The 71690-nt window shown below is 45.7% G+C and overlaps 2 protein-coding genes and 1 long non-coding RNA gene across 5 annotated transcripts in view; 1 reads left to right on the top strand and 2 right to left on the bottom strand.

The window, feature by feature from the left end:
• Window positions 1-12766: 12766 nt before the first annotated feature.
• On the bottom strand, window positions 12767-40660 carry LOC112957857. 3 transcript variants are annotated; one of them, XR_003251288.1, is made up of 3 exons: window positions 40589-40660; window positions 40410-40482; window positions 12767-12824 (listed from the first exon to the last, which is right to left on the bottom strand). It is a non-coding gene; the product is annotated as an uncharacterized LOC112957857 (long non-coding RNA). The 3 variants fall into 3 exon arrangements; XR_003251285.1 differs by lacking the exon at window positions 12767-12824 and adding an exon at window positions 22959-23274; XR_003251287.1 differs by lacking the exon at window positions 12767-12824 and adding an exon at window positions 23989-24066.
• A 10889-nt stretch (window positions 40661-51549) lies between these two features.
• TMEM72 (transmembrane protein 72) lies at window positions 51550-57922 on the top strand. The gene is made up of 5 exons (XM_026051763.1): window positions 51550-51619; window positions 55815-55881; window positions 56343-56414; window positions 57102-57241; window positions 57444-57922. The coding sequence occupies exons 1-5, from the start codon at window positions 51550-51552 to the stop codon at window positions 57920-57922; spliced, it is 828 nt and encodes a 275-aa protein (XP_025907548.1).
• An 11284-nt stretch (window positions 57923-69206) lies between these two features.
• Window positions 69207-71690, bottom strand: part of ANKRD22 (ankyrin repeat domain 22) — a 39380-nt gene continuing 36896 nt past the window's right edge. Inside the window, exons 9-10 of the transcript XR_003251280.1 lie at window positions 69840-70004; window positions 69207-69485 (exon numbers count right to left, since the gene is read on the bottom strand). The gene's annotated coding sequence lies outside the window, so the exon portion shown is untranslated. The remainder of the gene's footprint in view (window positions 69486-69839; window positions 70005-71690) is intronic.

Below are 71690 nucleotides of genomic sequence, written 5' to 3' on the forward strand. Positions count from 1 at the left end.
GCCGTCTCCTGGACCCATGGCTTGACATTTCTGGCTCAGTTTACATTGCCACCACACATGCCCTAAATTGACAGTATCTGCTTTACATTTATGGCAGTTTATACTACTCCTCTGGCTGAGCTTTTGCAAAACTTGCAGTCATGTATACAGCCAAATGCCAAAAATCAGAGCAGATTATCATGCATTTCCCTGACAAGTATCACATGCTTCTCTTCTGTGTTTACTATGATGGCATGTAGGCTCACCAGCCCCAGGCAAAGACCCCTTCTGTGTTTAGTGCTGAATAGACACAGCAAAAAAAACCACTGCCTCATACAGCTCCTGACAGCAAACACAAGCAAGACCGCAGAGGACGCAACAGTTTGAGACACTGCCACGTCCTAGGTGGAAGCAGGGCTTCCTCCTACAGATGGGCACACACGCCCCACTCACACTGAAAGGATTACTTGGTAGAATCAAATATACAAATACTACTGCCAAAGCCACCTCCTGAACGTGACAGATCTCGAGATGGACCAAATGCCAGCGAGGGAGCAGGTCGTAACTGCTGCTGACTGACGGCTTCAGCAATGCACGAAGCCAGCCTGGTCATCCCAGAGCACGCTGTGGCCTAGCCTCATTGGAGGCTGTTCTCATCTAGCTGCTTAGGTTTATCTTCTGTGAAAGACAAGACCAAAATGAGCTTCTACATCAGAAGGTTTGCAGGAAACTATAATGCAGAGCTGACTTCTGTTACCACTTCTGTTACGGGCAAATGAGATTCTTGTCCTGGATGGCACCAAACACTGTTCAGACGATTGCTCTTGCATCACTCTGCCATGTCTCTCACTAGTATTAGTAATTTTAATGAATCTTCACTCCTGTTTTCTGTGTGGTTAAGTAACTGTACCTGCTAGTTCACTAGATCACATAGGTTTAATTCCATTTCTTCTAGCTTATACTGTCCCACATATGCTTTAGTTTACTTTTATTACTGTATCCTTTTATCTAACGAGTTATCTAAGCCACCATAAAACACAGAAGAAGCAGAGATGGAAAGCATTAAATTTTACGCAGTTTCTTTTAGGTCATCTACAATTCTTCGTTCATTCATCCCAAACCACCCCTATTTTTCTGAATCCACTTCCTGCAGCTAATGGACAAGATGGGATGTCTCAGCTTAGGGCAGACCAAGATACTGCTCCCAGCTATTCACTCTGGACCGAATACATGAGTTACTCCATCTGCCAGGGTTGCAGACTGAAGCTCTGAGATAGACTACCACAAGTGTCCATGTGCAGCAACACACAGTGCCAGGCAGCCTGGGAAGCACACAGCGGGTCTTCCCATGTTTCACATGAAACTGGATGGGACATGAGGCTTTTTTCTGGGTTGGAAGAAAAGCACCTTACAGACTTTAGAACCACGGGCTAAAATCATGAGCAGGAACTCCTGGCACCAAGGCCACCCCTCACACACCCCAGGTCAACACCTGATTTCACATGGGCAGCCCATGGCCAACACTCAGCCACTGCACCCTGTCGAGGATGTGTGTTCCCTTAGCATGCTCAGCCTGCCACATCTGAAGATTGCAGGAGCAATATATGAGAAACAGATTCTTCCTGTGATGATGCTAATACTCAGCTCCACTTACTTGTGTCCATCTCTTCTCAGCTGCACGAGTGGCACGGGGGCATTGGGCCATGGTACAAACTCCCTCAAATGCTGGTAGGAAACTCTGAGCTTTCTACAAACATTTCTGTGTTCAGAGTTTCATTTGCAGGAATATTTGTGGAGAGCAACTAAGCATGGGGAATAGCATTAACATACAGTTTCAAGGCTTTTATCACACTCTGCAAGCTGTGACCAGATCAACACATAGGGCTAAAGCCTTCACACAATTCACTTCAGTCACAAGCCCAGCTCTTTTATCCTCAGCTTTCAAACCTGCTGCATGCCAAGGTTTCAGAACTGCTGCGTGCCAAGGTTTCACAGAGGTCAGAAAGGCAAGGCTGCCTGAAGTTCATGCACGGTGACAACAGGCTGCCTATGGCAAGGCTTGTTCAAGTGCCTCAACTTTTGAGTCATGCTCACAGTAACAGGTATTCCCATAGGAAAAGGCAGCAGAAATGAATACTCTTCAGTCTGCCAAAAAAAAAAAAAAGATAGTAAAAGAGTTTACTAAGTGACCTCCTCACTCCTCTGCCCAATTGCTACAGTCACAGGTTTTGTGAACTCAGCCAGCAGCTGTTAACACAGCAGTTCATTACAGTACAGCTGGTAAGCATGAGTTAGCTTACAAAGGTACATAGATGCTATATTTGTCATTTGTTTATAAGTGATCGGTAATAACTGTACTGTTTGGGATTTTTTCTTCTGTAGCCTCTATCCTGAACTCGAATAACCCAGGACACTCAGAATGCAAAGTAAAATCATACTGCAATCAGCAAGGAGAACTCCAGTATGGAAAAAAGAGGAAAAGTAGGAAAAAAAAAAAAAAAGAAAAAAAAAAAAACAGAGAAGAACTTCATGAAACAGAAGTGGTGATTTTCAAGTCACTATAAGGTTTGGGGACTGCATTTATGCTTCCCCTAACCATAGTTTTACAGTCCTTAACCTCTCCATCGGCTTATCACCTGCAAAGGATGCAGCAGGACTTGGGCCCAGCAGAGAGGACCCAGGTCCCTGAGACCTAAGGGCTGTGGGATTTGCTTCCCTGCAGCTTTCAAGGGCAGTGATTATCATGGCATGGATGCCAGATGTAGAGCCAGCTGTTCCGCAGAAGCAGGGTGGTCAACCAAGCAGGAGGCTCCAGGTTTGGAAGATCTGCCTTCCATTTAATGTAGTGCTTGGATCAACAGGCAGGAAAATCTTTGGACTACTGTTTCCCCTCCCACTTTCCGACTGTCCTGTCTTGTTAGGCTGAAGGTTTTCAAAGGCAAACTGCAGCACATGAAGCTCTCCCTTTTTCCCTCGACACATGAATATGCTACAGCTGGGCAGCAGATTATTTTTTAATGAAAAATTGCTGTAATATAATAGTTGACCAGAAAATCAATTTTCAGAATCAACAGCTAATCTTTCTTTTGAAAACAGTTACCCTCTTTTTTTTTTTTTTTCCCCTCTCTCCTCTCTCCTTAGGCTGTACCATTTAAGGTCTTACTTGCAAAGCACACAATTTCAAATGTCTTCCAATATTAAAAATTTGGGAAGGGTCATGGCATTTTTTAAGAAAATCTTACATCTTTTTCACAAATTTTCAACAAAACCAAGATGTCAATAATACTAATGCAAATGAATGTGCAAAACATAATAAGAAAAAGCATGCAAAGTATCACCAGCTTCTCTAGCCTCAGACAAGGGGATGCTAAATTCCTTAGGCACATGAACTGTTCGCAGCACAATGAGGCTCTCTTCTCTGCCTACATCTGCACTGTACTGCCTGCAACAGGACTATAATTTCATAGTACCAAAAACAAGAAGTCCTTGAGCTCAATTTCAGTTCTGTATGAAGCTCCATATGATAATGAACCACACTGGATGGATAATGAACTACTCTGGTCTCTTTAAAGCTTCTGGCACAAGAGGAAGCAGCTAGAAGTTTATAAGGGCCCCTATAGCACTTGGCACAAGAGGACATTGATCTTGGTCGAGTTCTGTGCTGTTGTCAACACAATCTTGGTGCACAATTTGCTGCTCCTACTGATTTTATTTCTTTAGCTTACCTGTTTAAAGGGAGTGCTTTAAACACATGTTTCTTATGGGCCTAGGGAGGAACTGTCCTTTGAGCTGTGTTGATATAGCTAGCTGCACCAAATGCTTATGAAGATTAAGACCACTGCCCAAGATATAGGGGCTTCACAAACCAACATTAAGTCCTTTCCAAGCATCTTCACTTCCCCACTCATGGAGAGGGTGGCAATGGTGAGGAGTTTGTAACCTGACTGAACATTTGTTGCCTTACTGTTAATTATGTTATGGCCACTCTGAACTCCTACAGTTGCAGGAAGCACAGATACTTCCCAAGACCTAGAACAGAGGCTTCCCAATAGCAAATGCTGAGAAACAGTGCTCTGAGATGATTACACTGCAGCTACAGTTTGGGAACCACTATTCCTTACCACGAAGAAAGCACATGGAGATGTATGAAGCCTGTATCTTCATGGGTTTCTTCTGTTTCTTACAGACCAGGCTTCCTGTGTGCAGCACAGCTGCCAACAAGGCCAAAGCTAATCACTGATTACAGCCATATCAGACTTTAAAAGTTGTCCCGCAGTGCAACTGGCTTGTTTCCCTTTTCCTCATACATCTCCCGGCAGATCGTGACTGAAGGACATCACTGGGGGAATGAGGGAGGTTCAAAGAAGACCGCCTTGTGCAAGGAGGTACCCAAAGAGTTTCTGCTAGTGGCTGGGCCTTAGGTCTTCAGCCAAACAGAGAAAAGGAGGTTGACATCCTACCACTGAGGCTGTATCAGATCAGGCAGTAATCAAGGTCTGTGTTTTTCACACTGAGGATGGTTAACTACTGGACATGGTGTAAAACCCCACATTTGAGCTTCTAGAAGCTCATGGCCAAACGTCAGAGAGGGGACACGAGAGCTTATCCAGAGCCAGAGAGCAACTTCCTCAGTGTCTGAGAGCTACATCTAAAAACATGAGGGGACATCTGCAATCACCTCATGGAATCATACTGAGTGTTTTCAGTGGCTGAGGACAGAGGAGCAAAGCCGAGTCCTTTCCATACAACAGGAAGGAAAATCTTTCTTCTGCCAAGAAAGATTCAATACGTGTGCCATGCTTTGTGGCCTAGGAAGGTGAACTGCCAACTACCATTTTGCCAAGCTAACAAGAATTAAGATGGTGAAAACAGATCCAGAAGGACCCACATCCATGGTCCTCTCTATTTTGCCTGAGTTTGTTCAGAGCAGAAGCAGAGAAGAAGGGTCTCACTGTAAAATCTCCAGAAACTCCCCAAGGTGCTACCTACAAGTAAGTAGCCAAATGGGCAAAGGAAGGAGCATAAAATGCTCCTTGTCTCCTTCTCCATTAACTGCTCCCTTTCTCCATTAAGGCCTGCTCCAGGGAGGTCTCCCCTGGGGACCCACGCAGCTTTTCCTATACAAGGGCAGCCCTCAGCATGTTGCATCTTGCAACTCAGGCATAGGCAATTCAACCTTGTAAGCAATAAGTTCCTAAGGGCACATCCCGGTTCCCCGGATTCCTTTTTCCCTCCCCACAGATCCCTGCTCATATATTGTCAGGAAATGTCACTTTGCTTGACTGTATATTTACATATCACACAAAGAATATCTCTTATCACCTCTCATGTTTATACACAACAATATGGGAGCTCTGCCCCAGCTACTTGCTACTGAGGGGTCAGCAAGGGCCTGATTCTTATCTCTGGCACCACAAAAAGCCTTTGCTTCCCACAGGGGCCATAAAAGGCCCCCCCAGCTCTTCAGGAAAATAGCTGAAATACCACAGAAAGACCCATCTAAACCAGACATGAATATGTGACCCCACAAATAAACAAACTTCCATGCATGATGTTTGGGCTTTTTAATATTTCAGTCAACACAGGAAATTCAGTGGAGGAAAAGGACAATATTTCAGCCAGTGAAAGCTGCCTATTAGTCAAGAGTTTAACAAGGAAAGCGCCCCTGGAAACACAGCAAATGGAAGAGCCAGGGGCTGGAAGGCCACAAGGAGCAGCTACGTTCCTGTGGGGAGACTCATGTTCTCCCCTTGACTACAAATAAACAAGGGGCAACGAGAGCAGCGGCCGCCTCGCTCAGCGTGTGGTACCAGATGACATTCCCAAGAAAGAGCCAGGCCACCATGAACTTGATGCTCAAGTTGTGCAGAAAATTCAAATCCCAAGGAGTCAGGCCAGCTCTGCCTCCAGGAGAGACAGACATATGTCACATGCTGTCCATACCCTTTAGTTACTATTTTTGTTGTTAAGCTGTGGTGGAGGTAAAATACTACCACGAGCAAAAGCTTCCCTAGGTCAAGCTTTTTGATATCTCAATTTTAGGCTAGCCTGCTTAGTTAGACCAGGTCTAACTAAGGATACAAACTGCTTGATACGTCTTAACACCACATGCTTGAAGGCAAAGCTGTGACTGCGGATTCACACATGTCACCGTCTTACCCAACAATAGGTCTCTATTATACAACACTGTCTCATTTTCCAAACACACTGCACCGCTATCTCTCACCAAGGAAATCTGGTAACTAGCTTCACAGTTAAAACAGATCCTTCAAAAATATAATTCATATTGTAGCTATGGATAGAATGGGAAGTTCCAGCCTGTTTTAAAAAAGAATTGGTCTCCAAGCTTTCAGGAAAATCCTAACTGAATTAAAAGAGAACATTAAGGAGAGGTTTTGTTTTCTCCCTGCTCTTCTCCTGACCATTTTTCTTTGCTTCCTTCTTTTTTTTTTCAGCAAGAAAAAAAAGCAAGGAGATAGAAGAATAAAGAGAGAAACAATACTGATACAAAATTCCAATACATATCAAATAACATGTTTTTCTCCCCAGGCATCTGGTCCAGTCAATATAAGGTACTTAACAAGACATTTTCATTCTGTTTGCATACTTGAGTGGGGGGTCTTCTTTAATCATTGTATTATTTGGCTCTGAAGTGCAGAGGCTTCAGGCCAAAGGGTCTTCTCACCTATTCGTGTGGAGCAAGACCTCTTGGCACGCTGTAGGCCGAAGAGGTGGTGTTGAACCTCCTGTCAGCAGAGCTAGAGCAACAGCCTTTTCTAGGCACAAAGCAAAACCTTTGGTGTTAATTTCTCTGGCTGAACTGAAAGATGTTAAGTCATTAAAGAAAAAGAAAACATATTTAAACCTCTCTGGAGCAGAGGACACAGCTTCTAAAGCCTGAAGCTGAAAAGAAAACGTTTTAACTAAAATTGGTCACTGGATTTAGGCTGACTTTAGCTTCCTCCCTTTCCACACCTCCCCTCTGCGCTCTGCCAACCTGTGTCCCAGCATCCCTCCTTTTCCTTCCCTGTCAGGCCTTGCCCAGGCCACCCTCTCCCCTGCTCCTACTCCCAAACCTACCTCTTGGAGCCAAATGCTAACCAATCCTGCACCTCCATCGCATGAATTCCATGGATGAACAACCTTCCTCCCACTCTATCTGTGGCCCCCCAGGGCTGGGCACCAAGGCCAGCAGGGTGCAGACTGGGGGGCCCTTTTCTGGAGGAGTCCCCTTTGAGGATGCTCCCAAGAGGTGTTCCCACCAGAGGCCACATCAGAGATGGGAGCCAGGGCCCAGGGAGCAGGATGAGCCCCGGGAGCGGCACCCTGAGGAATGGGCAGCGCAGGAGGGGCGCGGGGCCCGTCCCAGCACTGCTCCAACATCTGTGAGCACGCAGGGAGCTGAGGCCGCGGCGCGGCGGGCCGGGCCCCTCTTCGCAGCGACGGGCCAGGGCACATCTGTGATCTATTCCTTGTGCTAACAAGGACTCCCTGCATGAAGCCTTTCAACTTCCGATTCTTGTCCTTGAAGATGAGGCTAATGATAGTCCTCGGATCCCCTATACAGCAGCAGAGGAATCTTCATTAATGCTTGCAAAACCCTTCAGAAAATAGCCTGGGGATGAGCAAGGCTGATTTTACTGATAAGCCGCGCATTAACTACAGTCTGAAGAGTCAGTTTTCCTCCAAATGCAAAGCAGAGCATCCAAAGGCAAGTAGCTGTGCTGGGGGAACTTCTCCTGCCCACCCGGACTGCAGGGGGATCAGCTTCGGGCTGAAACCAGCTTTGGGGAGTCATTGAACTCTGACCTGTGCTAGAATAATAGGATGTGTTTATGTCTGACAATGGGGGGCTTTGCAGAAACCTCCAGTGAGCTCCACATGCAACACTGTTTTTATGGTCCTCCTAAGAAGGGAATTTCAAGGGATCGTATATGCCTTAAGTGTAAATTATGACATGCATTAAGGACCACCCGCATCAAATGGACCGTCACCCCAGCCCAGGGTTTTCATGGTGAATTGAGAACAAATTCCACAGCCCCTCTGGTTTGTGCATCCATAGAATAATATATTTTCAGGTCAGCAGTGCTGTCTGCTTCTCACACAATAGGTCCTTTCTCCTCTCTCCCCATACCTGTCAATCGCCCTCGGCCTGGTGCCTAATTTATGCTTCACTTCCGAAACGTGCAACTAAACTCTGGAAACACTTGAGCAGAGAACACCTAGGAAAAGAGTGTTCCCAGCCATATAAGCACAGAATTACCACTGCAGATACCCAAACAGACACAAGGAAGCCTCAGAGAAGTACTGTATTACTGCAAAACCTGCATTCAAAATGGCAATTCCCTTTTAGGGGGCCCATTTTTGTAGTTTACTGTAAATATTTTGCACTTCATATTTGCATGCATTTAGAAGAAGCATTTAGAGTTCAAAAAATTGCCAAAGTTAATCCATGGGTCAAATAGGTAAACAGATACACTGATGAAAGCAGAACATAAATCTCCATGCACTTGTGTTTGTGTCCTTACACACTGCTCAGTGCCATCAGCGGCATGCAGACCATACCAAATGCTTTGGAATTGGCAGCTGGGAATTCCATGCAGATATTCCAATTTACCTGAAAAGACTAGATTTCTGACCACAAAACCATGACAATTTGATCTACCTCACTGTGTTATAGAAGAGCTGTTCATAGTTCCATTAAAATGGAGATTTTCACTGAAAGCTAAGAACGCACTGCTTTGCTTGGCAGCTCGACAACCGCATATCTTCCCCAAATTAGTGCTCAGTTACAGTGGCTCCCCTGAAAAGCCAGGTCTCTTAAGCTTTCATCACATTCAGATTAATTTTAAATTCGAATCCTTAGGAGGTGTAACAGGCCACTGCTTTGCAGGTTTATCTTGAGTGATGTTCCTAAGCTCCCAGCTCCTTCGCATTCTGTCTGTAATAAAGAATTACTGAAATTGTTGCATTAACTGAAGGCTTTTCCTTTTAAGGATTAATCATTGCTTTTTTTGTGCTGTTCTTCACAATGAAAAGTTTTTCTTCGTTACATGCTGACAAATATTTCTTCTGTGCAAAGATCCTTCATGAGAGACTACATTCATTCCTCACATAAATTGCTTTGTTAGCAGCTCTCGTGCCTGGTGCTGTGTCCCTCCACAGAGATGCAAACTAGGCATCTATTGCAGACAGCTTTTCTGTTTAATAAACCCAGGTAGAAATCAGTATCCTTTGCTGTCTCATACAGCTTTTTTTTTTCCGTGTAATTCTTTTCTCCTATTTCTTCCTCCATGGAAGGACTGCAGGGCCACTCAATAATTCTCAGTCCCAAGAGCAGTCCTGAACCTTCCCTGCTGTGCTACACTTCACACTAGAGCATTCTGTGGCACAGGAAAGATCCTATTCTCTTCCTATATGCAAGAAGGGAACAAATCTTCAAATTGTCAAACTTTTTTTTCAGTGCTCATCTGGTAAATGATTTAATGAAAGGAGCCTCATATGGGACTGCTTTATTGTGGCTATTAGACAACAAAACACATCTCTAAAGAAGCGCCATGCAGACACTACATGTTTTTTCATGCCTTGTTTAGGGATGCAGCTTGCAGTGGAAATGCCAGGAAACTTCCTGCTCTTGTGGGAATTCTTGCTAGTTTAGATCCTGAGCAGTGGAGTCACTGGGCTCCCCACTGAGACTGCGCTCTAACTCTGAGCAGCCCGAGGGTGGCTAGAGATAACACAGAGGGGACAAGTCTGGGATTTGGGATTGCCAGGAATGAACAGAACACTGAGAAATAGGCCTGAGAAAAGACTGGAGTATAAACAACTCAAACCTGAGGGTGGTCATCTTAATTTGGAAACACATCAAGGTGCAACTTTTGCTTTACTTCCTCACTGCACCTCGATCCCAGAATACACCCTAGCTGGCCTGGGTCGTGTAACACACAGCAGGGACATGGGTGGACATGTGCACTTGGCTTCATCAGCACCTGGTCCTTTCAAGGACTTTGTTATTTTCCATTTAACAGAATAAAGCATTAAGTTTTACAATTGCCTAACTCTGAATTTGGTAGAACAACCTTGAAAACAATTCAGCACATTAAAATCTCTCCCCTTTTCGGTTGCTGCTGCTGTTTCCCATCACTAGTTTATTCTTCCCTTTCATAAAGCCCCTTCCCACCTTCTCTTTTCTCTTAAGTATAACTCATTTAACTTCAGATATAGCAGCTTATACTATACATGTTTTCAAGGTTGTTGCAAAGTAAACATATCTCATCAGTCAGTTACATTTACTGCCAATTCACTTAGAGTCTGACCCTGGGATAAGTACTTTAATTTTTTTGTTAAAACAGAGCTTGGATTTTATATGACAAATATTCCATGTTGACTGCTTTTCATACTGCCTGCCATCTGTCTATTATTAGCATCAGTCCCTGACAATGGGAATATTCTGCTCATTAAATCACTGTTCAGTGTTTAGGCTTTATCATTATGGGAAAAAAAAAAAAAAAAAAGGCTTTTTATGTAATGAATGGTCCTCAGGAGATATGCACTACCACTTAAAGCCAAAACTAATAGGGTCCTCAGAAGTGACTCTGTTTCATATTTCCATCTCCAAAACCATAGGAATGCAGACCTGAAAAGGACTCAAGATCATCAGGTCCAATTCTCATTCCACCACATAGCATGATCTGTAGAGGGGTCTGGCTCACATTTGGTTTCTCTGCTTCACAGATTGGTAGCAGATGATCAGCAGATGATTTTGGCCCCAAACTTGAAGGCACCAGTCTGAAAATGCTGGTCTAAATAATACAGCAAAGGCTAATTACTGGACCGGTGTCAGATCCGACATGGAAATTTCATCTACAAAACTACACTGCCATTTATACTCTCCTTTCCCTTAGGATTTCACACATACATGCCGGATTTGGGTTCTTTGCAAGGCAATGAACACAACCGTTCCTGCTGCAGCAAAACCTCAAGGAATGACTCATCTCTTTCCAAGAGGGCACATCCCTGTAGAGGAGCTCTAGGAGTTGCAATACGGGCTCAGCAGTCACTGGAGCCAATATTTAAGAATCACATGAGCACGTTCCCCACTGGTGCTGAGGACCAGGAAATGGACCTGTCCCTACTGGGCAAGGACAGACCAGCCAACATGCATACTGTAAACCAGTATTATCAATGGTAAGAAGAATAATTAAAGGCAAATTTAACTGTTAGATGCTGAATACTCTGACCTAAGCAAAGCAACATCAACACATTGAATTCATATGCCTGCATGCAGGACCTCCTCCAAAAAAACTGCCCCAAAAGGGCAAAAAAAAGATTAATATGTTTTGAGAATGTCTTTAAAGATTTGCACAGTAAATAGGTGAAGGAAGAAGCCAGCAGTGCAGATTAAATGCAGTGATAGTTTTGCATCCAGTTGCTGTTCAGAGGAGCAAGCCTATTTCCAAGCTATTAATAGCAGCATAGTTTAATATTCATAATAATAAAGAAAACCATCTGGATGAAATCAAATGAGGGGAGAAGAACCACATGTGCACCAGGAACCCGGGCACAGCCCAGGCTCACTTACATATTTTCATACAGAAAAGACAGAGTATTTCATTGAGAAGGGAGGGGGAATTCAGTCGGAAAGCAGTTGAAACCTGGAACTCTGCTACTTTTAAACTAAACAACGGTGCCTTTCTGCTTATCTCCTTACCCCTGCAAAGACAGCTTTTGCTGAATATCCAAATGCTAATGGAACAAGCCCACAGGGAAGGCAGCCAAGCCTAGTATCCCTGCCCAGAACTAGCTTTTCTCCTTGATTGCTCCCCTTTTTCATTTGTTCAATGTTTCCCAGCCTGTTTCTTTCTCATTATGAGTCGGGATCATCCTGACGTCCTCCTAATTCATCTTGACTTGCACAAGAGGCTCCCCAGCCCCGGTATGTCCAGATGCATGTGGTTTGCAGCGATTAGGTAGGGCAGATAACAATTGCTTCTCACATACAGACCTCAGGGTGGATATTACTTGGCAGGGAAAGGGAGCTGTCTACACTGCTTTGCCCTCGAAGCGGGAGGATGGGACAGAGCAGCTTAGTTGCTGGGACAACACGGCCTTTATCAGCTGGGCACAACAGAGGCCTCTTTGGACACGGGAGCGACAAAGGCCGCACCAGCCTGCACTGTCACCCCTCATCTTGACTGTCAAGTCCAGCAAACAACTAATCACCAATGCTCCTGAGAAGGCAGAACGAGCCACATGAGGCAGCCTCAGGCGTGCCCTGGACCATCATGAAATGCTGAGGCTTTTAAACAGCTCGTCTACTGAATACACTCCAGCAGTTCGGAGCATTGGACAGACAGGGACATTGCTGGAACTGCAGCAGTGCACACACCGCCAGGGGAACGGGCTGCAGGAAGCAGGGTCTGCCTCACGTGCTGTTTACAGAGTCTGCTTGAGCAGCTTTGCTCAAATATTGCCCAGAGTGACTTGTAAGGATGAAAACAAGGAAATCCCTTTTCCTTCTCCCGACATTAACTTCCCACTTCCCCACTATTTTTGAGAACTCTATTATCATCTGCCAAATAAATGTGCAACTTAGGAAAGAGTATTATTAGCATGGAACTAAGAGATTAAAAAGATGAGGAAATGATGCAAGGAGATTGCACATGGAAAAATCTAGTGACACGTGGAAAGGGAAATTTTAGGAAACTGGACATTTCCTGGGACAGTCATTGCAAATTTTCAGTGTGCAGTCAAAAAATATGTCAAGCTACAAACCTACATGGACTTCTTATCCTAGAGCACTGTCTTCAAGTCTTCTCTTAGGGCTGAGGTTCCTTTGTACCAACCTGGAGAGAAAAAAAAATATTTCCCTAAATAGAAATAACATGAAAAACTCATCTTATTCTGAACCTACAGCCATACATCTCTATTACAAAAGGACTAGAAAAGGAAGGGGAACTCTCAGAGGAAATAGCAGTAAGATACGAGAACTCATACGTTTTATACACAATGTCTCTGGTGTACAAAGGCAACATACTTCTGAAGAACAACCTTTCAAATAACTCAAGAATGAAAGGACATTACAACCAGAAGCTTCTTAAATGGTTACACACAAGTGGATAGGAAATAAAATTTATATTTTCTAATATAAATTGCACACATTTGCCTAGTCCTTGCTGAACAAACAGCCCTGTCCTAGCCTTCTGAACATGAGCCAAAATAGCTCACTTATAAACTTAGAAAAGGATTTGAAATTGAAACAAGCTGCCACTTTTTGGAAAGGAAGGGAAAGAATAAAAAATGGCCTTAAAAATTGAAGAGATGGCCCTAACCAACATGGAATTCAGTAAATTCAAGTATTACTAATCATAAGGAGAAATCAAGGAGAGGACAGAAGAAAACTATTAGCTGTGCACTGACTGAATAGGTATATAGTGATCAAGTCACAAACTCAAGGAGCCAACACCACGATACTTTTGCAAACAAAACTAATTTCAAAGATGTACAATCACAAGTGTTGGGGGGGGTGTATATATATATATACACACACAGAGACATATACATGTATATAAAACATCAATTTAACTCTCCTGGAATAACTTTGGGGGCACTACAATTGTAGAGAGACGCAGACAAACTAGAGAAAGTCCAGTGGACAGTAATAAGAATGATCGAGGTATAGAAAACATGACCTAGGAAGACTAGTTGAGGAAGGAGATTTGTTTAGTCTACAGGAGAGAAGACTAAGGAGAGAAGTAATAGCAGCCTTCTGGCATTTAAAAGGTCAGGCGGATAATGACAGATTGTTCTCCATGTTCACTAAGAGTAAGAGAAGAAACAATCAGTTTTATTTGAGGCAAGGTAGATTTAGAGGGTATTAAGAAAGCTTTTCGGCTATGAGCGGAGTTAAATACTGCAGCAGGTTACCTAGGGAGGATTTTTCTTTTCTTTTTTTTTTTTTTGGTAAGAATGGTAAGAAGTTGGGCAAACAACCACAAGCATTGTTTAGAAATAGTTCTCCTGCCTGAGCACAGAGTGATGAAGGAGATCTCTGTAGGTCCGTCCCAGCACTAGGAGACTGCGATGAGTCTGATTTTTCATATTCACATTAGCCCCAGGAAAAATTCACAACCCAGTTTCAACTGCAGGGAGGGACTTATTCCTAGCAAGGGACTAAATTCCATCCTTCCCTAAAAATCAGATCAGACAGAACTGGCCAAAGAAATCAAAAAAGTCAGAGTAGAGAAACATTATCCTTTCAGGTTGAATCCCGGATTGGAAGGATACACTGACAGGAACTCAAATGTTTTCGAGTGATCTCCCCCAACGTATTCAGGCCCACTAGCCATTACTAAATATTCAGCTTTGTTGGCTAGCTCTGAAGACGCTCCAAAGCCCCCTGTGAAATTTGTTAGCCTCCCTGGTGCTCTCAGAACCCACATTTGTATTTTCACCACATCACTATTAAAATGTTGTATACTTTGGTGAAGAAAAATAAATTGCAAGTAAATTCTCAGATTAAATTTAGCTTAGAGGTGTTACCAGCAGTAGGAGAGACAGAGAAAATCAGTGGATAGAGGTTTACAAAATAGTCTGAAAATACTAGAATGAGGAAGAAGCTAGAGAGCAAAAACAGTAAGCAAATGAATTTGGAGAAAACCTGAAACAAAGATGTGCTCTGGGAGATTGGAAGGTAGCAGTTCTGGCAAAGACTTGGGAACAGCAGCGAGGAGCAAGTTTTTTCTGCACTCAGGGGCAGTGTGAGCTGCAAGGCGCTGCAAACTTGGGAAATACAGTGCACGTGATTAGAGAAAACCTCACCTTTCTGCTTACATATTAGGTGTTATCAGAAAGCTGTTACCTTTTGTGAGAAATGCCTCCTGCCCTGGGCATTGGGCTCCCTGCACAGCACCAGTCTGCTTGGACTCCATCTCCCACAAGCTCTCATAGCCAACAATACTGCTCTTTCCTTACACTTTGGCATGTCCAGCAGATCCAGCACCATTTCAAAAGCAGTCCTCATTCCCATTCTTCATGGGGCAAAAACACTAGGTGCTTTCAGTGCATCTCTAAGCCCAGAGGCACAAAACCCTCACAGTGTCATCAGGTGAAGCCTGGCACAACTGGGGTGCAGAGTCACCCTTCCGAGGGGGTGGCAAGGCAGCCTCTAACCTCCGAGCCCGGTGACCAGGTCCTGATCTCACCCAGCTGCTGCATGCACGAGGAAAACCTGCCTGACCCCTGCCTTTGCTCCACCTTTCCTCAGCTCCTCCAGCAGCCTGCCGCACATGCCAAAGGGCTTTCAACCCTAATGCTGCCTGGGGTCTGCTCAGGATCCAGACTTGGCACATTACAAGTACCATAATCAACCATTTTAGCGGGAAATGAAGAAGCTGTCTTAAAAGAGACAAAATTATCTCTCCAAGTCCGTAACACTCCTTTACTACGCGGTACATATGCAAGATCAAAACGCAGCTCAGAGGAGCGTATCGTCGGAGGAAGACACGGAGCAAGACTTTCCAGTGAGCCAGCTTGATTTGCAGTTGCACTCAGACCAAAAAATAAGCAGCATCATTATCAGCAAATTGAAAACAGATCAGGGCTGAGCAAAGGCTTGGAATAATAAGAGGAGCCTAGTGCTTCTCATGGAGGACATAGGTCCGGGGGAGTTCAGAGAGGGTTTGTCATGATGACAGATGTCGTCCCTGGATATTTATCCTGTGGTATTAAGCTGCTCACTAAATGCACAGCAAGACTGAAAGCCAACGTTCATAAAATTCCTATCTATGCTGCAGCAATACATCATCCTTGAGCTAGCCCAGCGCCAGGGCCCCGCCGCAGCAGAGGGGTCCCGTGCCTCCGGGAGGGAAAAGCAAGCAGAGCAGCCATCCGTGTCCGCGGCGGCGTCCCATTACCCGGCGACTCGCACGCTGCCGACAGACGCTGGCTGCTGCTGCCGCTGCTTGTGGTCTGGGGATGCGGGTCAAAGTCAGGCCTGGTTTACCAAGAGTTTGCTGGGGGTTATGGAGAACAAGCACTCAAAAGCCACAAGTATTTAAATGACTGTGTCCAAAGTTTGGAGTTAGACAGTGCCTGGAGGCAGAGCAGTTTTGGGTGGAGGGTGGGATTCCCCTGCCCACCACAGAGAATGTGGCAGCAGGGACCACATCTGGCCGCCCTTCACCAGAGTGGTTGTGAGTTCTCCCCGTAGACCATACACACCCCAGCCCAGGGACTTCCTCACATCTTTCCTTTCTTACACACAGGCCTTCCTCAGCCCAGACAGATATTTGTCCAGGTCCACAAGTTTGTCAGAAATTAGATAAAGTGTGCTTGAGATTTTTTTGGCAGAAAACACCATTTTCCAAAAAATATTAATAACTCTTGACATAAAACTATAAATAAATATTTTCCTAGGCATCCTAAAATTTAAGATTGTGGGGAAACACACTAAAACTTTTCCCCCTTAAGAAATTACTTCTTCCATGATGCACCCAGACCTGCTTCTTGTTGCGAGTATCACTGTTGCAACACATTAAATGAGATGACGGTAGAACAGGGCACTTGATTCAGTACCCCTGCCCTTGAAAGGGTAAGCGTAAGCTTCACTGGGGTTACAAGAAGCAGATTATGAGGTTTCAGAGCCTCTGCGGCTTCGCAAATACCCAGCAGGTTAATGCCTCCTGTCCCCCCAAGCTCCTGGTGCAGCCTCAAGCCACAACCGCTCCGAGCCCAAGCCCTCATGGAGGCCACACGGCCTGTCCTCCCGCAGACAAAGTCTGCCGAGCTGGCTACCTGCCTGCCACTTCCATGTGTTTTTCCTTCAAGATCAAAGCATAGTTGTAGACTAAGACTCCTGCAAAACAAAATTCTTAATGTTAAGCCCTACCTCACAAACCAGTACATGACACAAGCCATGCCCCATGACTGAGCTGTCACCAGCTGCTGTCTGCGCAGGGCCTGGTCAGCATGTTTGAGGCCTTGCACACAAGAGGATCCCCACGTCATGGGTGAAGAGGTGCCCTCTTGGGGCTGCAGAGCCTACACAACTCTCCCTGGCCCCTGGAAAGCTCACGGTCAGCTAAGGCAGCCTCCACTGGCTCTTGGGATCGCAGGCAGAAACCACCATGCAGCCCATGCATCATGGCTTCCTAGGCCTTCCTTCAACCCTAGCATGGGATGGGCTCTGAAAACAAGGTTCTAAAACCCTGCTGCACCAGGAGGCCTCCCAAAGCCCACAGTGATATAACAGTGCTCAGGCCTACACAGTTTGTCCCATCCAATCTCATGCAACTTCTCCATATCTTAACCAAGGCCGGCAGCATCGTGACCTGTGATGACACTTCATGCAGTAGGAAACTTAGCAGGCGTTAACCGATATGCTCACAAATATACAAGGAATTGGTGAGAGATTCAGAGGAAACCGCTAAAATCCTGGATTCTGACATTATATATTTCAGCCTAAAGATACTGGGTGCTTAAATCCATTGGAAAGCCCAGGTTTCATGCTCAAGAGGGCACTTTATTTCAAGTAGCAGAAAAGCCTCCAGCTGCTTGCAGGCAGCTCCAACCTTCAGGATCTCTGGAGTCAGTTCCAAGCAGAATTTCCCCCCTCTTCTCCTGTACATATTCCAGCACTCTTTAATTTAGCTTGAGTGACAATTCCTGTCTCAGAGGTGCTTGGTGAGCAGCCAGCTGAAACCCAGTAATAAAACATCTCCCCTTTGCCGAAAAGGGAGCATGAGGGAATTGTACTGCAAAGCACCCGCTGTGGAAAACCAACACAAGGAGCCTGCAGTGGATCAAACCCCACTTCTTCACCCTCCTTCCCCAAAACAGCCCGAGCAGCAAAGCAGCAAAACCTGCCCTTGCTGGCATTTGATGACTGGGTTTTGTGATTTAGGCTAGAACAGCAAGTAGCCAGGACATACACTGACACCATCACCTCCCTGCCAGCCTTGCTCAGCCACCTGGGATGCCAAGTGCAGCAGAGGCCACCACTGTAGGTGGAGCAGGGAGGTTCACAAAGAGAGCCAGGCTGCCTTCTCTGCTGTAGTTTTCAGTGCTCGATACAGCCTCCATATGAGCACACGGAGATGACAATCACATGGCCACCATACTAACATAGGGCACCTGGAGGGTACTAACAGGACTCCAAGGACATCGGAGCAGGGACAGAGCCACTGACCACCACAATTAGTGACAGGGGGTTAGGAAAGGATCAGTGGCAGTTTTCGGTACAGGATGCCCAAAGTCAGGCAGCTACTGCTACAACCCTCTGGACTTCATATCAAAAAGCTATTTGTTAGGAACCACAGGAATAGGTAGACATACTCCTGAAACATCTGACTACTTGCACAGAATACACTTAGGGGAAGGGAGGGATCAGTATTTCCACCAGGACCTTCTTTAAATATACTTTTCCCCCTCTTCTTAAGTTTAGTATTTAAATCATGGGTATTGTTTGGAAATTTGGATATGGAAACAAAATCAAGAGCTAACAGCAAAACATTCACATCTTCCTTTCACTTGGCTCTTTTTACAGTCCAGACAGTGGTGAGCTGAACTCAAAATGTTGCTCCAGATCCAGCATCCTTCAATGCAGAGCCAATTCTGACAGTTCTAGGGGCATGATCAGACCACAGTGATATTTCCAGACAAGCAAAGATGAAGTGACAAGCTTGGTCTGGTCCTACTTAGCATCAGCATCTACAATGAAAAAATCCCAAACGGTTGCAGACCTATCGATAAGTTGGGGTGTTTCAATTTGCAAAACAATTCTGCTCTACAGAGACATCAAGCCAAACAAACGCAGAGAGTTTTGTAAGCTAGAAGAGTTTTCTACAGATTTCAGTCTTAAGATAGATTGAAGCTTTTCCTGAAATTGAAGCATGGTGTTTCCCTACTCCCTCTACCTTCCTATACGAGGAAACAGAACATATTTTATCATCCCTAAAAAAAGTGCTCTGAAGTTTTTCCCCTTGCTGTAAATATTAACAACGTCTTGCCTGTCTATGCCGGCACTTATTCTCAGAAAACATAGTGGAGCACAGTTATCTTGAGGCCTTTGCTTTTCTGCTGTATCTTGATAAAATTGCCATCATAAAAAAAAGAAATACAGAGTGAAAAAGAAAAAAGCCTCACATACATATAAATATTATTTTCATAGCCTTTATTTCCTTAGGAAAATGGGCTTAAAAAATATAGTAAAAAGTAAAAGTCACTGAAAATAAGCACAAGGCTAGAAAGCAAGCCAGGGAATAGCAAATGCATCAATCAGTGAATAAGGATAGCACACACATTTTCTACTGCTCAGCTGAGTCTGATGGAATGTTTCTGACTTCACAGAACAGCTTCAGTTTTAATTCATGGCTTCACAATATTTTATTTTTAACCTGAAAGGCTCTGGAAACAAAAGGGCTTAAGTTACCAGAAAATTGTTCACCAACTCAACTAGCTTTGTGAACCCATAAAACAGTTTGCAAGGTTCATAAAACCTCAAAAGCCAGAAAATCCTCCATCCCCAATTTCCTCCTCATTTCAGTTCCAGTCTCGCTTCACTCATTGTAGGATGTTATGAACTCCGTTCTCTAACAATTCTAACTTTACAGTCCAAGCTGACTACGTTGCCTTTGCTCTTTTTTGCAACATGGAGATACTGGATTGGAGTTGGCATTTGAGCAGAGTCCCTGTGTGATGAACCCAATGAATCAAAACTGGCAGGGCTGCTTGGCTTTGCTCTAATGCCAAGCAATTGGCTGCACAATAGCACATAACTCCCTAATGGCTCATCCCATTTTTCTGTTGTGCTGAGTGAAGAGAAGCCCTACTGAGTTCCTAGCCAAGGCGAGTGCATCCTCTCTGCACAGCTTGGAGCCATACCATGAGTGATCTGGAAGGAATAGATGTAAACATTTTAACCCAAGTGATGTAACCTCCTCCAGCCCGTGATTTCTAGTCTAATAAAGTCCTAAAAGGAGATTTAAGTTGAAAGAGCATTCCTGAAAGAATCCTCCCAAGGGGGCCTTGGTAGCTCGTAAGACTTAGGGCCAAGTGTTCACACAGCCTGTGGAGATGTCTTTGGCTCTGGCTGCCCCCAAGCCCCAGCTCTCCTAGCAGCAGGCAGCTCTAAGGATCCTCCAGGAAACACGGTGGAGCCAACACAGTAGTAGTGTCCTGGTCACTTTTTCTGCCTGACGTTAGTGCAGAGGTAGATGAAATATGGAGATAGCTGAGCCAAGGGTCAGCAAATGCAGGAAGCCTGCATGGCATTTTCAGACAGCCCAGTCACACCTCTACTTAATGGGCCCAGAGTCTACCCGGGGCATGTTCTGCTCCTCTTTTCAAAACCTTGCAAACTGACAGAAAGGAAGCAGACTCACCAGTGACAAAATCTAGCCCTGTCTGAGAATATCATAGAAATAACTAAAACACTAAAATAACTCCCAGCTAGTACCAACAAAAATGAGCAAGTTGCCTGCCACCCATGGACACAGGCAGAACTGCATGCATTCTTGTCCCTGCTAAGAAGTCAAAAACAGTGTTTTTACTACATTTAACTATATATACACACACACACACAAAGCAGACACCAGCACATAAAGCTTCAGGTCGGACCAGCAAAAGGCTGGTGAAAAACAGTCCCTGAAAGGCTCTTCTGGGCAAAGTGTCAGGCACCCATGGGTGGTGCTGCCTGCCCCACGTGTTGCCCCACGCAGCCTTTGGGACTTACTGGTGTGCTGGGAATGTCATTGCAGGACCCAACCTACAGCTACCACGCACCCAGCATCTGCAGCCAGAGCAGGAGGAAGGGCAGAGCCTACTTAAACTTTTCAGAAGAAATCCTTGCATAATGTGGCACTCAACTATTGTTTGGGAAGTGGTGAAATTACTAAATAAATACTTTACAGTAAGCAGTTGGTAAACAATCTTGATAAACAGAAGGTATTTGTAATTGAACCTAATTGCTGTATTAGGCTTTCATTGCACATGTGTCTTGTATTAACGTGCTTTTATTCTTTTCCCACAAAGCACATGCAGGATCTCTCAAAGGAAAAGCAATGATTCTAAAAATCTCCTGAAGATGATCCAGAAAACTTCATGCACTGCAGCTCCCACTGTGTCTGCAAGAAACACTGTGCTGTTTGAAGCACGGTACTAATCACAATCACTGCCAGCAGTCACAGACCTTCAGCCAAACAGGGAATTTTAACTCACTGAAACAAATGAGTTACTTATGGAGAAGGAACCCCCCATTTTGCAGCCACCACATCCAAACAAATAGGCAGGCAGACTCTTTCTGTAAACCAATATGGATAAGTGGCTGCAATTTTCCTAAGTTGTCTTTAAAACATGGGCTTTATTTCCACTGCTGCCAGAAATGACCTTGTGTGACTTCAGTTCCTAGTCGCTCCTCCTCAGTCTGCAAATTATTATTCTGTAATAGGCAGCAGGACCTAACTCATATTACCAGTGTGCTGTAGCTGATGTGATATTTCTTGGAAGGAACAAGGCTGCCAGAGTGCAGGGCTAGAATGGGAGATACTCAGCAAGCTACATTCATTTAATAGTAAGAACATCTGAGAAAAAATAAACACTCATAGAGCCTGTGACTAACTGAGACTGTAAATTTCCAACACTTGTTACAAAGTCATAGCTCAGTAAAAAAGCAGTCCAGGACTTGTCAGGTACCAGAAGGTAACCCTTAAAGGACTTACACACTGGAAAAAATTGTAAAGCAGAATAGGACAAAGTTTTGTGTTTTTTTCCTCCCCCAGCATGGTTCTTTTAATTAGCCAAACTATCACAAAAAAACGCCATCCGAGAGGTCTGGATTAAGTCCAGCCTGGTAACCCACATGTCCAGTCCTATCTCCTGCACTGAAGGAACCACACCACAGTGTTGAAGTAATTAGAATCAGGGAACATTTTGGAGACATTTTTCCACCCACTCGGCTTCCCTCTGTTTGCAGGTTTTCCCTAGGCAGACTGGGGGGGAGGGAGTTACCCTTTTTCAGGTAATGGAGTCCAACATAACATTTCCCAAGACACCAGGGCAACAGCTGATTCCCAAACTTCACCTCTAGCACATCAGTTCCCCTGTGTAAGTAGTTTACAGCTTGGGTTTGGTGACTGGTCATACGGGGCACACAGCAGTGTTTCTGACTGCTGAACTACATGACCCCACTTGATTTTAATACTTTACCTTTCTTTCAGAGTTAAACAAGGACAAAAAAGTCTATTCCTTGACTAAATGCACATTAGTCAACGGCTCAAAAAAACTCCATCAAGAATCTAAGTCTTCCCAACAAGAGAGGCAAGTTCCCATACGAACTTGGCAAAACATTGCACAAAGGGGCTGGACAGTAACTTAACTATTAATTCAAACTGTTTGTGAACAACTTTACCCACATGACCATCAAGGGCAGCCACAAGAGGCTGAAAATTATATTTTCATCTAAAATATTGGAGTGTTCAAACCTTGACCCTAGATTTTGCCATCAGAGAACCACGTTGAAGGGAGGCTGAGGACAGCGTAAGAGCATGTGGCTCTGCAGCATGGTGCTGGACTGACCTTCACTGACTGCCACAGTGCAGTCTATGCTGTGGTACCTAGAGCCCTCTCAGTGTTTCCAGAGGAGCTTGCACAAGGGCACATCAAGAGAAGTGTTGCATAAAACACTCCTGTGTATCTCTTCACTGCTCTTCTCAAATTCAACCTTTAGGAAAAGTGTAAATATAAGTGTTTAGCAATGGAAGGATGTGACCAGTGTCTTTATGCTAAAACTGAATGTCGCTTTTCAGTAAGAGATCAAAATGGTGGTTATTTGCTGTCCTAACAGCACGTTATCTGAAAGAAAAAAAAAGGCATAATGGAGCAGCAAGTCATTCATTATTTCAGCCAGAGGTATACCTGAGCCCCATGAGTACTATAATCTTGAAATAAAAGAGGCTGTAGTGAAGGGTTATAAGCGTCTGATCTGCATGATGAGTCTGGTGCAAAAGACAACTGTCACCAGCTCTGTATTGGATAACTGTGGAATCACAAGCCCAGAAAGAATCTCCTTGCTTATAAGTCAGTGTGTCACCTTTCTATCTATTGATAGGACTGTTGATTCTTGATTATTCAGGAGTCTTGATTATTCAGAGAAGCCAACATCCCCACTCTCATGTAGCTTTCAGTTCACTCTGGCAGTTGTCAATGCAGTGTTTTCTCCAGGTATTCACATGGAAGTGACTGAGAAATGCCAAATTCACCAGCAGCTTCTCATTAGTGTCTCCTCCTTGATTATGACATCTGGTGAGGTTGATGACAATAACAGAAGAAAAATGTGAAGTTCAGTCATTTGGAAATGACTTAAGTGGAGGCTGTTTTGCACAGTATGATGTTGAAATGTTAGGAATGATTGAGGCCAGATTTATGGCTCAAATAGTCTTGCATCTGCATTTCATTTGAGAGCAACCAACAACACACCTTTAAAAGAAAAATCTAAGCATTTCCCCATGGACTGAGAGCCATGGATATTCTGTCAGCAATACAATCTAGACTGCAAAACGTTCTGCCTGTTGAAAGGTATTTCCAGAATATTGTTACATGGCTAGCCCAATAAACCCCCTGCTAGTCAGGGCTGTCAGCATTCCACTTCTGGCTCTACAAAATGATCTTCAGTCATTGGTCAGTAAGAGAGGTTCATAAAAGGCTCCCAGAGAGGACAAGGAGACCAGGCACAGACCTTTAGCTGTGAAGAAAAACTGTGATGTTTAGGAGCAGTTCAAATCTGGCCTTCTTCAATAACTAATGGTCATCCTGCTGTCTGGCCTGTTGAAATAGCATCTCTGCCCTCAGTGCCCTCCATAGCTCAGTGTGACAGAAGCATGCAGCCATGGGGGAATAGCTGGGGATTTGGTGGCCAAGCTTTGAGCAAATTACCTGCTTTTCAGATCGGTGCAAAGCTCCTTTTTGTACTAGAGTTTGAGTGCTGGATACCTGTTGATAAACACATCCTTACTGATAAATACACCCCATCAGTTTAAGGCACAGTGCGTGTGAGCTGAACTTCCACTGCGGTCACTGCTGCCTGGAGAGTCTCTGTAAATAGCCCAGAGAAGAAAGCTCAGACAAAACTCTTCTGAATAACACTCAACTAACTGCCACATACCTTCAATAACAATTCAAGAACAGGTCTGATAAGACATCTCTTACTTTAAGCTAGGGTACAAGACATATGCAGTGATTTTCTGGGCAACTTAAAGTCTTAGCCAAGTGCCTAAATCACTTTGAAAAAATGCTCAGGCATGAGACTAAACACACTTACATTTCTCACATGTCCTTAGAAGGACAACAATATTTCTTTCCTGAGGTGCATCTCTCCCCCTTCCATACCATGTAAGGCAAAGTGATAAGACAGGTCTTATCCGAGATGAGTAGATAATTAAGCAGAGTAAGACATTTCTAAAGCAGTTGAGGAATCTCTGCCAAAGGGAGGACTTTATTATTTTTACATACATTTGAAGTCCATGGTTGAATCATAAACCAGGATGTTGTGCTTAGCCTCAGAATTCCTTTTTGCCACCACTGCAGCCATTTAGATGAGAATTATCCGTTGCCCATCTGCAAGATCCTCCCACAGGCTGGCGGGGAAAGGCACGAGTTCTGGTGGGAAGTGTCTGATGGGTTGGTGGCTGCTGCTGGTGCCTGTGGCTGCAGGCACTGCAGCTGGCCCTGGAAACCCCCCAGCAGCAAGGGAAGCTGCCCTGACTCGCCAGGGCCTCCCCCACGGTGCTGGGCAAGGAAGGGGGAACCAGAGCTGGAGGGAGAACAGTGCCCCCCAAAACAGGGCAAGGATGGCACACTTTCAGTGATGTGAAAAGAGGTGTGTTCCCTATTACTTCATAGAATAGGAGGGCTATATTAAATGCAGATCTTAAAATGCACTTTAAAAGACCTATAATTTATTACTGATGAGGTCTCGTTTTCTTCACTTTATCTTGGCTTGATCTGATGGATCAATAAAAGAATTGATCTGAATAAAAGCAAGCAAAAAACAATAAGCACATGCAAATAATGCAAAGCAGCCATCTCTTCACTGCAAGGTAACAATCTTTTCTGTCCTTCAGCGTGCAAAGGGAACCAAGTTCACAGCCTGTAAAAAGCTTTCTCTACACCAGTAAGAGGCAACCAGGAGCCTGATTTGGTTTTACCAGACTGCTGTCCACCAAGATTAATGATTCCCATTGTCCTCGTGAGGCTTTCTGGGACAGGCTCCAAGCCTAAAGAGGAGTTCTCGGGTCTGTGCCTTGGACAGGCTGCCCCCCAGCAAATGCTCTGCCCGGAGCCTAATCCTGGAGAGGCCGAACGCCTTCGCTGGGGCGGCTGTGGGAATCACTGCAGCTCGAGGCTCTACCTGCACCGATTCACTCCTCATGTCCAGATGATACATTATTCAGGAGTGCCTGTACCAGAGAACATTTCCTGGCTAGGCCGTGGTCCAGCAAACCACTCAGACTCATCCATAATGTTAAACTTATGGACAGACCACTGAGGTCTGTGGCTGGGCTTTTATGCTCAAAATTAGAACCTAAGTGCTCTGCTGATTCAGTGCTAATTACAGACAGAGCCAGCCAACCACCTACAGTGGAGGTAAAGGCCCCACAGTGTCATTAATTGTTAGGAAACAACCGTGACTATTACCCAACATGAAATACATTTATGTCTGGATACAAAGTAATTTGTATGCATAACAAAGCCATAATATGAACTATGAAAAGGCTTTTTAATTGGCCATTTCTCAACAGTTAAATGCATGCAGACAGGCTAAAGCATAAATCAAAGATAACTCAAGCATCCTCAGCACTGCTGCTAATCATCTTTAGGAGTCTCAAGTGGGAAACACCTTTAAAATAAAAGATTTTCATAACAAATGATGTTTATTTTCTTCTGTTTCCTCATTGGCAAGGAGATCAACTGACCAAGTTTTTTAGCTTGTTTCAGGTTTTTTGGCTGCACCTTCTGATTGTAAACATCAGTAGAAAGCATTTGTTTAACAGTACTCTCCTGGGAGCACTGTGATAAAAGCATTTCTTCAAAAACCTGAAACACAGGCCAAATCTGAGAACAAATTATCTGTGTTGCCAAATCGTGCAATTCTCATCCTACCTCTTCATATGTAGGATGTTTTGTCCAGAGAAAGGTTCAGAAAAGGCTATGGGAATCTCAGCTTTTGCTTTTCACCTAGTTTCTTAAGAAAATAAAACTCACATGATTAAGTTATTGCATCCCCCCTCTCCCCAGAATAACTTTTCTATCTTTGAGCAAATTTGGCAGTGAGGAAGGCAAAGGTGTTATGCTTATATATTCCTGGAGAAAAATAAAATCAGCAACTAGTTTATTGCAAGCCCTGAACTTGCATCCTCAAGGACTCTGACCTGCAGCCTTGACTGCTGCCTCCCACCCTAGATGAAGGGAAGTTACCTGTGTCTTGCTTCAGAGCGAGCCAGGACTGGGGCACCACTGAGCACGTGGTCCCAGAGGGGCAGAAACACCAGCCTGGGGACTGGGCGCTTCACAAGGGCAGGGGTTTTGTTGGGTGTTTTCAACCATTTTGTGAATATGGAAGACCAGAAAATTTGTCTCAGGCAATGCTTAAAATCCAGAAGGATAATAAGAGGTAGGCAACAACCACTGTTCCTAAAAAAAAAAAAAGATTTTAAAGGCAAAAAACTTAGCTCCAGGTGGCTGGCTCGTTTGTGAAGGTGCAGGATTAGCAGCGTTCATTTTTCTTTGGAATGGCACATGTCAGCCAAGAGGAAACAGGATGAAATTGTTTCCCATGTTCCTTATGGTTTATAATCTACAATTGACTCTAGTTTTGCCACTGAATACATTTCTTTTCATTGAAGAACCAAATTGAATAAAATACCAGAGAATGTCTGGCAGCGCAAGACAAAGACAAAATGCCTAACTCCATGTCCAAGCAGTTCATGAACAAGCTGGCCCCATATTCAGCATCATCCAAGTGTCCTTGGAGGAGACCAGTCTATGGGTCATGCTAATTAAGAGGGCAGAATTTGTTCAGATGTTTCCCCAAATACTGGATATACTTCAGTGACTGTCCAATGCAGTGAATAGGACACAGGGATTCCACCTTCCTGTCAGTTGTGCTACAGAGTTGTTATTCTCAAAGAGCATTACCACCCTGTTACAATTTTAAGACCTGTTTTGAGACATCTGTAAGTATATTATTTTCATGTGAAGTTTATCCTGTGTAGTCTCTTCCAAACTCTTTAGGGAAGGTTTGTCGCTACTAGACACTGCATTCAAACCACTTACACTTGGAAAGGCCATCCATGCTTTCCTCAGGAAATCAGAGCTTACAAATGACTAGAAAGTCTGCATGTCATTTGCCCATCCTCACTGGGAACTCCTAGAAAAGTGACATATAAATTCAGGAGACTGATTTTACAGTCATTTACTGCAAGCTTTCCTAGCTATTTAAATCTCTGACTTCCCTTCAGTTCCATAGAGGTGTCAAGATGCTTAGTCTGTGTATGAGCTTCCAGTTGAGGGCTTCACATGGACTCTTCATGCAGCGTTAGGAGGTGATAGCAGTCTGCCATGGGAGCAGAGCTCTATTCCCCAGCCTACTCGGGGAATCTGAACAGCCCCAAGTGAGGAAGGGGGGAACAACCGGCCCGGGTGGTCTGGCTTATCTGCTCTTAATGCAGAGAGAAGTGGCTCGGGCACTACTGCTCACAGAACCTGCCCACACAGCAGTCTGCTTTAAGGGTCACTATGCACCACTTTTACCTATCCCCACCGCAGAGAGAGGTTTCCAGTGCAGCTACAGTTAAACACAGGTTATGGACTATTACTGCTCCACGTAACCCTGGCCTCAGCACGCAGAAAGGACAGGACCTGCTTAAACAGCTCCTCACTATTTTCTTTTTCCCCCTTTGCTCAGCATGAATTCTCAAGCCCTGCTGCCTGCAGTGCTGCTGTTTGCACTTCCTCAATTTTTATCCCATTTATCACTGCTCAGAGGCCCACAAGCACTAACTTTAGCAACCCCCTGCCCTGCAATAGGACTATCCCCATTTACAGATAGAACAGCAAGACATGAGGGTTAAAGCCAGAAGTAACTGGCTTTATGAGGACCCAGATTCATCTGCTTGGCTTTAAGCATCCAAAGCAGAGTTATCTTGAGCTCCCTGGCCCTCTTCTACCTGTCCATCCTTCCCCATCGTGATGACACACATATGTTTGGGGACATAGATTTGTAGAGAATCTTTACACTGTGCTCCTAGGACTTAGCCAGCACTAGCCATGCTGACCTGTTATTATAAGATCTTTGCAAGTGCTCTGCAGCTCTGTGCATCTCCTCCAGACAGCCCCAAGCCACCACATGGCCCTCCTTTTACACACTCAACACAAGTGCTATTTCCAGAGGCTGATGACAGTGATTAACCAGCGTCATATGCAACCAATTACCCAACCTTTCAGGCAAGTCCCAGAGACTCCACACTTCACTGTTTCCATCAGGCATTTTATCATGATGGATAACCAGTATTCAGCTTGAGGAAATTCCTCCTGGGACAGGTAACTTCGCTAAGAGAGGTATGGACTGTTTGTGCAGCTCTCAACCATGTGTAAAGTGCAGACAAGGAATCTGGAGGAGAAAAGGCACAGAACAAATACAACTGGATGAATCTGATCACGGAAAGTGAACAGAGACAGAAGGAAACTGCTCTTAGACCAAGGAAGAATCTACCAAATCTACCAAAGAAAAGGACAACGATCCCATTGCTAAAGTGCAAAGATAGTTTGAAGAGAGGCAAGGAAGGAATAGCTCTCCCAAGTCTTTTGATCTTACCGCACGTTCCTGCTTCAGCACAGTACCCCAGAAGTGTGTTGCTACTGCAGCATTTGTTTTCTGTATCACTCTTCTACAACCTACAGTCTGCAGTCAGACAGGCCAGTTCATGCTGAGGGCCTGCTATCATCTGCATTATCAAACCCTTCTATAACCCTCTTTCTATGCAGAGCATCCAAATACATCACACCCTGCACAGGCAAGTGATCCTGCATAAGAGTCACCCTATGTTCTCTAGCACAGTGCTCCCCACGTCTGTGTCAGTGGCATTTTCTTCCAGCTAAGCCATGCAAAGCAAACGTTTAACCAAATAGGGCATTCATGCCTTCATGCTCCTGGTCTAATTGTGCAGACTGGGGATTTACTCAAGCCCACAGCTGCCTTCTGCCCTTCAGGAAGGCAGTGTGAGGTGAGAGGCGATGCAGCTGCGGGACATTGGTGCTTTTCCATGTTGTGAGGTCAAGGAATGGCTGGACCAAACACACCAGTGCTGCAGTCAGGCAGGGCCAAGGGCCCATTTCAGCAGTGCCAGGGGTGTTTCAGCACAGCACATGCATGTTGTTCTGCAGGGCTGTGCTGGTGTCACAGCACTGACAGCAGGCCTCATGGAGCACAGAAGGTCCCCAGACACAGCTTCCTTTGGTGGTAAAATCAAGAGTATTTTTTCCAACCACCATGGGTTTTACTTAACAGGAATGTTTAGGATGGTCAAAGGAATCAAGACTTCATTGACCTCTGTAAAACCTAGATGAACACCCTGCTGAAGAAGAGTCCTAACAGTGTCCTGGAAGGATCACCACCAAAGATGAGGCCCTTGCTCCTTAATGCCTGTTTTGTATCACTTGCTAACAGATTGCTCCAACATGTTGCACTGCTTTATGAGACAGACAAGGGTCCTTTGGGGCAGAAGGTGTAATTATAGTGCAATTTCAATTAAGAATCAAACTACAGTCCAATAAGGTAAAAAGGTCAGGATAATATCTATCTGTGCAGTTGGATGGTGGTTTTGCACTTGGCTACAAAATGAAAGGAAATCCTAACTTCAGACCAAAAATAACCCTGTCTTCACTCATGATTCACTGCCAAGCATCAATCCCAAAGCAAATTCTGAAAGGATATTTCCCTGGATTTACAGTTTAAGCAATGCATTATACACTTTGTTTTCACAAGTCCAAGCTACAACTTCCAGTATTTGCAGGGAAGTTTTTTCCCCCCCTTCCCAAGCTTTATTTACAAAGCAGTTGAGCTGAACAGATTCTCATTTATGGTGAGAGCCTCAGCTGTCAGATTTTTGACTACAGCAAACAAAACTAACATGCTGTCCTGGCATAATTTAAACACAGATTTGAGGAGCAAACAAGACATGTACCAGCTTATCAGCAATACTGGGAAGTGATCTCAGAGCACCTCCTAGGGGAAGTCACCTAAGAGCACACTTGAAAGGGAATCTGATGAAGCTCTGACTAGGAAAAGCAGCAGTTCAGAAGGGAAAGTTAAGCAAGAGCCACTTGGCAGAGTTTAAAACCTCCCTAGGAAGTTCAGCATGGTTAAACCCTCCGGTGCTGGACAGTGCTTGATACCAAGAGTCCATAGGTGGTCAAAGTGACCTGGATATGAAGCCAGGGGCCAAATACAAGACCAACTAAAGAGCCAGAGGGAAAGGTTAGACAGGGAAAACTCAGATGGTGCCTGGGACAGACGCTGTAGAGCAGGCAAGTCTGGAGCTGCAGTTTTTTACTGGGAGTTACATGCATGGCCCAGACTCTTTAAAGAGCACTTTTTCCACCTTTTCTTAGTTCATTCAAAGTAGTATTGGAAAACTGAACAGTACTTCATTCATATAAATCTCAGCCTAGAAGTAAATATTTCCAACCAGGACTATTTGCAGATGCTATGCGACTGCTTCTGCACGGTTATAGATACCAGTTAGAGACCAGAGTGACTGGTATAGATACCAGTTAGAGACCAGTTTAGAACTGTTAAAGAATTACAGGTTTACAGCCCTCAGCCTGGCTTCCCCCACGAGGCCTGGAAGTCCTTGCGAGTGCCTGTTCATGAACGCTGCTAACCACACACTTCCCATCCCACCCCCCTTCAGAGACACCTCTGCCATTAGTTGAGATACTTACAATTTATCCTATTAAGTTTTTGGCAGGTACAAAATGAGAAGCTGCCTTTAAAACTGGGCCAACTAAAAGGTCAGACACTTCATTGCTCATGTCAGCCAACCACGACATGTTACCAATTTAAGCAGAAATAGCCTTTTAGGCTTGCAAACCATCCAAGGAAGAATCCAAGGGAACAGCATCGCAGTGCAGCTGACTCCAGAGACAGAGAATGCAGCCAGGGGAAGCAAAGACTGAGAGTTATGACAGCAGTGAATTTCCTTCTGGATTGGAAGGGGAAGGCCAGTCTAAATAAGAGGAACCCCCAGAAATGGTGGGTGTCCAGTTCTGCCCACTAGAAAAGGATTCCCTTGCACCAGCTAAGAAGAAACTGGGCACAGAACTGTGGCAGAGATCTACACAGAGATAAAATGAGTCCCAAAGATAACATAAAAAGCACTGTGTAAAGGCTGAATATGCCACCCCTTGTCACTGTGAAAGAAGAATGAAGCCTGAACAAAGAGGCATGATTTTTATCAAGGAACGAATATCTGAGCAAATGCAACAGCCATAGGGTTGCATTACTATCAGTGTCCTCTGCACAAGAGAGCAGGGGTAAAGTCATACTATTTATTCTGTTCCTTCAAGCACTTTGTAGTATATTCACTCCATTGAACAATTCTGATCAAAATATTTAGATTAGAAATGTTTAAAATGTTTAGATTTTAGATCTCCAATATCCACAGTAAATGGCTAACCAGAGACACTTGGACTCATGAGCAGGAATTAAATGACCAGTTTGCTGCTACTCAGAAGAGCTGCATTTACTGGACTTACTGTTGAGACAGGCAAACCATATTCCATAGGAGAACTGCTCCATGGCTGACTGTGGTAGCAATATACATTCTCCAAGCACACTCACAAGTAATTGCTTGAGCAAATGCAGAAGCAGGTCTGCTGTCAATAACAGATGTTCAAGGCAATAAAATTATGGAGAAAAATATCATATTAGAAAATGAAATATGATCCTGCTGATGGGTTCACTTACATAAGCAACACCTTTAAGTTTAGGAAATAAACTAAGTGTGCAATATCTTGTGATAAAGACGGGTGCTGATTTCTGCACTCTCACATCTCACCTTATCAGCACCAGAACAGAGAGATAAAACTTCAGCAGCAAAGCAGGAACTATGTTCTGTCCAGCTCTCTGGGGGTGCTGGAGATAGAAACCCAGGCAGAACAGGCCTGGGAAGCCTGGGAAGAAGCCTGGCTGCCTGCAGCTGCACAAGACGTGGAGGAGAAAGCCACCCGGTTCCAAAGGTGCCGGTCAAGGCTCCTCAGGGGAGCTCTGCCTGAGGGATCCCCCAGCCAGAAGGAAGGCAGGCTCATCCTTTGGGATCAACAATAAAACTGGAAGCAGCAACTTTAATTTGTTCAATTTGCTGCTCTGTAAAGAAAGAGTCCAGAACAGAATTGACTGGTGTTTCCCAGCCTTCTGCACCTGACAGTGCACGAAGCCAACTTGTTTGGATACGTTGCCATTTCCAGTTTGATGCAACATGGGAAACAAAACTTCCCTTCCTTATCCTGACTGTTATTTGAACTCAGGTTCAAGCCAAGGAAGAAACTTCATTAAAGAGGCTGATTTCCCAACTCTAAGACACATACTGACAACACCCAGAGCTCTAATTAACCTATTATCTCATTAGTTCTCTGCCCTGATGCTGAAATTGCACCATGATGCTGATTTTGCTCCTGCACCTGGTTTTCCATCCTGCTCCTGTGATCCCAGCACCTTTGGCAGAGCCTGAATCTGTTCTCCCTTGCACATGCATCCTCTGCAGCCTCTAACAGATACATCCCCCAGCTCAGGCCTGCCTTGCTCTTAATTGCTTAACTGAAGAGATGCATCAAACAAACAACTATTTGGTTGTATTTTGTTTTCAATGCTTTGATTTCCATATATGTGATCAATTGAAAAGTGTTCTCAGCCTGAAAAAAAGCGGGCCACAGCAAGTCCACAACTTGCTATGAAGATGCAAAAAATAAAAAAGGCTTCAGACTCAATTTCTTAACAGGAATGCCTCAAATCACATCTAACACACAGGAATCAGTCCATGAAGCCAAGCTGCTGTACACAAACCATAAACCATCTGTCAACACACAGAGCTGGTCCTGCCCATGTTTAAGTGACCCAGAGCCACAGTGGTTCTGGTGAAACTCCAGGGCACTGTCAACATTTCTTAGCCTGCCCATCTCCAGCTGTGGATATACTGACAATTGTCTTCTCCTTAAGTCCATATTTCAAAGGCAGAAGCCAGGAATGTGTCATGCACTTCCAAAGGCTTCCTCCCGTGGAGGAACCCACAGTGTCCGACAACAACCGGCAGCTACAGTCATTCTCGTTACATGGGGGGACAAACTTGCTGAGCACAAGAGAAGTCCAACACTACCCTGAAGCACCTGGATGGAGGCTTAGCCCACTGGTTAGTGAACAGGACACCAGCAATTTCTGAGAAGACACTGCAGAAAGCAGCCCAATGCTGCAGCAAGGAACAGGATGAAGTCACTTTATACAATTTAAGTCAAAAAGTCTTCATACCTCTTGCTTGAAATGCTCAGAAAGACTGGCAAAGTGCAGCCCAATGGGCTCGGCTGAGAGCTGATGCAAAAGCTACACAAATGGCTCTAGGGTTAGTTTTATTTGCAGTCCTCATGCATCTTTCAAAGTCCTTTAGAATTATTCACAAAATAAATATGACAAAAGATAACTGAGCAGCCACAGTACAAAAATAACTACAATATGCCCATTGCTTCCAGCCTGGTTACACAGTGGTAGATAGCAAAGTTTGCAAATTCCCCTGAAATCTTGGAGCACTGCACGGGTAACATGATGGATTTAAACTCAAGACACTGAAGAACTATCCAAGAAAACAAAGCCTTTGATTTACACTCAAGTAAATCTTCCTTTGGGTTAATCTGCCCAGCTCTGAGATAACATGTAGATTTTTTTACACAGGCTAAGATAAACAAATCCTCCACGTGCAGTGAATGGTGGGGCAATGAGAAGGAAGGCGTTTGGGAGTATACACTTTCCAGAGAATGGAAAAACACTTTGTCATTCACTCTGGTTTGGCTTTCAGAAGTGTTGCCAGTGCACTGAGTGTTTGACATAACCAGTCTGCTACCAAGAGCTTCATTTAAGCACAGAAAGCTGCCAGAAGAGGCTGCATCCCTGGGTGATTCCCAGAACAGAGGTCTGGGAACCGTCACATCACCCGCTGCTGCTCCCCTCTGATAACACAGTGAGACAACTGCGAGGGCCCCAGCCCGATGCACCTAAATAGACTGGCATTACTGGTCCAAACGTGACCCAGAGCTGGGAAGGCAGCTCAGCAAGCATTTTATTTCCAATTCTTCTAGGAATAAACAAACTTTAACTATTCAGCATCGTGAGCATTCTTCAGTTTTCTGCTCTCAGCAGTATGAGCTGCTGCATGTTTCATTTTCTTACATTTCAGTCCAGCACTGAATTGCTGAAACAGGATACAGTATAGGAGCATGAGCTAAGGTGGGTTGGATGCTCATTTAATCCACACAGACTTCATAGAAATCAGGTTTTTCTGTTCAGTTTCATGGACCTTAAGCCTAACCTCAGTGCCATCCCCTCCCTGGGGTCTGGGGCTGGACTCTTTACCCTCATGCTCCAGCCTCAGCCACCCCAGGCCATTCAGGGCTGGGGACCTGAGGCCACCACCTCCCCAGAGAGGCTCCGGGCTGAAGAGCTGCCTTTGTCCAAGAAAGGAGCCCATTCCCCTCAGCTGGTTTTGAGCAGCCTTCACTGCAGAGCCCGTTGCCTGCATGCTGGGGGAACACAGATCCTGAGCTCTGCTGGGGGAAAAGATCTTAACTCCACAATTGTCTGCCTCAAAATCCCTGATGTGTCTTTTAAAGCCCCTTGTTTTTTCCACCAGCAATGTTCTACAAACAGCTGAGCACTCAGGTTCCCCTTTCCCTGGACTGCAAACCAAGGAAATCCAGCTAGCAAACAGCTGCTCCTTGATTTAGAACAATGTATTGCATCTGGCAAGGCCCTTCCTCAAAAGCACAGAGAGAAAACACATTTGGATCACTGAATTTACACAAAAGACACTTGGAAATAAAACCAAAATACTTTGCATGCACAGTGATTTCCCTACAGCAAGGCCCTTCAGCACTTCCAGCCCACACATTTTCCCCAGGCAAGGAAAAGCTGTTACTCTTTCTGGATTTCCTCGGCCTCAGCTAGGCAGCCCCCATCCCGAGGACAGGTCTCTTACAGGAGAGCGGGATGAAAGGTGGGCTGGCAGATGCGCTCAGGGAGCAGCTCCCGCAGCGCCTGCCTGGCCGGTCCCTCACAGGCAGCCGAGCGCTGGGCGCTGCCTCCCTGCTGCACTTAAGCACAACTGGAGCTCACCGGCCATCAAGGACAACATAATTTATTTGGCACTGCCTGAGGAGCTCTAGCACCTTTCCTCATGTCAGCACACCGAACAGCCTCAGTTTTGAGGCAATCTTTATTGCCATCTTTGCTGAAGTGGAGGTGCAAACTACACCGACTTGCCCAGGGCCACCCATAGGTCACACAGGCAAAGTCAGAAAGAGAACCCACACCTGCCAGCTTGGCTTTTTTTTTTTTTGGCTTTACCAAATGATCTTATCACAAGCAAGGGCACTGGGATATAAAGTTAAGAGTCTTAAAGCTGTCAAGTCTTGAAACCGAAGCATGTCTGAGCTGGAGATGAGCGAGCCGTGCGGGGAGGGAGCGCGATCGCAGGCCGCGCTGGCAGCGCCCGAGCGGACGGTGCTTCTCACACACCCCACAGCGCTCCCGCCCAGCGGGAGCGGCCTCGGCCGCCTCAAGCAGGCCACAGGCCCTAGCACATTACAGGGAAAGCAAAATGTTAAGTGAAATAATTCCCATCAGCTGTTCTGGAAAGCCACCACGCTTCCCTGTCACCCACTGCACCAGGAAGGGGTGGTGGGGAGAGCAGTGGAAGCAGCACAGGAATGATCCCACCTCCAGCAAAACAGAACTTCCCATAACAGGGAGATCCTGTGTTTGGGGAGTTCCCAGACAAGTAAGGTATTGAGTTAACGTGCCTAGATTTACATTCCTCCCAGAGGGCCACATTTCCTGTATTACAAACCCCACACGAAGGGGAAATTAGTTTTTTCCTTCAATGCATGGCTGTGTTCCAAAGACCTCGTCTTTCCAACCATGCAGGCATTTCCCTGGGGACCCCGTTTCCTAGAGGTCCATGTTCCCCTCACACCCAGCCCTCAGCTGAGCAGGGTTACAGCAGGGGCCTTAACTGCTCCAAGGAATCTCCAGGAGGTCTCCAAGTCTGATCCTAGCCAGGAACCCCACAGAGACCAGCCCCACTCCACACCAGCCACAGAAATCCTTTGCAGCAGGCCCCTAAACGAGGGGCAGTTTCACCCCAGCTCATTGCAGCTGCTGGACGGTGAAGAGCAGGGGCGGAGCCCAGCCAGGGAAGCACTGGCCACACTGCAGGGTTTGGGGCCAGCCCCATGGCAGGCAGAGCCCCCCAGGGTGCTGTCCTGGCCCATTGAGGCCTGCATCATGCCCAGGACTGCTCTGCCCCTCCAGAGAGGGACCGACCCCCAGGTGCCTACGGGAGCCACTGGCACCACAACAGCACCAGGCCAGACCCAGATGTGAGACACTCCTTCGGACAGTGCAAAGCCCCAAAGCACAAGGCTCCCACCAGCTCTCAAGTGCAGGAATCAGACTCCTCTGCTGTCAGAGTGTGGCTGATGCTTCTTCCCCAACTCCAAAATACTGAGACTTATCAAAAATACAAAAAACCAAATTCCTGGGGGAGACATTTCAATGTCATCTCACACTGCAGAAGTCAATAAGCTGCAAAATAGAATCAAGAAAAAAATTTGTGATCACATGTGACCAAATCCCAGGGGATTAACACATTAATTCACTTCAACAGCAAGTTAGACTGGTTCTGATCTCCAGTGCCCAACAGACCTTTCTGAAGAGCCCACTGCCCAGCAGCCCCTTCTGTTCATGCAGCACTCACATACAGGAGTCAATGGCCAGAGCACAAATCCGCATCTTACAACTGTTTGCTACTTCTCATTGTAGATACTTCCCACACTCATGTTAACCTCCCAGGTCCCTGCCATCCACAGAAAAAGCCTTTGAGAGGAGATATGACCCTCCTTTACTGGAAGCAACTCACCTAAGTCTATGGGGAAAAACTTCAGCTTGAAAGCTGAAGGCAGATAAGGCTACATTGGGTAGCACGTCTGAGTTTCTTGAATAGCACTTACTGAGCCCAGAGGGGCTAGATAACATTTGTTTTGCTGAGGATGCAAAACAAGCATCCTGATCAGCAAGGGAGCTTGATAGCCCAGAGGAGATGGCAGTGTGGTGGTGGAAGGTAAAGAAAGCAAAGCTTCACAAAATAAAGTTCAGTTTGTAGAGAATCAGTGTGTATGTCCTGGGCAAACTTGGGCAGCTCAGTTCACTTCTATATGCATCTTAACTGGCCTTCACCTCCAGAACCCTCTCTGAGGACAGATGAGGTGGCCACAGCTCATGCCCCTGGCAGAGAAGTTTGTACAGAGGTCCCATCCTGCTGGGACAGTCACAGCAGCTTGGGAAAGAGCAGGCAGCCCAGAGTGCAGGGCAGCACAGGGAGAGGATGCGGGGCTGACAGCACTAGCAAGGCAGGGCCCTGCACCACGCGAGCAGAGGCCACAGAGGCTCAGCACGGCCAGAGACTTTGCAGCTCCAGGTACAGAAGAGCTTGTGAATTACACACTGCTTCCGGGATCCAAGTGGCAAGGCTAAGAGGTGCCCTACAGGCAGCAGTGAGATCTCTGCAAGGAGCAGCAGAATAAACCTCTTAACAGATATAAGAACTGCTACTGAAAAAAGAGCCCATGAGAACAGTATTTCTGCATCCTCCTTCTCCCACTTTACTGAATTCAAGAGTTTTCTTAATGTAGTTGAAGAATAATATAAATAGTAAACAATGCACCCATTACCAAATAAAAATAATTTACACTTCTTCAAGGTGAAACAACACACTTGCTTCCAAACAATAAGTAAAGATCCCCTTTCTTGAGCCATCTATCTCGCTCACCCTCTCCCCAACAGCTGTACAACTTCATTTCTGCCTAATACCTCTGCAGATTTATTGGATGCCCTGCTAGAAAGCTCTGATTGTTCCCTGCTACAGTGTTGTGCCATAGGTGAGGAATGTGGGTGGGATCTACAATATTTTTATGACTATTATATGACCTTCTTCTAGTTTGACAGGATGAGTCACAGGGCTCTCCCCCAAGAGGAGGACAAGCATCCCTGGAGACAGGCACTCTTGGGCAGGCAGAGAGGTCAAAGCTACAGCAGACCTCGAGCACTGGTAGGAGTTTTACTTATGAATTATGAATTTAGCTACTATAGGCTGCTATTTTGGGAGCTAGTGTAACATCTAAGAAGCAGAAGGATCTCATCAAAATAAAGGGCATTATGCATCCCACTTGTCAAGAGACATGAAGTTTTTAAATCCCGGACCTGAAACAGCAGTGATTTGTTCTGCCTGATTTATCAAGGTCACAAAACAACAAAGCAGAATCTGCCTCCTCGTATCAAGAAGGGCTAAACTCCCAGTATCCCTCCCACAGACACAGATTAGATTACTTACAAACATGCACTGTCTTCCCTCATTTCACTTTACAGGCTGGATGTGATGTTTGGTGGCTTTTAACAGAACAGGACAATGCAACACTGACATAAAAAACATTGCCATGTTAATGCTTAAGACTTTGCATGCAAACATGAATTTAAACCAAATTAACTTCATTTTAAAGTGGAATTATCAGCTTAAGAGACTTTAGAGTCAGTAAAAGAATGTCACTTCTAAAGGCCTCTCTCCTCTCTAGATTTCTGAAAATAAAAAGGTTAAATTTTCTTCAAACTCTCTGCCAAATTTGAAACCAGCTGTACTATAAGTTGTAGGAGGTTTACAGTTCAGCTGTGCACATCACAGCCATTTCCCCATCAGGTAACTGGCAACACTGCCAAGGCCATCCTAAAAAGGTGCTAAGCCACGTGAACAAGTGACAGTAACAGAGACTGACATGCCCTGACACCCCAAGCAAGAGGCGCTTCCTACAACCTCAGCAGGACATCAGCAAGGCAGGCCATGTCCCCGGCCCATCTCAGGCTCCAGACCCAGGCAGCAGCGAGCAGAGGAGACTGTTGTTGGGGAACTGAGACCAAGCAGGGAAGATTCAGCACCTTTTCTCTCCAGACAGCTCAGAACAGTGCCACAGCCTGGACACTGCTTTGCTCCACAGTTTTTCACCAGCAAAACCCCAGAACAGACCAGAGCATCTCGGACTACAGAATTATTCCAGAAAAATAAGCCCTCCTCATTTTCTTCACAGTTCGTGCTGTTCTCAGAGGGTGCTGGGGCAGTTTGCCTCCTCGAGCAGGGGGTCCTGGCTCAGAGCTAATGCAAACTGGCTGCCTGGGGGCCAGCAGGTGGTCTGCAGAGCCTGTTTGTTTGTGTAGGGAGTAATCCCAGCCCTGGCAGGTAAGCAGCATTTCACCCTTGCTGCTCAGAGTAACTCAGCTCACAAATTGCCTAAATCGGCAGCTATGCAAAGTGTACTGGGGATGAGACACCCGCGTGAGGCTTGAGGAGGGTTCGCACATTGGCCCAGGCCAAGAGCACAATCTCCCCAGCACCACTCACATCCCTGGAAAAGACCCTGCTGCTGCAGAGAAGTTGGTGGTAGCAAATCCCCTCTGTTCCTTCCACATGTGCAGGAAAGAAATATCTTGAAAGCTTGTTCTCATCCCATTTTAGAAACAGAACCAAAATTTTGAAACATCAGATTCAGCAAAGTGGAATCAACAGTTGCTGCCCAGTTAACCAGCACCTCTATGACCAAAGTCCATCAACAACACCAAAATCCACTGCTTTATGTAGCATAACAGTCAAAACGATTTAATTTTCTGCCTCATCTTAGCAGCAGACTTCACTCTCAACAATACAAGTATAAAGCAGGAGCAAAACAGCTGTAATCAATAAGCTCAACAGTTTCACCTTTACTCAAGGCTCACACCTGACAGAGCACCAGCAAGCACCAAAAGGCTTGAACATCTCCTGCAAAACACCCTGTAGCACCTGGGAAATGCCTTTTAATACAGACTCTGAGCCAAGATGAGCAGGCCACAGCAACAAGGTTGCTTGCTCTGGCTGAGGGTATCATCTGACCCCAGACCTCACAAATGTCCCAGGGACATTGCAGTCAACCCAGGCTCCAGGCCCTATATTGCCCAGCTGAACTAGGAGCACACAGGCTCCTGCCCACACTGCCCCCAACTCCAGCCATAGGACAAAGCTCTGCTTTGAGACACTCACCTTCAGAGTCAGCCAATTCAGGTGTCTCCAGCTCCTGCTTCCAAGCAGTGTCTGCTTGCAAGGCTGCACTTTCCTAAGGGAGGGAAAAAAGAAATCCTTGAAGATGGCAGCTTGATGGGAATCTGCAAGAGCAGAAAAGAGGCAACAGTAGAAGCAGCACTGTCACTCTGGACACACACCTTTAGTGCTGAACAGGGACACCAGCCCAGAGCAACAACAGAAGGACAGACCTTCACCTCCTTTCCCCACCATGCTTCTCAAAGCAGCACAGTCTCTCCCAGCCATAAGCTACCTCCCCTACTTAAACAGATCCCAGAAACCAAACAGCTCCCAGCAAACTTTTCCCAGCTGCTGCCATTCATATTTAAGTATCCTGCCTGCACCCATAGGCCAACACAGCCAGCCAAGACCTCTCCACACCTGAGATGTGACCTCCCCCAATGGCTCTCATAGGAGGAGCCAAAGTGGGTTTCTAAAAGCCCAACCAGAACCTTCCCAGGTGCAATCCCAAAAGCAGGGGAAGAAGCTGACATAGATAGTAGTAGTGAACAATATCTAGTTTTAGTCTTGGGACAATTCCATAACAACATGTTGAGAACATTTCTGTAGGGCATTGCTATGAGCTATGTTTAGGCAAACCAAAGCAGAGCACAACTCAAAATGAAGTTCCCAATTGTACACAAAGATGTTTTGCTCAGTCACACAGTCTATTTGCAATATGTCTGAAACATTAGTTTTTCTTTAACTTATCAAAATAGTACCTAAAAGCAACCTATTTCTTTGTGCTTAAAGTTAACAAGGATGCTTCTCCTTTCTTAAACAGTTGTCATCCAGAAACAGGACAACACTAGTCGGTTGATGATATACCACAAATAGTCATCTGCAGAGACGAGGCTTTCAAGCAAAGAGCTTGTTAGCAGTCCACTGGCTGAAAATCATTTGTCTTTTTTTTTTTTTTTTTTTTTTTTTTTTTTTTTTAAAACCATTGATTAGAAAAACATGAAGTTGAGCTGGAGTACGAGGTAAAAAAACTTCACGTGTCTGTAGAGGTTTTATTCTGATTTTCACTGAAATTTTGACTTTAACATATACTGTGAGCTCTAGCACAAGTGGGACTACATTCACTGGAGGAGATCCTCTGCGGCAACCTGTCCAACTCCCAACAGATTTTAACTGAGAGTATCTGAGTAATGAATATTATTTTCAATGAATGTTTTGACCCATATTACCCAGACATTTCCTGTGAAGAGGACAAGGGCAAACCTGAGGTAAATTGCTGCCTGTTTGGCACCAAAACCTCATGATCTGAAGCCATTCAAGGGCACTCCATTGCCACCATCCAAGCCACTCTGAGCAGGTAGAGCAGGGCCAGGCCACTAAGAGGGCAGTTGTGGAGCAGGCCCAAGACGTGGAGAGAGCTGTTGAGATGCAGCATTGTCCAGCGCTTCCCCACTAATAACTGCTCCCAGATGAAACGCAACGGCCGCGGCCACAGCGTGTTTCTAGTAAACAAAAGAAGACGAATGCGTGCACATGGGTGGTGTGGGAGGACAAGGAATGCACCATAAGCTCCCAACTGTCATCACGTCTCACGCCGAGCCGGTTCCTCCTTCCCGGGGTTACCCGTGGTGGGAATGGCGGCACAGCTCCTGGAGCTCACGTGAGCAAGGGCCAGGTGTGAAGCACTGCATGTGCAACTGCAGGCCCGGCTCGGGTTTTTCTGAGGTGTTTCACATGGCCCTGAAGGGCAGGCGCCAGCAGGGCCGCTGCCGGGCGCAGGCCAGCACGGCTGCCCAGCTGCCGCCAGCACCGCTCTGCTTGCAGGGTTTACCTCAGGACAGTAAGCGGCCTTGTCTGAAAAAGAGCTCCTTTCCTTGGATAGGAACAGAATATGGTTTACTGAAATAACAGTTTAAAGCCATTTTAAAAAATTCCTCAATGTTTCCTGAGAGGACCTTAATTAATTAAATATATACTTCCTTCACTGTGGTGGGGGACCCTGAGACAGTCATAGTGTTTGGAGGGCTAGTTCACCTAGGGATTGGATGCAAGTTTTCCATTTTTTTATCTGTATGATAGAAACAGTGTCCTTACAAGATAAAATATTCAGATAGTGGAGCCAACCCCTTCATGGGCACGATTATATATGTCTGTGCCAGGTTTATATGACATCCAAAAATAATAAAATCAGTATAAAGCTGGGTCTGCTTAAACAGAAGATAAAGAGAAGCACATTTCCAAGTAAAAGTACTCGTGTCATTTCAGAGCTACTGGGTGCTGTGCATTGCTAATGAACCGCTTTGATGTTAACCTAAGATAACAGATAACAGCAGCCATTTGTCCTTTGAATCCTGACTGAAATCTTTCCCTGTAAGAAATTCTTGGCTCTTCAGAATGCCACTCTGATCTAGGGATCCCCATGAATTTCCTTCTCAATGGTAAGATTAGAGACATGGGAGTTCACGGGAGGGCAGGACAGAGCCAGGCTGCCCACTGGGGCCACACATTCTTCCATCTTGGGCATTGCTCCTAATGTTGCTCCCCGTGGCTACTTTGGAAGCCCAAACAGCTCCTGAGGCCCCATCTCCCCCATCCATGTGTTGTTTAGTTACAGCCAAATGGCAAGGTCTGATGCTCTCTCTGCATTAACGCTCAGTGGAGGAGACCAAGTGGTATTTGAAATTGCTGGGCAGGTGAAAGCCAAACTACACTTGCATGCAGTTCCCCCCGTAAGAACTTTTAAAGCAGGGCCTAAGCTAAAATGCTGGCTCTGACCCAAGTTCACACCGGAAGATGGCCCCAAATCAACCCTTTTCTCTGCAGCAGGAGATGTTGGCATTCACAGCAATTCAGCCAAACAGGCACAGAAATTATCTCCAGTCTTTTCAATTTTTGCTCATATCCCCCTCCCTAACCTTCATGCATCTTCTTCCAGCTTCTTCTATAGCTTTTTAAGCCTGCAGTAGTCTCTCAGATATACTAAATATAAATGTGTGGAAGCAGCTATATAAATAAAGTAGCCCATGTGGTGAGCATACGTGGGGGCAGGAGGTCTTTCCCGTGGAGGGGAAGGTTGATTGCTAAGCAAATCTCAAGCCCTCTAGTCCTGTGCAGAGAAGGACAGCATAAGATTTAGGAGCAATTGCACCTTTACATAAAGCAGCTGGGGTTTTTTTCCTGTATTTGGAGTGAAATGAACCAGGTACTGGCAGTATAAAGATATGCCTCTAGCACCAGGAGACAGAGACCTGCAGAAAAGAAAGTCAGGGTGTAGGAAGGGTGGTAGGGATCTTTTATGGATGGGTTTTATTCAACCAGAAGGGGAAGGATTTATCCAGTCGAACTATTGCTGTCATATATGTACATCATATAGCATATACATGCCATTCGAGGACAGCTCTGGGCATGTTGGGAATCATTTGTTTGATTGAGACCCCTGTTGTTATTTCCTGAAAGAGAAGAAACTCAGAATGGAAAATTAGGTCAGGGGGCCAGTTCAGGAGAAGACTGCCAGACGGCTGCCTTACTGTTTCCTGTGCAATGTCCCATGGCAGTGGGGGGATCTGACCCATTGTCAAGCGAGCGGATGTGTTGGGGGCTGCACTTAGTCTGGCGAGACAGGGTGTGTGAACTGTGAGTTTCACTGGTGCACACCCTGTACTAGGTTAGGGAGTGACTTCAGTATCTGCCACACAGTGACTCTCTACTTCTCACAGAAGCCTTTATCAACTCCTTGGCCTTGACAACTCTCTGGCCATATGAGGAGATCACAGCCAGCAATGAGTTGCAATGGGCATATTCTTGGCATGGTCACCTAAGGCAGATTTAATATTGCTGAGCAGAACCTGATTCTGCTCTTGTCTGTTCTTGTTTGTTGACCAAGTCAAGAGAAGTGCTTTCACTACAGTAAAAACATGGTGATGCTGCTCTAAATCTAGTGTGAAACCAGAGTGCTATCTCCGAGCTCTTTCTAAGTGCCCAGCCTTTCTCTACCTGCTTGAAACCACCTGCTTGAAACCTACATGTTGAATCATTTTAGACCACATAGTAAAATAAGTGATGGACCTGTTGGTTTTATTTGCTCTGTGGTCCTTTGGAAACAATGCCAATGTTTCCAAATGCCAAATGCTAAAATAAATCCTGCAGAAAAGGAACATTTTCATAAATAACCTGAGCTACATAGCTAGGAAGTCCTTAAGATTTTCCACATCTCTGCAGGCAAAAGCATGTGTTTTGTGTTGCTTCACATAAATCTCCCTGGTTATTTATCTATATAAATCCTTCTATAAATTATTTACTGGGCCTTGAAATGCAGCAAGCAAGCTCTTTGATGTATGCCTCATTCACCAGGTGAATCAATCATTGCTGTGCACACCGTGTTTGCTCCTACACAGGGAGAAGTTACTAGTCCTCTTTGCCAGAAAAGAGGGCAAAAAGTCAAATGGTTTTGATAGATGAATGCATGTCTGTGGGCTGACCTTGATGCACAGAGCTTGTTTATACTGAGAGTGATGGGCACTCCCTCCTTTTGCTAGCTGATAAAATACTCCTCCTCCACCCATCCTTATGAAATATATGCCAGAACAACAAACTACACATGCATATCGATTGCTTTGTGATCTGCTTTTATACTACTGCATTCCCCCTCCAGTAGCAGGTCCTCTCCATAGAAAAGTAAGTAAAATATCAGCTCTATTCTGTGGCATGAAGGTAGAGTACAGTTTTGTTATCTACCCACTCTTCACAAAGAGAGGTTTTACTCTTGACCATTATACCATAACCATAACTGTTAGTACTTAGTCTCAATCTTGCGAGCAAAGTATACTAATTTTGGTTACAGTTTAGCTGAGCACCTCTCTTCTTGATTGAAAGCTGCCATCTCATTTCATAAGGGGTGTGCAAACTCATTGACGGGTAGGTGGAATTCATCATCCTGGACTGAGCTGGCAGCTACCGAGAAAGGACTTGGCTGGCCTTGAGGACAGGCCATGATCTGTATTCAGGTGTCCCAACAGCAGCTGAGTAGGTGATTCAGAGAGAATATGTGGAATTGATTTACACAAATAGACTGGAGTATTCTCAGGGATAATATTTCTGCCTCTGCACTGCTCTTGTGCAACTATCTTGGGTCCACCCTGGACTCTGTGGTTTATTTGACCTATGGTTTGAGCCTGAATGCCTTTTATTACAGCCTCACTGTTAGAAATAAAGGTGGGGATGGGTCTTTATTCACTTCCCAACAAATCCACTTTAGTCCCATGAGATTTCCTGAGGGGTGAGGAATTTCTCAGTGCGAGTGACACAAGTGAATGTGTCTCAGATGACTCACAAGTTCTCACAGGGCTAAAATCCAAGACCTTCAATTCCAAATCATAGGCTATGTCTATATTACAGCAAGTAGTTTTGAGCACGCGAGGTCTTTTTTGGTGGCTGTGACCAGACTGCTCACATTCCGCTGAGCAGCATTGCCTTGGCCAGCTCGGCATTGCCTTGGCCAGCTCAGCATTGCCTTGGCTAGCTCAGCATTGCCTTGGCCAGCTTGGCATTGCGTTGGCCAGCTCGGCAGCACGCTCCTGTCACTGCCAGAGCTCTGCCTCCTCTGCAGCCCACAGTCTCACTGCTTCACCTCTGCCTCAGCCCTGCTAATCCCTCACACGCTGCTATCAGCAAAGAAACTTCACAGGGAGCTGAAAAATGACCAAATAGGAGGAGGTGATTCCTCGGGGCTTAGCAATGCCTTGAACTTAAAACTCAGCTCTCTCGATGTCTCCTGTCCTGCATTCTGCTGCTACATTCCTGCTTTAGCTTAACCATCATCCCCCAAAGATCATGAGTTTAAATTATGTGATTAAAAGTAATACTGCTGCTAAAATCAAAAGAAGGATTTTTAATATTTTTTTTTTTTACCTTTTGGGGTTTGAGTCTCTTTTCAGAGCTTTTCTCTGCAACTTCCTGAGCTAGAAATGTGTTTTCACAGAGTCTCACATAATCACACTGTTCTGGGAGCTCAGCACCAAACACTGGGATGCCTACTGTTGAACTGGAGAGTGGATGAATACTGAATGAATTTACTTTTGATAATTCTTGTTGTTACAGCTTGGTTTAAGGCACACACATACGTGGCTTTGTGCTTAATCATCTCCACTGTACATCCTGCTGCCATGCACCATGTAGAATACTGGCAAGTTCAGACTATACTGCCTACCTAACTAGCCCTGTCTGGATGAATGGAGTAGCAGGGGGAAGTGGATATGTCCCCACCATCCACACATGGAGCAGAGACCTGGGGAAGGACCAGGGAAGCTGACCTGGGACTAGGAAAGGGGCTTGGAGGGTTCACAGGGAAAATAGCAGTAACAGCCTGTGCAGCCCCATGCCCTGCCTCTGTCAAATGCCAGGTGCTGCAGAGGCTTGTGATATCCCCACTTCCCCACACAAACATCCACCTGCCTTTCCTTGCCTGCCCCCTGATGCCACCCCATGCCACAATGAGTAATTTCTGGAGCAGAGAGCCCTCGTCTGCTCTGTGTTTTGCCAGGCACAAGGCACCACACAACTGAAGGCCAGACCCGGCTTTAGGAGCGCCACCTTCATCCAGACAGGCACATCTGCAAGTGAGCCAAACTACGAGGTGGTGCCACTTTGGCCATGACAGCAGCAAGAGGGTGTGAAAACAGAGGCTTTTGACCAGATCCTCCAGCTCTGCCCCTCCTCTGCCTCAGTCTGCAGCATTGTCTGCTCCTCTGTCAGCCCCCAGGGTGCCTCTCCATGGTGGGACAGTCACAGCAGCATACTAAGGAGCCCTTGATCCCTGTTCCAGCAGGGCCAGGAATGTCCCAGAAGAGTGGGCAAGCATTCAGCAGAATGGTGACACACCAGGCACCCTTTGCTGGCACAGCAACAAGCAAAATAGGAGAGTTAGTGATTGGTGCTTGGCTCTGGGCTCTCTCCAGCCCCATGCAGTGTCTATCACACTTTCCTTGTGTAGACAGTCAAGCTCCGTGCGTGCTTTCACGGTGCCCTCGCAGGGCGGGCGGCAGCCTGCGTGCGGTGCGGCCGTGGGTCCCTGCTGGCCCCTGCCGGGCGGCCCCAGCACAGCCCGGGCATTGCCTCCAGGCCGGAGCCCCCCGCCACACTAGGCACAGCGGGGACCAAACTCCAGACCTGCTCACTTCTCTGCCAGGGACGAATTTATGAAGTTATGAGGCACGTAATCCCTTTATAGCTGCTTTCATCCAGGTTGGAAGACTCCAAGGAGGGCATGACTTAGTAGTTAAAGCAAAGGAAGGGGGGGCACACTTACAATTTCCTGTCCGGCTCTTCTGTTTATTTAGTTCCAGGCTCCCTAGTGCCATGTTTTGCCCCTGGCCAGGAGGGGAAGGAGATCTGTTAAACTCACATCAGGATGCTCAGTTGATCCAGATGGTTTGGAAATCTCCGGGCCAGCAGTGATACAAGGGAGATACAAAATTCCCATTGACTAAGAGGAGATGTTTGCACCCACGGACTCACAGCTGAACTTCACTGCTGCTTCACATCAACTGCACTCAGTTACTGTCCAGCAGTGGTCATGAAGCCCATTTCCTCTCCATGAACGGGGTCTTGGTGGAGAGATGAGGGAGCAGTTGCAGCCTCACAGCAATTGCTGTTGTCAGTCACCAGACAGCTGTTAGCCCTTCAGTAGCCGAGGAGGGAGAGCTGGATCCTGTCAAAAGCCAGTATTCACTGGCTGTCCAAGGCCACTCAACATGGCCATTGCACCATGGCCTCGATCACAGGAGAGCAGCCACGGAGGCCATGCCACAGCAAGATGTGAGGAAGGAGAGATGAAGGTGGTGACTAACATTACTACACAACCCTAACACTGAAATAAAACCCTCTCAACCCAAATAACCCCAGAGGCAGCTTCAAAATGTGAATCCTGGCTGGCAGCCAAGGTGAAAATGGCAGGCCTCTGTGCAAGGGAAGCAGCTTAATGCGCAGTGGAGACCACCGCTATTAAGTGTCCCAGAACAGGCTGTGCTGGCACTTGGGGTTTGCAGCATTGGTCACAGGCTATTAAATCCCTGCAAGGTCACAAGTTCTTGATTTTTTTCTGGCTGCATAAGCTCATTCCTAAAATCTCACAGAAATACATACAACTCACAGATTCACCAAGGGCATCATCCCCTAAACTGCAAGGAGAATTTACACCAGGCAAGGGTCTCCTTGAGTGAGGGACAGAGACCTTCTGGTAGGTGAATCCAAGAGCTGCTGTGCTGGCATCTTGGGTGCGACCAGTTCTTTGGAGGCAATTGGGAAAGCAGAGAAGTATGGACAGGCTGAGCAGAGTTGCTTGGATTAAAGTGGAAATGGTGCCAGCAAAGGACTCCAGTGGGGATGCAGTCTGTACAGCAGCGTGGTTCAGGTCAGGTTCAGGGATGGTGACAGCTGAGAGCACCCTGGGCTGGCTTTTCATTTCTGCAGCCCGGAAAAACACAGAAGGGCAAGGAAAGGGAGAGGGAGCCAAACTGCTGCTATCCGCTGCTCAGAGAGCAGAGTTCGGGCAATAGCCAAGGGAACATAGCTAAGGGAGATGACAGGTTAAATTGTTAACATATTAATTGCCTTTCCCAAATGTTTTCTGTCTACCCATAACACTAACCAGTAAATTCATGCTTATTTTAAGCCCTGGGGCTTGCTGCTTGCAAGTAAGGAATCATTACAGTCAAGGGCACTTTGACAAAGTCATTTCGTTTCTGAGAGCTTGGTCCAGTCTGATAGGAGCTGCAGAGCAACTGAGTCCGTGCTGGGAAACTGGTCAAGGGAGATGACCGCAGGCAGCTCCCAGGCTGGGAGGTGCCCTGGGCGGCTGCAGGTCAGGCAGGGAGGCCTTTCCTGAAGAGCAAGTCAATGGTGGCAGCTCTCAGGATTGCTCTGCAGCAGCCACTGGTTTCTTCCAACTTTGGTTTGTGATTCTAAGTAATTCTGAAATACTCTTTGCTTCCTCTGACCTACTTGCTTTTAAAGTATTCTAGCTTTCATGTTTGTAAAGAACCATCAGAAATTCAATCTGTCAGTGTTAAAAACTAGGTAGCAAAGAGAAAGACATCTGAACTATTTGCATAGTCTCATGACTTTTAAGCCATTTTTTGTAGTTTCTGGAATCTGAGAGTGGTTTTTTGGGTTGGCAGCAGTATGTCACAAGAGGGCACAAGTGATCAATAAGGTATTTTGAGGTTCAAGATGGGAAGGGAAGCAGGATGTTGATACACCAGGTGGGAATCTTTTCCAGCCTTTTCATAAACTTCCCAAGTGTTCCCAAGCTTTTTGTTTTACCATTCTCCTTTTAAAAGAAGTTGTGGTGCACTACTGAGTGATCAGCTATGGAAAACTGCAGCTGTTTCAGGTGCATTCTGTGGTTTAGAAGAACAAGAGGATGCAGGAACATCCAAGTGCAATCCTAACGCTGAAAGGCAAAAATCCATTTTGAGCTCGCACCTTTCACGGCTGCCTCTCAAGATGCCATAGAAACCCCTCTGATGAGTAGAAAATGTACAGTGTGTTTCTCTGTCCCTAAACCTTGTCAGTGTTGCCTTGTGCCAGCAGAGTGGCAGCATCCCTGCACACATACCTTGCAAGTGCTCAGAAAAACAATATTCTGAAGCTATCTACAGGAATTAGGGGCCCCTTTCATGAGCTTAGGCATTTGGCTGGTCTGGGAAAATCCCACTCTGAAATACAAACCAAGCTCCTGTGGAAGAAAAGCTGCCACTGTGTCCTTGGATCAGGCCTGGCTCTACCCCCCAGGCCGCATTAGCACAGCGCACACTGGCCAGGCTCAGCTCTGCGGTCTCCAAGCAACCCTGGGAAGGGATCGCAGCAACGGGCCGGCCTGTTGCCGTTTGCCCATGGGGCTGTTTGTGCCGGTGAGTCACGGAGCCCTCCTGCTCGCCCCGCAGCCCCAGTTTCAGCACAGGGAGCTGCGGTGGCTCGCGCCGCGCGGCTGCGAGGTGGGCCGCCCACCATGGCGCTGTGGTGCTCGCTCAGGCAGCGTGTGCAGCGGCCTGGCCCGCTGCTCTCTCCCCAGGGGGGAATCAGAGACTGGCAGAGAGCCACACTGCATTCCGGTGGGTGGGCTGGAAGGAGGCGGGCATGGAGCAGAAGGCAGGCTCTGTCCCGTCTTGGGTTTTCTCTTTTTATCTAGAGAAACCCATCTTCAGAGGTACCAGGTCCTCTAAAGGGCAGGCCAAGGTCCCTGTCGTGCACCAAATCAGTGCAAAGGGGTCAGTGTACACTTGCACAACTCTTCTCCAATCCCTCTCCCCTTGCCAGGCCACTTGTGTGTACCCAATACTATATGAGTGACTCTCTGTCGTTTACTGGCCAGCTGACTGCAATATGGAAATACATTTTATTGAGATTCCCAAAAAGAGAAATACACAATTCCTCTGCTCTGGCTAGTCTGGGTTTGTATGACCCTCAGGAATAGTCTCCTCCTATCTGTGGTTGCACAACTATCCTGACGATTCCCAGGCTGTACAAGTCAAATCCTGGCAAAATCTGCACGGGAACACAGAGCCATGGCAGGGAGCCCCGTCAGCATGAAGCAGCAGAGCTGGGATGCTCTGGGAGCCCTGCAGAGCTACCAGAAATGGGCTGCACTCCTGCCAAGAGCAAATATTGCCATCCTCACAAATGGTTAACCTGCTGCGAACTGCAGAGCATTAATGACTTCACATGCATTTAATCAGCTTGGGCTTCCAGAGCCTCCTGCCTCAGGAGCAGGAAAGGCCGAGTACCCCTGGTGCAAGTGCTCCCGAGGCCGCGCCACCCCCCTTACCAATCATTAATCATCGCCGGGCCAGCAAGGGAGCGAGCGGCGAACAAGCAGGCAAAGGCCAACTCTGCAGAGCGGGGGGCAGCCGGAGGCAGTGGTCACCCTTCTCCTTGGTGGCAGCCTGGTCTCTGGCCGCTCTCCCTTAAGGGACCTTGGCGGAGGTGACCAGGTGCCCTGCACCCATTGCCGTTTCTTTCAGGGAGGTAACTTGGTCCTTCGGATGGGAGGCTCTGCTTGCAGCTGGGAGCTGCTGGGTTACACGTGAGGGGGGGTCTGAAGAGGGAGCTTCTGTCAGCAGCACAAGGTTTTCACCTCCTCGCCATGCAGCACAAGGCGTTTTGGACTGCTCTGGAGTTTACCTGCCGACTACTGGGCATCTCCACGGCAGCAGGTAAGAGCTAGCTCTCTTTTCCTTTGCCACTGAAAGGCACTGTCTAGGCATCGAGACTCCCAAGTTGTCTCCCTGCCTTTGATCCAGCGCTGCCACCACCCCATCCAAAAAAAAGGGGATAAGGACTCAGTTTGCTTTGGGATGCAGGGAGGGGAAGTGCTGAATGCCTGGCCAGGCTCTTCCCAGGTCATGTGAGAGGCACCATGAGGCAACAGAGGCAGCATGAGGGGAAACAAGCTAAAGTACAAGTGGAAAAGAAAGCTAAATTGCATTGTTCAAAAACAGACATGGTCACAGGTAAGATGTGAACTGAGATGGAGATCTAAGATCCTCATGGCTACACAAACTGCTTGTCTCCTTTGTGGGACCTGAAAATGAAGGATTTTCTTGCCCTGTGCACAGTGTGAGGGTGTCCTATGCCAAACAATGCCAAGGGACCTGCAGCCTTCACAGACCAGTTGCTGCAAAAGTGCTTCTCCATCTCTCTAAAAGGTGCCAGAATTTGCGTCTGTCAGGAAGCAAATTCAGGGAATTCAGGCAGAAGAAGGGTGCAGTACAGACATCATAAACTCACCCACCTCGCTAGCTGCCCCCTCTCCCATTCTCGGTGACTGCTTGGGACCTGCCTTCTCTGAGCCTGCTGCTATATCAGAGCTCATGATCTCAAGTGAAATGCTGATGTTTTGAGGTGGCTGTCTCAGACACAGCATCTCACACAGAAAGACCAATTGGTGAAGAAAAACTGCCTTGCATGACACGTCTACCGACATTGTAGAAAACGATGTAGAAAAATAACTGACGCAGGCTAGAAGCAGCCTGGTGGATTCACTGGCTCACTCTGTCATGCAGCAGGGCAGGGGCTCTCTGTGCCTCAGTTTACTCCATCAGGAAAGCAGAGATCACAGTATCTGATTTGTCTAAGGCTGAAGTTGTGAAACAAACTTTTCTCATGAAAGGTGTCTTAAGCTGGTGCCTGTGGTTGCCAGAGGAGACCGCTGTGGATTTCAGACACTGCAGAGCAGGTCACAGCAAGTCCTTGTAGCTTGGAATTTCCTTTAGCAAGGCAGTCGACCCTGAGAGACACTCTGCTCGAGTCAGAGTAAAGTAAAAAGCACACAGGTCAGCTGCAGAGCGCCAGTTCCCCAAGGACACCCAGAGACCAGTGAGGAAGCTGGGGGCTGCGCTCTGGAATGTGCTTTAACGGACTGGTAACAGGTAGAGATTTGAGTCTGAGTTTGTACAAACTCCCAGTAGATAAGTGCATATCATGATGAGACTGCAACAGATAGGAGCTGGGGCTTAGCTTTTAGCCAACAAATGCGAATCTCTTCCTTTCTCTTCCCCACTTAGGGCCACATGGACCCCATCATGGTCAAATTCTCTCTCAGAGCTCCAGGGGAGCTCATAAAAACCACCTTGGGGGAAAACACAAACATATTCTTATAGGAAAACTAAAACGGCAAAATTGCAAGCAGCATTACTTTGGACATGTCTTAATGGGATATTATCGCTCCTTCTGCTTGCACTCTTTTCTTCCTTCTTCATCATCTGCACCTATAGTTCTTCTACATATTAACAGCGCAGTCATCTCTCAGATGAGCATCCCAGAACACAGACAGCTGCAATACTGATCTCTGTACTTTTCCATCTCTTGACTCTGATGCATTCCCAGTATCACCTGACTTTCCCAAAAGGCCAGGGAAGCAGTGGGAGGTGCCTGTATATTATTCCTTTGAGTGTCTCAGTGGAGTAAGAAAATCGCTTGTTGCAGTGTTTAGTGCCTGATGAGGTGTGTGAGGTTTTTCCATGAAATGGAGATCATGCAGAATAGAATCCCACGAGCTTTGTTTGAAAAAAATAAAATGAAAGAGAGGAGAATGCATCAGTCCCACTAATTGATTCTGAGAAGGCCTGGCCAATTCTGCAAGCTGTTCACCACTGAAAAAGTTATCCACATAATATAACAACCCCCACTGCTGCCCAGATCTCTGGATATACTGGCTGTCTGCAGTGGTGGGTCTGTAGGGTTTACTGCATGCAAGAAATCAGGCAGCCCTGTCCTCGGCAGAGCCTCATGGCTAGTTAGTGATGAGTGACAGCCTTGCAATTCATTGCAGTTTCTGGGACAGCTCTATAATTCATAGATTTTAGGACTTGTGATTTCTGCACCTAGAGAGTTATTTCTTAGTTCTCATGCTTTCAACCATTAATTCCTAATCATGTGCCTTTAACCACATGTTTTGGATAACACCCAAATTAAAGCAGCTACTAGCCCAAACAAACACCTCAGAAAGAGCACTTTGCAGATAGTTCATCCAAACAGCTTTGTTAGTAAAGCAGAAGCTGTATAACATCAGGAAATCTCCAAAGGACAGACTCAAGCATAACAGCTGAGCTGTTGAATTCTACATTCTTTTGTAGGGAATGAATGAATTCTGCCTTTATAAGGAAGATTATAAAGAAGGCTGTTCAGTCATGAAACAGCAAAGGACAATATATTGTATGTAGGAGCACAGCTTGGTGAGAGGGACCAGGCTGAGAGCCTGGGAGGGGGGAAGTTCTGTGTCTTTTCACAGACCTAGAATGAGATTGATTTCTCCTAAGCCTCTAGAGAAGGCCAAGGAGGAGATTGGAGTGTGAGCCCAATCTCTTCTCCAGCTGACGAGGGACCAGCATCTACCAGTGACACAGAGCAAACCCCAAGCAGTAGGTGTAGTGATGAGCCCCAGTAATGGTGGCCAGCAGGAGAGCCTAGCGCCAGGGCTTGTCTTGAGCAGACTAGAAGGCAGAGAGAGGAAGAGCATCACCAGCAGAGCAGGCTCAGCCTGTTGGCATCACTTCAGCAAGGCTGTGAGGCAGAAGCACATGACGCTCTCCTTGGGGACTGGCTTGGCACAGCAGTGTCAGAAACACTGTATGCTCATGGTTATAATGGAGCCAGCATCACTGGGGCTTAGTCCCCCATTTGAGACTGGTACCTTTCTAAATCCAGGACGAAGCCATAACTCAGATAAACGGCCACAAATTCAACCACTATCTCAACATGCGCAGAGCCAGCCATGAACATCCCATGCACACATGGACATCAGGGACAGAAAACTCCAGTTCAGCTCATTGCTTAGCAAGATATGGAGATACTAATGGCATAAGGGAGAGTTAAGACTATCTAGAATGACCTCCAAGATGAGCTACAAGTCCTGCATGAAACATATCGCTCCATTCAGTCCCATGCTGCTGGCACTCGAGCGCTATGACCACCTGTCCCCAAAGCTCCCTTGCCACAGCACATGCTGCAGCTGGGGTGATGAACTTCATTCATCTGTCATCTTGAAAACAACTTTGTGGCAGGGTGGAAGGATGTCAAGGGAAATTTTCCATTCAGTGAAGCTATAGGCTCCCAACCGCCAGTCCAAGTAAGATTTTGCCTTACTAATACTCTTAATCCCCTCTTGGCCTCTGACTCCTCAGAGTGCTGTGCTGTTTGGGGCACCAAGGGGACGTTCATTCCCTCCTCTTAATCTGCCAACTCCTTTGTTTATTATTTTTCTGTTAGGCTAGTGAGTGACCTTAATGCCATGACTACAGCCCTTCATTAATATAGCCGGCACGTTTTCCCTATCATGTTGTTCTACAGCAACACACTGGATACAACAGGCCTGGGCAAGCTGGGATGCCTGGGGAGGCAACAAAAGTGACACTAGCATGACCTGAAAAAACACTGGGCAGAAGTGTCAGTGTGGGCCTGAATTCTCCCCATGCCAGGAGAGGTACTTGGGGCAGGAGCAGAGCCTGGCAGGGCAGCAGAAGGGAAGCCCCCGTGGCAGCACTGCTGGAGCTGTGTGGCAGAGGCGCAGGGAGGGACACACTGCTGCTCACCTCTCCCATGTTCCAAGGTCAACTGGTATCTTATGAGCACCTCCCCTCCAGCCTACACAGTGGTACAGTTGCAGGGACAGGAATGACACGGGGATGACTTTCTGGGCTGTCTGTCCAGGTCAGCATTCAGCTCTCGAAGCCTTGGATTCATAGGTCAGCATGAATCATTGGTGCTGGTAGCTATACCGTGTGTACTGCACAGGAGGATCAGGCACCCCAGCCACCCCTGGAAACTGAGGCATAGATCCTAGGAGCTGATGGGGCACACAGGTCAGGAACCAAACCTGCAGTCAGCATTTTTCCTGCCTTCTCGTTCTAGTACTGATCGGTGTGGGCGTAGAAACCCTGCAGCGAGGACAGTTCAAAAGCCTGGCTTTCTATCTGCTGTGAGTATTTTTGCCCTTGGACTTAGAGCTTGCGAGGCTGTCACGTTCCACACCTGTACCATATATAGCACCAGAATAGACTGCAACAGCAACAGGGACAAGCATCCAATATTTCAGAGAATTTAGATCTCTATCCTTGGGGAATTTATATATTCATCTACGGGGAATTCAGATATCCATCTTTAGGTTTCAGAAAAGACAGCTCTTGCCATTAGCGAAAGTGATCCTTTCTCAATGATACTGCAAGCTCAGACATGCTGTTGTTGACAGGGGCCACAAGCTGACTCCCCCAGACAGAAGAGCTTTGAGGTCTCTTCCTCAAACGAACCAGGCAGAGGGTGTTCAGACCCCAGCATACAGACTGTGCTGTGAACTAGAGAGTAGATGCTGATCCTCTGAGCCCCTTCTACCATCTGGAGAGGATGCTCAAACGCACTCCCCTTGACACCTCCACCTTTCAGTTTTTCAGGGATTGCAGTTACTGTCTGCGAAGGCTTCTTCTTTATCACTTTGCTCCTGGGGATGTGTTTCACGTGAGTAGACCCTGTCCAGTCTTCTCCAGACTTGTTGAGACCTGCCTAAGACAACCTGCCTCTCACAAGCAACAGCAGACCTAGCTGATCTATAAGTTTCAAAGAAAAGTGTCCTTACTCCCATGGCATGTGCTCTCAGGCAGAGAGGAGGTAAGTGAGGCCATGGCCATAGCCAATTATGCCTGTGTTTAGCCACAGCTTGTGCTACAATTTGCTGAGAATCAGCACAACAGACCCTGGTCTGAAGCATCCGTTTAATATGTGAAGTCCTGCTATGTACCGGGGTTGAGAGGAAAGCCACATCTCCAGGATGAGCTACATCAAGCCAAGATGTAGAAACTTCTTAGGCACTTCCCGAAGCCAAAGCACTTCTCGTTTCTTTTAGCAAAAAGTGAAAATCCCTTGATAGCTGAAGAGGCAGCAGCCTATAGCAGCTAACAGGTACCCTGTTTATGCTCAGGTAGGCAAATATGCCAAGGAGAGACCTCCTGAGATGTTGATTTCTGGCAGAGGTTGCCCAGGGCCCCTACCCTCCATAAGGAAGGCTCAGACATTACTTAGCTTCCCTGACTAACACACTGGTTTTCTGACAAACTGGAATCTAAACCTCTAGGTGGGTTGGGGCAGGGTTCAAGTCTTCTTGTTTGATGCACCAGCCTACAAGAGCCTCTGTCTCTGTCTCCTCAGCTATGAGCCTGACTCCCTGGCACACGCCTGCTGCGAGCGAGCTAGACGCCCAGGAAGCTTCCAGAAATTCATGGGGTACACGCTGCTCTCTGTGGCTTGCTTCCTGCACCCTGTCCTCGTCTGGCATGTCACCATCCCTGGTGAGGAACCCATGCTGGGTGGGGGCTTGTGCAGAATGAGCACAGTGTATGTCGGGGCACCAGGCCGGCAGACTCAGAAATGGTGGGGATGTGTGGGGTGCCACGACAGGGAGCCAGCTGGACCAATGCTGTGCCTTGAGAGCACTGCCTGGCTACTCTTCTCCTTGCCCCAGCCCTTGGCTAACATGTCCCTCTTCCCCAGGCTCCATGCTGGTACTCACTGCCCTGGCCTACTTCCTCCTAAGCAAGAGGAGGAAGAGCCCAGGACATAAAGAGACTCAACTCCAGTCAGGCCAATATGTGGACCCTTCAGCCACCATGGCAGCCCCAACCAGTGCTGGTGATACTGAGCAGACCTACACCTTTGACGGGGCCTGGAGGGAGCAGCCGTGCTCACTGCTTGGCCACATGAAGAGCATCCTGAAGGGGAGCAGGGACAAGAACCTGCTCCAGGCAGCTTCAGACATACCAGCATCTCCAGCCATGCCAGCACCTCCACCAGCTGCACGCAAGCAAGTGCACTTCCAGGAGAAAGTGGTGCGGATCATCCCCTCCATCAGCGACAGTTTGGATGATGTGGAGAGTGAGGCTGAAGAGACCACGCTGGACACAGCACCTATTCTCACCCCTCCAGACACCCCTGTTGTACTCACTCCTCTCAGCTCCACAGGCCTGTTCTGAGCACTCACCAGTTACGAGGACAGGAGATAGAAACTACATGTGCACATCATCAGCATCCCTCCCTGCTGTTCTGGCATCCAAAAGATCCTTAGCCAACACCAACACTGCATGTTGTGGGCAGAGCTGCGGTGCTGGCGGGAGCATCACATCCCCCATGGGGATGTCCCATGGGCCCAGCCACCAAGGAGGAACAGGGGTGAGCACTCGTATCCTAAAACCCTCCTACAAGGAGCTGCTGCCAATCAATAATCCCAAACCTCGTGAGGCCACAGTCCAGCCAAGAAATTCCCAAGACATAAAAATTTCTGCTCTTCAGGAACCTCTCTTTAAAATTGGCTGAATGGGCCCTCTGTTACAGCACTACATGCCAAAGCTGCAATTCCTGCCTCACACCTTTGCCTACCATGAGGCAATTGGCAGGTCAAGGAGACACAACATCCTCCTAGAGCAGCTCCTGGCCATGGCAGTTTTTGCCTGCCTTCCTCCACTGGGCTAGAGAAAGCTCAGGGCTGCGACCTCAGGCACCTCAACCTGCAAGCTGACCAGCAGTAACAGCAAAGGCTGCAGCAGGCCTAGCACATCCAAGCCAATCCTCCAGGAGAGACTGCAACAAATCACACCACTGGGTCTAGCACCCAGAAAGTGTCTTCACCTGAGATATGCTCTGAGCCCAGCAGGAAAATCTGCCTACTACCTGGTTTGGGGACACCTATGCAGAAGCAGGGAGGATCCTGGAGCTTCCTGGGTTTCCTTGTCCAGACTGTCCTCTCAAGTTAGACAAGCTTTGGGACAATGTAGTGGCTCAGGTTACTAGGTTCAGCAGACCATTTATAAATTCTGTGTGTGTTAATTATGGGCCTCAGAGGACAACAATAATAATAAAGTTATAACTCTGCCCCACTGGTCCCCTCCATGTCAGCTCTTCCTTTTTACCTCTGGCCTAATCCTACTGTATTTTCTGCCCTTTCAGGATCACTTCTTGCCTGTTTATTACATCCCCTCATCTCTTTCTCACCCTCTGACTATGACTTTCTGCTTCTCACTCCAGCTGTCTGAGGGGCACAGTCATCAGAGAAGCCAACCTTCTCTGGAGGTTGTCTCTGGAGATTGTCACATGGAGGCAGGTGGAGATAATCCCATTCCTGTCATGTTGCTTTCTACCTTCCAAGATAGATCTCCCTCCTTACCCAGCAAAGACCAGGAAATACTAGTGCCCTACAATACTTCTGTCCTTAATCACCCTTTGTTAGCCCTTCTATACCCAATTTTCTGGGCCACTTTGTTTGGAGCTCATTCTAGGAGAAAGAAGTTCTGAGTAAGAGAGGTATATAAGGTATATAAGAGAGGTATATAAGAGAGGTAGATAAAGGTCCCAAGCCATGATACTAGATATAGGACTGACACTTATCAGAGAAAGCACCTGGCTGGGAAGAGCATCTTCCCCACACATCCCACATGCCATGAACTTCTCACCATCTGCCTGCTGCTGTAGGAAACTAGAATTTACTGGCATAAGTTGACAAGCATCCGCAATGCCTACAGACACCATGGCAAAGACTCATCAGTGTCAGGCAGCTTTTGGCTGCACGTGGGAAAGAGGATAGGCAGCTCGATTGGTTCATAGGGCATTGAGGCCAGACGTCCTGGCACCTCTGCTCAGATGAGGAGCTCTGAGAGTCTGAATCCAGAAGGACAATACTGGTGTGAGATGGTCATAGGAAAGGAAGATCTCCGAGACCTACTCAGGCTGATTATAAAGCAGAAGTTAGTGGGGCAGTGTTTTGCTTGGAAATGTTATTTCCACTTTTAAAATTCATCTCTCCGAGTTCGACAGAGTCACTCTGGCCTTTGTTGTCTGGCCAATTTTAATGAAGATTGAAAACACAAAGTTTGAGTGTTCAAAATCAGGAGGCAAATGATAAGAACCCCAAGATACTTTTTCATGCAGTCTAAGTCACTCCTGATTTGGGAAATGGGCAACAAAGAAAGCAGAAGATGCTGGTTGATAATATTTGACAGCCTGTCTTTGACAATGGAAGTCTGTCCACAAGGGCAGCTTATGAATACTCTCATACATTCAGTCATTACTATAACTCCTAGACATGAACAAAAAGCTTTTTGTTGCATTATGAACATTTAAAATGGTAACTGGGATTAGTCTGTTTTAAATATGATACACAGGTTTGAGACCTCCCCCTTCTGGCTGCACAGGTTAACACTCCATCCCACAACTGTTTCCCAGGGAAGAGCCTGCCTGGGTGGTTCAGTCTCCTCTTGGACATCCAGAAATGCTTTCAGAAAATTGTGCCCTTTTAAAACCTGAGGTTGCAACATGGAGAGCAGTAAGCCCAGGCTCTAGCCACAGGATCAAGCTGCAGCTCCTTTACCCTTGCGCTACCTTTGAGCCCTCAAGCTTGCCCTTAAGCATACCCTCAAATGTATTTATCACATTAAGAAATAAATAGAAATGTACTTTCTTCTAAAGTTTGTGATCAAGCTACACCAAAAGCACGGTCCTGGCCCAACCATGCAGAAAGGGTACCCATCTTTGCCCACTTGCTCCTAAATACTATACTTAGAGCTGGATTCCCAGCTTAATCACACAACTCAGTCACACATGCTGTATCTGCACTCAGTGGCAAATTCTGCTTTCTGCATCACCCAAGGCCCTTCATTAAACATGACTGCATTAATTACACAAACACAGAAGTAAGGTATTGGTCCTAATGGATCAAGGATTCTGCTTACAAAAGACCACATCTCTGAGCAAAGCTCTTTAGCCCCGAGCAAAGCTCCAGAGCAGACTGGGTGGGGACAGTTGCCTGACACCAACCTTTAGTCATCTCTTGCCCCACCAAGCTCCATGGTCCACACCTGTGTGGCAGCATTGCCGTCAGCAAGAGCAGCAGCAGGGGGGTCATGGACGCTGTGACACTGCAGGAAGAGGTGGATTTCACTGCTCCCTGAAACACATATATTGAGCATGTAATCACCAGTCTCTAGAATTAGTATTTCAGTTTCTAGGCTCATCTTTTGAAAGCATGTTATAGGTTCCCCTTGCGAAGCAGGATTGAGAGAAGCTGGAGGTTAAGTGGTTGTTCAGGCTTACTGGAGATAGTGCTTGGCAGAGTCCTGTTTCCCCATCTTGTCCCCAGTTGCTCTTCTTGTATGGTCCCTTGTGTTGTCGTGCATCTTTTCCAACCCCTCAGCTAGCTGCTTCAGGAGGTGAAGCCTGTAAAAAAGCTACTGATTTCTTTTCTCTAGTGTTAAATTGCATGTTCAGTTAAGCTCCCTGGCTGGCTCCCCATGGAGTTTGTTGGGACCTAGCGCTAGCTCAAGGGAAGCCCTGGGCAGCCAGAGGTGGAGGCAGGACGCTCTGCCAGCAGGAGCTGAGCTGGGGCAGGGAACGGTGCCACAGGGAGGCACTTCCCAGCACGCGCTGAGCTCTGCTCTGTCACCCCCGCCAAAGAGGCCATCGTTGCAGGCCTCTGCTCTGCTCCCTGCCACACAACCCCGTCCTTCCCTGTGGGCCTTGGCGCTGCCAGCCGGCTCCACCCGCTGATGGAACTGGTCAGGTGAGGGAAAGCAAGTGGGAAAAAGCAGGCAAGGGGCTATCTGCTGGGATAAAGAGCCAGGTTAATTCATGGAAGGATCAATCAGCACCAGAACTGGTGCAAAGGAAGGGTTAGAACTGGCAAAGGCCAGCCAGGAATTAAGAGGGAGATGGGTAAGACCTCAGAGACAGTAGGCTGATAGCAGCTCAGCTGCTCAGAAAAATGAAGTCTCGGGCATTCCTTAAAATCCCAGTGTAGAGAAAATGTCCAACCTCAAGGGGGAGTCAGATGATTTTGCAGAGGGCTCAGAGATTACCTGCTAAAGAAAGTCCCTTTCCTACAATTAGCTAGAACGGACATCCCAGGGGCTGTTGAAAACACAATTAGTACAAAACTGCAGGGCCCTCTATATGATGCTCTTACATATGCAGGGAAATTGCAGGAAATGAAAAAAGGAAGAACTAGACACTATTGACTGAGCAAAGATTCCTGAATTTGAGTTACCTGAACTGTAAGTCCACATGGCACCATATGAACCTTGCTTTATCATTTTTTGCATGCATTACATTTAAGTTATGATGCAACTAACCACTGAGATTAATCTGCCGAGTTACAGCTGATTGTATAAGGCTATAAAATTCTACACACTCCCATACTGCAAGGAAGTGAGATGAATCACTCACGGAATCACTCTCAAAAGAAGTAAATGTGTAATGTGAAACTCTATGAGGTAATCCTGGCAAAAATTGTTTCCTTCCAATGTTTCCTCCAAAGGTTTTCCTGCGTGAGGAAAAAAATGAGCTTGCTTCGCATACAGGACTGCATATGTGCATTGCAAACGCTCCACAGCAGTACCTGACAGCTCCTGTTACAGCTTAGTGAATTAGCATGTTGCAAGCAATTACTCAGGTTTGACTTTTACATGAAGGCCAAAACTGGTTTCCGTGCAGGCCTCAGCTATGACCCCCCTTGGCCTCCGGCGCAAACTCGAGCCCCCGGGCCAGGCGCGCGGCCCGCCCTGCCGCAGGCCCCAGCCCCGGCCTCAGTCGTGCAGCTCCCCAGGGGACTCCGGCTCCTGTGTCTCAGGGCTCTACTCTCCACTTGCAAACTCGGATAAAATACTTTAGCCATGTAACAGCAGTATTAGGAAAATAAGACTTATTCAGAGAGAAAACTATTCAGTTCCTGCAGCGTTAGTATTCAAATGGGAAATGCTCAGCCTCTACTTCCATGTGTAACAGCAGGAACAGCAGTGCCTGTTATCCACAGGAGCTCACAGCTGTACTGGTGTCAGGAGCACGGGCAGCTCCTGATTCAGTATTAAGTCATACCACATGCAGGAGAGGGCCTGACTCCTTTCATTTCCCTGAACTAAGAATTAAATCATCTAATCACTGTATTTTATCGCGCTGAGGGGCTTCTCCCATGCTCTGAGCCAAAGCACAGGTCCTGTTTTGGCTGAACTCCTGCATTTTGTGGTAGGAACTTGGCAGAACCAGAGACTTTGCATGCCTCTCCAAGGCTCCCTTGTAGCAGTGGCTGGTTTTGGTACTCTTCCAGGCTGCCCAGACTTGCTCTCCAGCCCCCAGCTCCCGCTGCCTGCTCACACTTTTGATGTATTGTCCACTGTACCTGCACCTGCCTTCCCTGGAGAACCACAATTGCAGCTGTGGCTTTGGGTAGGATTTCAAAAGCGCAGACGGAGTTAACACCTACCGGCTTGTGCCAAGAAGAAAAGGAGGACAAACCCAGAAAAGTGTCTTAAGACAAGAATTACTAAAATTCTAGATTTTTTTTTTCTTGCCTTACCTCTTTGTAAAACAAGGGAATCTAAATTCAACATTATTTCTATAGTACAAGTATTTTACATTCCTTTGCTTGTCTTCAAGAACAGATTCTTAATGAAATACTTGGAAAAATCCTTTTAGGCTCAGTATCACCATTGCTGACCACAACTTAAGCGGATCACTGGACCTCAGCTGAGTAACACTGAGCCATCCACACACTCCTAGCCTGTGGAAAGAAAGCTTAAACTCCAGTTGAAAGAGACATTGGCTTCTAAACAGAACAGCAATGAAGAAAGTCTGGAAATACACCTAATGGCAGGCAAATCTTTAAAAGTGTCAAGTAAAAATAGTTAAAAAGGGTTTCTTAGCAGTTCAGCCTCATTTTCATATTCTCCAGGGGCACACACTAATGGGACAGCTCTACAGTCAAAATGACAGTAGATGTAGTGCATTATTTTGCTTACTATCATTCAGTTTATCTTGTTGGCTGTTATTGATTATACTATTATGTTTGATTTAATAAGTTTAAATACAAACTACTAACTTAAAAATGAAAAAAAAAGTCTTTTAGACCATTAATCAAAATAATTCTTGCATGGTGCCAGGAACAACATGCCTGAATTGACGAAAAGCACACTCTAATCAAGTGTAATTAATGTAACAGAGTGTCTTTATCTCTTGCAAAAACAGTAATAAAAAATGAAGCAGTTAATAAACTAGGTTTTAATCAAGTGCTTTTCTGTTGTTTTCAGGCAAAGTAAACCTTCCAATTCTTGATACCTGTTGGTGCACTACAAACGTTACACCACAGAAAAAGTAGGTTTGCTTATTCAGTAGCATTCTGTGGCACACTTCGTTACCTCCTCTGTGAGTGAAAATGGAAGCCCAGACAGAATTGCACAAGAAATTATCAGCTTTATGCTGCAGAAAAGTGAAGAAGTTCTTCACTTGGTGTGTGCTAGGAATGCTTGGAGAAATTGTTACACAGTAGCATTACATTTGAATGTAATTATAGAGCATAACATTTCTCTCTCACAAGGTAGGAAGGTTATGTCCAGGTTCCTAATTATCTCTGTTACTCTCATGCATGTAGGCAGATCTTTCAGGAGATGATTCACGGTGTGGGAACAAGCCTGCCTCCAAGTCGGATCACATGAAGGGGCCACACGCTGTTTTATGTCAGTCTGTATTGCTATGGGCCCATACATGCGCTCAAGCAGCGCTAAACACAAGGCTGACAACGAAGGTGCAGGCTCATTACAAATTGTAGATCCTCCCCAGGTCACTCAATTTGGAGAAGACCTAAAGTATTTCACTGGCTATATAACTTTGTAGCAGCATTGCACAAGCGCTGATCCGAGAAGCCTCGAGGGAAAGAGTTTGGAAAAGGAATTAACTTTTTTAGGCACTCCTCCCTCCCTAAGACCCAGGCCCCAGCATGAAAACGAGCTCTCACTCATTTCTCAAATTAGTCACTCTTCACTGTCAGCATCTGCTTCTGATGCAAGCTTCTGCAGGCTCGGAACAAAGTGCCAGGCCCAGAAACAGAAGCCAAGTATCTTCTCCAGAAACAGGCATTTAAGTGTTTCATGCTGGGGCTTCTCATGTTCACAGTTTAAAAATAAGACAATGTTATTGTCAACATCTTCCATGTGAAGAGGTTATAAGAAGGAAATTACCAGCAAATTCCTGCTGACTACTTTGGAAATGGAGAACACTGTTGCTGCTATCATTTGTCCTAGCTCTTACTAAGTAGTAAGGTATCTCATTTAGCCTGTCATTACTTTATCATTCCCTTGTTGCTAAATTGTTTTTTGCTCTATTCACTTCCAGATAACAGGCACAAATATTCCCTAAGTCAAGCTGATTCCTGCTAAAGTAAGTCTCCAAATGAAAGCTCAACAAAATATGCTGGTGCACCTATCAGTTATAAATATAGATCATTTTTAGCTGCCATAGCCTGATATTGTTCATAAAGTAGCTGTTACCGTACATGTTTGCTTTCTTAATTCCATAGCAATTTAAACCACAGAAAAGCTGGCACAAAAAGACAAAATATTTTTTGCTTTGTATCCTGCAGTCACAACTAAGATTACTCCAAATACTATAATTATAACATTGCTACTGCCTGAAGCAGCAAGTCGTGTATGAGTTGTTACCTTCATATATCAACAGTGAACACTGAGCACTTAGAATAAATGCCATGGGACATGAACTATCAGACAAGGCAAAAGAAAATATTGTAGAAAGATTTTACATTGCAGCCCCTGTGCTCATTCTGCCCTGAAACAGCCTAGCATTGCCTCTAGCAAGGCTCTCTCCTTTCCTGCTCTTTGTTTTAAGCTGTAAATGAGAGCAGTGAAACCCTCAAAGTTCAGCTCCTGCTGCCCACCCAAGCCCTTTCCCGGCCTCCTCCCACTCTTGTGCAGCCGACACTTGCAAAACGTTCCTGCAACTACCCAGGACTCCGCATGGAGCTACCGTGCAAAAGCTTGGTACGATTACTCAAATGCCTTATTAATAAAAGTCATTTTTCTATTGCCTCACAAGCACCTAAGGCAATAAAACAGAAAAAACAAACAAACAAAAACAACATGTAGGAATAATCAGCTTAGGCAACATCTTAAACATGCTGTTTAAGATTGTAACTCCTGTATGTATCACTGTCATTCAGATGATATCAAAGCTTTCCCCACTAAGAAAAGATAGTATTTTCACAGTCAAGTGAAAATTATAAACTGAAGGGGATTCGGTCAAAGATCTGACTATTTTCAGAAGAAAATCAATAATAATTTGTAATCAATTTTGCAAAGTTGTCACAAAACAGAAAATATAAATAAGACAATATTTCTGAAATTACTTTCTTACAGTCTCAGTGGCTACAGTCTCAATGGTCTTTAAGCTGTAGATACCAAAATGAAAGATATCTGCATTAAAAACATTTGTCTCTATTCTCTGAAGAAAAAAATCTAACATATTTTTAAAGTTTCTGTGCAAAGCTCAATACACAGCTCAACAACAATACAGCTCAACAACTATAGAGGACAACTGCTAAGAAGTTGTAGAGTCTCAGGACAGTTTAGTATATGGTTTGTATTTTGATCTAATCATATCTAAAATCTAATTTGTTCAAAGAGACATGAAAAATTTCAAAAGACCTCTGAGTTCAGAAGTCTTTTAAGTTTTCTCTTACTCAGATGAAACTCTTACAAATCGATGCATATTAAAGGCAAACAGAAAATAGCTTTATAGCCAACATGTCAGAAATCACCTAATATGCATGCTTGAAATTTATAAAGATACCTGAGCCAACTGATTTTGTTAGAATCTATTTCATAAGAAAGAATACATGGAGTTTCAGGAGGACACACACATCAGAGAACAGAGACAGCAGAGAACAGAACAACTTTGCTTAATGTAAATGTAATTCTAGCATAAAAAAACTTTTCGACTTGCCATTACTAAAGCCATAGAATTGCTGAGGATTGCTCATTGAAATCCAAAGCCAAGCTAGTATTTCTATGATGATTTCTCAAATGTACTATTTTTCCACATCTGCCTGTCTACTCTGTAAGATGGAAAAGGTCATGGGAGCTGCATGGTATGGTTTGAAGAAAAAGACTAACAGTATATCATTAAAAAGTTGCTTCCAGATCTATTACTTGATAGAGTACAAGAAATTCCATGACAAGAACCACTGGAATTTCATTTGGGGTCTTGATGTGACCAAGGACTTGATGGGATGCAAAGGAGCACAGTGGACAGAAATGGATGGAGCCAGAAAATACACAAAAGCAGGATAAAAAAGGTCCACATGAAAGCTGAAACCAGGGGGTTGGGGTTTTAAGAAAGGCTTAAGAGATGAAATAAAAAAGAACAGAAAGGGAATCAAATGTGAAGAGATAATGTAATGAAAAACAAATGTGACACACTATGAATATGCGGAAAACAGTGAGAGTAGAGGACGTTGACAATACTATAAAGACTGAACAATGGAAGTCTAGCTAAAGGCACAAGGAGACAGGCTGCAGCAGAAGCGTGGCTCACCTCACAAGCAAGGAGAGTGTAAATGAAGACTTGTTTCACTCATCCAGAGCAGAAGCACACCAGTGTAAGGGTGAATTTGGAACCACAAATTGTGGCACTTTGTTAGGAACAGTTAGAGATTCCCTTCCTGGAGAGGGAAGAAAGGAAGGAAAAAAAAAGAACAGGCACATGATAATTATCTTTTATAATCTTTCAAATAATTTTTAATGCTGAGATGGTTTGAAGCTATGTTGTGCAACACTCCACTCCTTGCAGCATAGCTGTGTGGTTTCAGGAAAGGAATGGACCAAGAGAGGAAAGATTTGCACCATCTAGATGTAGATGGCTGTAGGGGTTGCTGAGCCACTATTCACTAGGGTGTGTAAAGGAATGACACATTGCTACAGCATCACAATTACAGGTAATTAGCTTTTCCTTTACATATGCTGGAGGTACTGCACGTCTTCACATTAGAACTGTAATTAGCAATCCGGTTCTTCCTAAGGGAGATGAATGTGCCCTGCAAAGTGAGACACTGCCATTCCACCTTGTGTCACATCTGTAAGTCCCCTTGCTTTGGAGGAAGGTGTCAGAATCTCTCTCATTAGATGGCATTATGCCATTTCTGCTGAGATTTGCCAAGCAGAAATGCATGTGTGCATGCTGCATAGCTCCTGCATGGTGCACCTGATATTTCAAAGATAGCACGTTACCCTCTTGAGCTGACATCTGCAGCACATGCTTTTCAGCTGCACAGGCAGGCTCAATCAGTAGGCATTGTAGAGAGCTCAGCAAAGTGCCCTGTTTCTCAGTAGTCTGTGCAAGAAAATGAATCATTATTAGAAAACCCTATCATTACAGGTTACATCGAAACCAAATATACCAATAATAAAACAACAACATGCACATTAAAGAACCAGCTACAAAGCTATAACATTACCTATTCAAGGATTCTGAAGTCTAACATCAAAATTTGTCTGCTCATAATAATACTTGCATGGTTGCAGGAATGGAAAGTTAGTTACATTATAATGGCTTAATCATTTATAAAGTTACGTAATAAAAAGCTAAGGTTTTTTGAATGGTTAATTGTTCTTTCCTTAAAAATTCTGCTCCCAGAGGCACACAATGATGTAGAATTCCCAGCTCCCATTCAAAGACACTTCCTCAGACTCACAGTTGTAGACTAGAAACTTGTAAACTGCAACCTCCTTGTGATCCTGGAGGGCTCATCCTTGGTTTTGAATGCTACAGACTGGCTATTCTGCATTGCCTGTAAAAGCAAAGACTGTTTAGATTTCCCCTCGCTACTGACTTCCCACTTTTGATTCTACTGTGCTTTCTATTATGTTCAATTATGAATACCTGCAGGACAGATGTTGAAAAGTTTGTAAGTTTGTGTCTATCAGTCACTAGAGATGAAAAGATATTTATGTAGAGATTAGAGTGTTCCCCACTCTGGAACAATCCTTTTTTTTTTTTTTTTCTTCTTTTTAATCTTTTTTTATCTCAAGCCATGAAATTTATTTTGTTAATTGCCTTTGGGGAGATTTAGCCTCTTCCTTACACCCAAGGAAACATCACTAGTAAATCTCACTAACTTAGTACTTGACATTGCTTCACCAAGAAGCAATACCTTTACTGTTGATTCAGATAACAAGCAGCAAAGCAGCAAGCCATACCTTTTTTTAAGGCAGATCTCCACACATCAAGCTAGAAAATATTTTGTTACCAAGCCTCTAGCCACCTCGTAATTCTGAACTGCTGAAGACTGTATTGTTCATCATCATCTTCAAAAGAAAAAGAATTCCCCAAGTATCCTTAACTTAGCCAAGTTTTTTCCATGCAATAAAAAAAAAAAACATCTGAAAACGTGGCTGATAGATGGAACAGCTCCTGCTTTGCATAAACTGTGTGAAGGATACTGCAAGTCCAGTCATTTTGCGTTAATAGCTTTGTTAAAAAATATCTTTAACAGGTAAGGTTCCTCCAAACATGATCCAAATACACTCACAGCCTAGCACAATTCCTAGAGGTAGACAGGGTACTCAAGGGTGTCTCAAATGGCCCTATGTACCCATGTTTGAATACTTTCTTCTCATGGTATCAACGAACTGAGTACTGGGTCCTTGGGTATGCTCCTTGATAAACTCTTCATCTTGTCCAATGTCCCACAGGCAGCAGACACCTAAGATTCTGGATTATAGAAGATATGGGAGGAATATTAGTAACAGAAATTCTTTGTCCTAACAGAAAAAACGTTCTCTCAAATTCCCTCTAAGGTAAGTTGTCATCTAAGGGAGAAAAAACATTTTGAGCTCGGGTTGGATATGCACGCCCTACATGCATATAAACCATTTATTTATGATTATATCCATTAGTGCTTTACAGCTGGCATACAATTTAAGTACATTTGTCAAAAATAATCATCTAGCTGGGGCTTTGATTCTAATTTCAAATAAATAAATTCCATGGTTGTAAATCCCTCCAGCCCCAAATGAAAATTACAGAGTGAAACCCAGCTGGCAGAGACGCCCTGCCAGAGCTGACCTGCCTGTGCTGCAGCTGAGCGCGGGGGAAAGGTGTCACACGCATGGGACAGTGCGGCGGGCCACGCTCCCCTGCGCTGCGATAGGGAGCCTGGCGGCTGCCAGAGAGAACCCAACGTGTCGCTTCTCCCCTGATCTTCTGGGGATGGAGCTGTACCACACCAGGCTGGACAGAAAGCAGAGACACAAAAATCAGGGTGGCTCCTAAGCTGGTGCTTTTTTGGAACACAAAAGCTTTCTTATAAACTCTAAAAGCTTGGTGCTCACTCTACGGACCAGGTAAACTTTTTATGCTGCATACTGCCCATTAGGCTAAGGGTCAGTCTAACACCAGAGGAACTCAATTACACAGAATATTGGTACTCATCTTCATCATTTGAAAATGATACTATTTTAAAAAATCATTCTAATTTTGCAATAATCAACAATCCCTTATCAAAATGCAAAGACAGTAACAGTCCAGCAATAGCAGAGAACCATGCAGCAGTTTTATTCCACGGCTTAAGGGCAGATGGTCAGACTGTTTCCCCAAGGATGTAAAGCTCAGGTGGCTACACTTGCTGCATTTATGCACACACATTCCCTAGAAATCTTTTGAACCCCTTGGTCAGTTTATCAACAGCACCATAGCTCTCCTCAACATAATCAGAGCTTTGTCTGTTTTATGAAATAAATATAACCAAGTAGAAGAAAGAGACTGTGCTAGTGCCTGAGTAAGAACGGCTGCAGCATGTACTCACATTTTTCGCAGCATAAGAGTACACCAAAGGGGAATAGAGGTTGAATTTCCAATTCAACCATTGGAAATGTTTAATCAGATTGCAGATTACAGTTTGCAATCAACTGTAGGGCAGAAACTGTCAGGAAAAGACCATTTGCTATATCTAGTTTTCAGTGAACAATTTATTTCCTATTTAGGAAAAAAAATCTGATTCATGATCAACTGTAAATTTTAATGGTATTGTCAGATCCAAGAATCTGCTTGCCTGTCCAAAAATACATTTATATAGTTCTCAATTATTTATTTCTCTCTTTTTTTTTTTTTTTTAAGGAAAAACTTTTCAATGGTTTAATGGTTACTGGGATTCCTTTCTTTTAAGTCTTTGGCAATACGCCTCATAATCAGGAACTTTTTGTCTTTATGGCATAGACAAATCTATTATTCCCTTAGACAGACAAGTAAGGATTTTAGCCATGATTTTTATATATTTACCACATAATTGTCAAAAATCAGAATAAATGGTCAGTTAATAGGAATGTGATTTTCACCCACTTCAGATACATGCTTTAGAAGATGTTCAGACAACTATTAGGGACAGCCCCTGCATAAAACCCTTACAGTTGCAGGTGGCAGCTGTGCAACAAAGAAAAGAAAAAGCAAAACAAAAAACACCCTAGGGGTTGAAATGAGTTGGCCAGAATCTCACAGCAGTGGGGAGTGGTTCAGTGTCCTATTCACTAGACTCAGACACAATTCATTTTAATGCATAGGGATGAGCTAAGTGAGACTGAGCATCGTAAGTGCAGAGTCACTCAAGCTGAGCGATGCCTGTGCAGGGCTGGGGCATCCGGAGGAGAGAGACCTGCTGCAGCTGCACAGGTTCAGGTTCATGACTCTCACCTAGGCCCACACGAGCACAGCTAGCAGAGCCTGGTCTGCACTAGTAACTCTTTAGGCTGCTATGCTTCTTTGTATGGGATGCAACAAGCTCAGCTCAGAATTAGTGTGGGGATCACTGCATCACAACCACATGCCCAATTTCTGCTTGCTTTCCAAAGGGAAGAACAAGAATTCAGCAAAGCAGACTTGCTTCCCCTCTGACACTGGAGCTACTCTGCCATAGACTGACCG

This window comes from Nothoprocta perdicaria, unplaced genomic scaffold, assembly GCF_003342845.1.
Source record: "Nothoprocta perdicaria isolate Ctin4 unplaced genomic scaffold, notPer1 scaffold_111, whole genome shotgun sequence".
NCBI lineage: Eukaryota > Metazoa > Chordata > Aves > Tinamiformes > Tinamidae > Nothoprocta > Nothoprocta perdicaria.

Coding starts and splice junctions, on each gene's coding strand:
- TMEM72 (XM_026051763.1), top strand. CDS start 51,550: ATGCAGCACAAGGCGTTTTGGACTGCTCTGGAGTTTACCTGCCGACTA. Junction 55,882..56,342: donor AGCCTGGCTTTCTATCTGCT/GTGAGTATTTTT, acceptor TCCACCTTTCAG/TTTTTCAGGGATTGCAGTTA. Junction 56,415..57,101: donor CTCCTGGGGATGTGTTTCAC/GTGAGTAGACCC, acceptor CTGTCTCCTCAG/CTATGAGCCTGACTCCCTGG.